Raw genomic sequence first — 50,690 nt, 5'->3', positions numbered from 1 at the left:
TCTGGCAGTTCCTTTTGCACCTATTTTATCATTTTTTCTCTTTATTTCATTGTTTTAAATAAGTTTCAAACTCAATTGTCACTTGAGTTTGAGGGGGGATGTTAGAATATAATTAGGATCAATTAGAATCAATTAATATTATTTAGTATATCTGAATATTTATTATAGGAAATTACGTCCTTATTATTACGATTCTCTTAGTACCTATAAATACCCTTTCATATTGTATCATTCCAGAAACTTGAGTAGACAACTTGAATACACTCAATAATATACAAATCCTTTCTCCAGTCTAGTATCTTGTTTCTAACACTTTTAATGTTTTTAATAATTATATCAGGACTTGAAGTTGCACTCGAGTTTTGTAGTAGTCCCTGAACTTAATAGTTACTCATATTTGTACTCCGAGACTCAGATTTGTCCTTCCGGCACATTCCGTCTAGCTGGCACTACCGAAAAGCTGATTTGGACTCTTTTATGACACGCTGGCCAGATAACAGTTAGCTACCGTGGATTAGTAAACTTTTATAGTGCAACTTGGTTCCTAAAACAAAATTAAAAATTTTAATCCCCAAATTTAATTATTATTCTCTTCTCTACAGTACTAACCCCTCTCTTCTCTTTTCTTCTCTTCTCTTCTTCATATAGATGTAAAAGAGACTATAAATTACAACTTCATTGAAAGCACGCATATATTTTGTTAATTAAAAGTCACATACTATGTTTTTGTATTTAACATTTTATTCACTCATTTAACTCTAGTTTAATTAAAATGTTTTACAAAATTCAATTTTATATTGTTATATGATTTAACAAAAATCTATCTCTTGTATTTAAGGGATTAAAAAGTTACATCGTTATTATTATATACTGCATTACATTTTCTTTCCAATCCTATTCCAAAATAACTATGCATCATCCTAATTTAATTGTCATTCACACATAGTATTAATATAAAGTGTTATATTATGGCATTTCAAATTGTATGACATCTCCATTAAATAACGTGTCTAAGATTTTATTATAATTAAATAGGTATTTCAAATTAATTAAGGGTAATATTAGAGAAACAAAAAATAGCAAAAATTTACCTAATTTAATATTTATTATTTTAGTCTCTAATTAATAAAAAATTAATTAAGCAAAATAAATACAATTAACTAATTTAAGACACTAATTTAATCATATTAAAATATTAATCATATCATCTTTTTGTTTGCAAATGTTATGCTGACATTTTAACATTTTATATCAGCATTAGAGATGAGTTGAGATTTAGAATTTATGAATTTAGGAATCAATTTAGTCATTTTTAAAAGTTAACAAATTTTTATAAACGTTCACAATTTTAAAAAACTAAACTTTGCATTATTTCTTTAATTATATATATCACATAACTTTTTTTATGTTATAACCTCACCATCTTTCTTACAGAAAAAAGGGATAAAAGCGGTTAAACTTGTTCAAATAATGGTTGTTAAGAAGACTCTAGTTGTTATTGTTACTGTTATAAGACACTTCAACTAAAAATAAACAAAAAGAAAAATCTTGTGAATTTGGGATATGAAGATTTATGCCCGTAGAGAAAAGAGGGATTACTGTAGAGAAGAGAATGATGATTAAATTTGGAGATTAAAATTTTTAATTTTAATTTAGAGACCAAATTGCACCATCAAAGTTTACTAATCTACGTCAATTAGCCGTTACCTAGCCAGTGTGTCACGAAGGAGTCCAGATCAGCTTTTTGGTGGTGCCAGGTAGACGGAATGTACCGAAAAGACAAATCTGAGTCCTGGAGTGAAACTTTAGGGACAAATATGGATAGCTTTTAAGTTTAGGGACTACTATGAGGCTCGAGTGCAACTTCACGGATCACTTTGAGACTTATCTCAAGTGATAGCATAGTATTCGATGGTCCAAACCGTTTGAATCATTAAATTTTTTCAATACTAAAACATATTTTTAAAAGTTTTTTAATAATGATTAAATAATTTTTGTTAATTTTAATTATAATTTAATTCTTTATATATTATTTAATTATTAATTTTTTATTTTATAAATTATTATTTTATTATTCATCTATTATGTTTATTAACCATTAGAAATAAAAATAACAATAAAATATATCTTTCAGTAATCGTAACTTTCATAAATATTTTGCCAATTCAAATAACAAATTCTTTTTGTCCTTGATCTGTTGCATTTTCAAACGCTAGGAAATTAAATATCGTATGTTTTTTCAAAATTCAATTGATTGGATATGTAATATAATCGATTAAATTTCGCATAGCAATATGGATTTTCTATAAATTGAATAGATTGAATTGCACTATAGAATATAATTTTTTCATTTAATCAATTGGTATTGTTACCAATTAATTAATTAAATTTTGTAAAGCAATAAGGGTATTTTCTTATTCAATCGATTAAATTGTGCTGTAGAATGAGTTTTCTCAAAATTCAATCGATTGTTTTGTAACACAATCGGATTGAATTTTGTACGTGATTAAGGATATTTTCGTATTCAATCGATTGGTGTGATAACACAATTAATTGAATTAAGAATCGCAATGTATATTAAGCCGTTATAATTTTTTCTACACTTTTTTATAAATTATTATCATATTATTCATTTATCTTATCTTTAAAATTCTATCTTCAATTTTTTAAGTTTTTATTTTGATTTAGATATTATAATCTTATCTTTTTCCATACTAATATTAATAATTGGTGAATAATCCATAGTCAATTTGTTTTCAATTATCCAATTTTACAATTGTAATCGTTTATCAATCTCCTTGATTATCAATTTGTTTATGGTTTTTGTTCATCGTTTATCCATCTCCTTAATATCTAATTTTTCTTCATCGTTTATCTATCTTCTCAATATCTAATTTTTATTCATCGTTATGCGATCTTCACCGTTGCAGTAATAACAATCTGCAGAAATTCAATCAATTTTTTTAAACAAAGAAAGCTCAACACAATAAAGTGGAGCAACAGATAAGTATCCAAAAAAAAACCAAACACAAAGGTGATCAATCCCCTGTCATCTCCGGCATAACCATCAACAACCAAAAGGATCAATACCAGCCCACTCCTTGTAGCTCAGAAATGTTCTACTTTGAATGACCTCAACACCTGCTTCTCTATTGTTGAAGATTCTGTCATTGCGTTTCATCCAGATGTTCCAGATCACTGCAAAGAATCCAGTCAGCCACCTCTTCTTCTCCTCTTTTCTATTAAGCATGTGTTTTACTCAAATTTTTGTTCCATTGTTAACAACAAATAAATCAACAATTTTCGAGTTTTGTTTCACAATCTTAATTCAAGGAGCGGAAACGACTCCTTTTGTGGGTGTCTCAAAGTCTCAATTGTAGTTTCGAAAGTAAAATTAAAGATAAAAAGAAAAACATACAAGGTGCCGGAGGCAAAGTAAAATGCAGAAATTAAAACAAACAGGAAATTAAAAAGAAGATGAAAGAAGAAACATGAACGTAAAAGAGAAAAAGACGTAAAAGTAAATAAATTTTATTAATAAAAACTGGGAAAAAGCAAAGTACAAGTGTTTGAGTTCAGAGGAATTACTTAGGATTCCCAATTTTACTCTGTGATGCCAAGGGGTTGAGAGCGTTTGGGTTTCTAAATGTTTTCCAAGAAGAACTGAACTGATTACAACGTATTCCTAAAACTCTATTTATAGACCAGCCTAATCTCAATGGACAGTTACTCTTTGTACACCACTTGCAGGGAATTTGAATTTCATGTAGCTGTTTCCCGCACTTCTTGCTTGATGTAAATTTCAAAATTCAAATAAATAACTAACTATCAAATGATCTAATTTAATCTAAAATAGATATAAATATTATATATAGGAATATTACCAAACAACTAATTATTTATTATTATAATTTTTCTATATAAAAATAATATTTTGTCTAACACTAAGTGATAATAATTTTTTGCCTAACAGCATGCTAGTCCAACTCTCAAACAGACCTTTAATGGTTCCTAGGACTGCCCAATCTCTACGAAAGCCCTTCAACCACGTGCACCACACCTGCCAAGTAAACTAAAAAAAAGAAACAGATGATGAACAGATTCCATCCCTTTTTTACACAAGACACAATTATTGTCACTCTGCTAGATGATGCCCAATCTACTCAACCTCTTTTTAGTATTCACCCAACCAAAAATCTCTATTCTAGGCGGTACTAACCTTTCCAAATAACATTTGTAAAACTATAGCTCGTAATCTCTTGTGAAAGAGTCCCTGGTTGCAGCATACGGACCAAAGAGTTAGTAGAAAAATAAATTTATTATCAAATTTCCAAACAAGATTATCCTGTCTACCAGTTAATAGCTTCACTGGCCTTAACCTCTCATGAAGTTGATGAACAAGTTCCAACTTCCATTGAAATAACTCTACCCACAATCTCCTATCACAGATCCTTGTTGATTTGAAACAGAGAAAAGCTTTGGAAAACTCGCTTTCAAAGGACCTCCTTAAATCCAATTATCTTCCCAAAATATAGTTTTCCTACCATCCCCTACTTCCATCGCCATCTCACTAATAATTTTATCTTTCACCTATTGTTCTTTTATATTCAAATGACAGATGTCTTTCCACGGGCCACCTTTTACTGGTACAGGCTGATCTGATAGTCGTACATTAGGATTCAAATTATTACAAGAACAAACAATCTTCTTCCACAACGGACATTATTCCTCTTTTGAAATCCAATCAATTTTTTATTATAATAATCAATTAGTTTGTGAAAGAGTCTTTTTCATCTTATGTCTTTTAGAAAAAAATGCATTGCTTATTTGCTTTGATTCCAAAATTGAAGTTAGTGAATAGAATTTTTTATTTTGCAATTCCTTGTTTTATTAGTTATGGCAGTCTTCGTCAAGTATTAAAAGTATATTTAGAAAGTCCAGAATTACAATACAAACACTAAAAAAAACCATAGTTATCTCCGACATTGTCATCAATAACTAGACGGAACAAAGTCAACCCACTCTTTGTAGCTCCTAATCAATTTGGTAATAACTTTCGCAACGCCTGTTTCTTGATTCCTAGAAATTCCAACCACGTATTTAAAATGATAACAAAACTGTTCAATTAGACATGATTCAATAATAGTAAAAGTTACAAATTTTCAAAACAAAAATAAAAAATCATATTAGCCACGGCAAAAAGACACTCATAGTACTTGTTTGCTTTTTTTTCTGGCTCATCGTTCACTCGGCTGTGAATTCTCTTTGTGTTTGCTGTGTTTTTTTCCTTCAATTGTTTGCACTTTGCACTTTGTTTTTCTCGTCTTGCTGCATTTTTCTTCTTCAATTATTTGTACTTCGTACTCTATTTCTGTTCCTATTTTTTTCTTAATTTTTTATAAAAATTTATTTTTTTTATTTTGTTAAAATGTGGGTATTTGAGCAGCTACACATAATGGAATACGAAGAAGAACAAATTAAATGAAATTAAAAATCAGACTTATTTTAATCTGATTTGTATATAGCCTTAATATGAGAATTGAAATCAGTGTTATTTTTTTTATACTAAAACAAGAAATAGAATTCCAATTTTGTAGAGAATTTTATTCCAATAATTAATCAATGCAAAACACATTACTCTAAAAAATCGTATGAAATTAAAAAAAAATCTACATAAGGATTAAAAAAATATCAATTTATGTCACAAACATCTAAAGAATGAAAATAACATTAATATATGCAAACATATAAATAGAATACAAACAAAATATTTTTTTATAAACAAATTAATTATATAAAATAATATATAATTGACAAGACATAATATTTGCATGACATGGTTGTTGAAATAATAAATAAAAATGACATTACTTCATGGTAAAAATATGAATTTTTTAAACTAAGATATATATAGTCACAAAAAAAACTAAGATATATATATAGTATCATACCAATCTACTTTAATCACGTACAAATTTCAATCGATTAAATAAGAAAATATTATTGTTGCTTTGCGAAATTCAATCGATTGTGTAACCATTTCAATCGATTGAATTTTGAGAAAAACTCATCTTGCCTGCGAAATTCAATAGAATGTTTTATACTTCTAATCAATTGAATTTTGAAAAAACTTGCGATATTCGATCGATTGTGTTGTATTTACGTCAACTAATAAACACGATTTTTTAGAATTTACAAATATAACAGATTTAACACAAAAAAAACCTCGTTGATTCGCATTGTCAAAATATTTACTAAAATATATTTAATAATTAAATAATATATAAAAAATTAAATTATAATTAAAATTAAATTAAAATTATTTAACAATTATTAAAAAATTTTAAAAAATATATTTTATTAATTATTACTGGATCATTTAATAATTCAGGAGCGATAGCAACCTGAACAAATTATATTATTTAAAAAAATAGTTAAATATAATTAAATTTTATGTATGTTAATTCAACATTCAGTTGACAGATTGCATTAATTTCAAAGTTTAACACAAATAAACACACTCAGAAAGAATAAAGAGTTCTAAAAAAGCAAAAAGATGGAAGAGAACTTTGAGAAGATTTTTTTACTCACATCATAGCTATGGAGATCACGATTAGCAGCTTCAACCAAAGAGTGGTTCCCCTTGAAATCTGCAATGCCTTCGACAAGGACAGCGCTACCTGCAATGTGAGTTTCTCAATGCCGGCAGTCACAGGCTCTGGCACCTCGAGCTCGATGCGGAAGCAGAAGCAAAAGCTAGGAGAGGAGGAGACGAGGTGAACGAACGGATCAAGGGCCGGCTTAGCAGGAGGTGCAGATGGTACAAAGAATCGGGCGGGAATATTGTAGGGAAAGAAGGAAATGAAGGAAGGAAAAACTGTTATACATATAGAGAGGGTAACGGGTATATATAACACGGTTTTGGTGACACAACATAAGTATAAAGATGAATGTTATGGTACCTATTGTATCTAAATTACTAACAAAAAGTAAATAAATAATATATAATAAATTTTACATAATTTATTTTTATTTTAAATATTTTATTTTTTATTTTAAAAAAGAAATTAGACAATTTAAATACCATAATAAATCTACCATGAAACTCACCAAATACAAAAGCTGGTGATTGATATAATTAATTCTTATTTTTTTCAAATTTCTTAACAGTTAATACTTAATGCACTAGTGATTTGTATTTGTTTTCCTAATTTCGTTATGATGGTAAAAGTATAAAATGATTCTTAAAGGACACTTTATAATGATTTTAAATATGTGACTGTTGTGCAATAAGTAGTGACTGAGTGAGTATGCGAATTTATATTCTTATCCAAAATTTATGATAATTACAAAAAGGCCTGAATTATTAATAAAAGTTTTTTTATTTGGATGTAATTAGGGAAAGATGAGGTGTATGGACTTTTTGCAATTTGGGCTTTTAATGGACATTCATATAGAGAACTACATTTTCAGCTTTATATATAAAACTATATTGGACACAATTTTGTTACCTTAATAGTTATTTGTCACAAAGCAAAGCGTAAACAAAAAAAAAAAAACTCACCAGCAAAGTGTAATCTATAATAATAATATTAATAATCTTTTATTATATATATTATTTCAGCAAATTATTAATTTCAGCCAAAACATATAACAATTATTTAAGGGGCATGTTTTAGAATTGATTATGTTTAGAATAGAGTAAAGTATTGTTTTTGTTTCCAATGTTTGGGATAAGTTTTAAAGTTGTCCCTAAAATTTCAATCGTCCTATTTAAATCTCTAACGTTTCAAAATTGACTCAATGTTGTCCTGTCGTTAGAGATCCATTAACAGAATTAACGGCGGAACAAAATTGAGACGATTTTGAAATTTTAGAAATTTAAATAGGACGAAAACGTTGGGGACAAAAATGATATATAGAAATAAATTTTAATTTTATCCTTCAATAATATCAATTTTTTACTGTACATAGTATTCAATTATTTTCTAATCACATCTAAGTAAATTATACTTAATTATATTACTTTCATTCTAAATAAATTAATTTTTTTTTTATAATTTTACTTTTAAAGATTTTTAGTTATCATATAATGTTTGTAGAATGTTTGTATATATATCATTTTTTTGCAAATTTATGTTACTAGTCATTCTACAAATATTTTTTATAAAATAAAAAAAGATTTAATTTTTTCATTTTTACATATATTAAAAATTTAAATGCTAGACTATATTTACTTAATTAATAGAATTATACGAATAATAATTATATCAATTAAATAATAATAATACTATATTTTTATTATTTGTTTTACTTATGGCATATTTAGTTACTAAAATTTGTGTGCTATTTGTGACTTATCAATATATATAAACTACATTGTTTGTACATAATAGTTTTAAATTTGATATTTACTTTTGTTAATAATTTTGTCAAAAGATTTAAATTAATTATATATTTTCTTGTGCTAATAAAATAAAGCAAAGTAAATAATTACTAATTTTTTTTGTCAGCATAAAAATAATATAATTTTAATTTATTGTCAATATAAAAATAATTTTACACATACATTCAGATCAATATCACCCCAATCTTGACAAACATATAATCCTGTTGTAGTAACTCATGTCAATGATGTCACAATAAAGCCATGTGTCCCAATTCAATGTGGATACAAGAAACCTTAAATGTGTCCTTCTATTTATTTTACCAGGTTCACTTAGCGCAGCTGAGACAACTTCTTTAATGTGCAGCTGAACCTCAATCAAGCCCAAGTGAATTGTTAAAGTCAGTTCTTTGATCCGTTATCTGACAAACAAAAACTTGCATGAATAAAGATGGTAATGCCAATAAAAAGCAATTTTAATATCTACAATGAGTGTATAACCAAAAATATATGTTCCTTATGAACTTTTTTGTTTTCAATAAAACTTAAGGAACTATATATTCTAATCAAATAAGTAAGTGACAATCTTAACATAAACAATATGGAAGAAATAAAATCAAATCAATGCAGATTACACATATAAGCTTAATATATGAGGGAGTAGTTACTTTAAAAGCATATATGTATTTCTTGTATTGGAGAATTTGCATACTTCCTTAAAAAATTACAACCTGTAAAAGCAAATCTTTCAATAAAATAGCATATGCAAGAGGGGTCACATATATCTTAATTGATTTCAAAAGGAAATATTAAAAAGAAAAAAAAATAAAAGACGACTACAAAATTCTGACTATACTTAAACTGTCGCTAGCAGTGCAATCAGAAATAAGTAAGCAAAAATATGAAGAAATTCAAGGCATAGAATATGAGTTATGTGCATTCATAAATTATGCATCTTTAGAAACTCATGATTTTGTCAAATTCCAAAAGCATAATCAAAAGTTTTAGCTAAAATAGGGTAACAAAAAGTCAATGCAAATTACAAGCATTTGAAAGAGAATTTAAGAAAGTGAGACTTAAATTTCATTTCTCTCATAATCCATCATAACTCTTCTAATTACTATTTAAATTATTTTAACTTATAGCTAATTAGTCTACTAATGATTTTATGATCAAATTATACATTTTTCATGCCTAAACTTCAATAATAAAACTCAAACTTGTAAAATTTTATTCGTAGAATCATAAATTTGATTGATTTTGAACCTAAACTTGTATAGTTGAGAATTTTTATAACTTCTGTATGAGATTACCTTAATTGAAAAATTTTCATGAGCACCAATGGAGGCAAGAAGTTTGTGCCATGAAGACTTCTTATGAACCAAATGTGTTGCCTCAACACTTTGTCCCGAGAGCCCAAGTGTAACGGGTATAGTGCATTGCATGTCTCCCACTTCAACCCTCCATGTCTCCTTCACTACGCGTTTGGTTAGTGGGTGTGTCTACCCAAAATATAGATACGAAAGCACACACGTTCTTCGTTTGGTTAGTAAGACACAAAATTCTGATAGACACGAGAAGACATAAAGGCACACAAAAGACACACAAAATTTGTGTATAGCAAGGAGGGGTGGAACATTAAACTTGAGACATAGACACACTATTTTTAACATTTAATTTTCATAATTACCCTTCAACTTCTTCTAAAATATAGAGAGTTCAACCTCTCATCTTCTCTTCTTGTCACTCCGACCACCACCGCCTCCTCCAGTCGTAGCACTAGTCTACCGTCGGGTTTCTTCCTCCTTTCCTTCCACCCAAATCATTGCTGCCTCTCTTCCTCCTTTCCTTCCACCGCCTCTCTTCCACCCAGACCACCGCCTTTCCTCCCTTTTCTCCTCCCTCACTTTTTTTGTCTCTTCACAGTTGTCTTTTCGCCGTTACCTTTTGCAGTTGTTGCCTTTGCTTCACTTCTCGTCGACGATCCAAATCTGTGTACTATTCTCTCGTCTTTCACCATCTTTTCAGATCCATTCTCCGTTCTTCCGCGCACTGTATTTCTAGATCCGTGCTTTGTTATCATGTTCCAGATTTGTTCTCCCTTCTTGCACTATTTTTTTGTATAATTTAATTTTTTATTTTTTTGAATTTTTGTTAAATTTTGTTAAAATATTTTTGTTTTAATTTTATTAGATTGAATTTTTTGTTGATATTTGTTGGATTAAATTTGTTTTAGTTTTAGATTATTATTGGTAGTTATTTTTTGTTGAGATGGTGGCTGATTGTTAATAGTGGTAGTTTGGTTGAGATAGTGGTTATGTAGTGGTGGTCCTGATAACAGTTTGCAATAAGGGTAATATTGAAATTTAACAAGATTGTGATTTGTGTCTTCTATTTTATATTTGTATATCAAACAAGTTTAAAAAATTTGTGTCTTGTTGTATCTGTGTCTTCAGTGTCTATGTCTCTGTGTCTATGTATTAAAGGATACACAAAACAAATGCAGCCTATTTGAACACATTAACAAAGAAACAAAATTACAAACAGGTGGTGAGCAAAATGCAAAAAGGAAAAAGCTGCCAAGCTCTGAAGGTATCCAACATCATAAAAAGAAGAATTCAAACCAAATTTATAAAAATTAGAGAGAAATGAAAGATGGATATTGATAAAATATGAGTGTACCAATTGCTTGAGTTGGAGAGCAGCATGAACAATGCCCTTATCTCATAATCGTTATAAACCTGAAACATCCTTGGAATTATTATTTTCAAAACTTTGACAAACAAAAATACAAAATTAAGTTTGGACAAAGTTTATCAGGAGGGTATTTAACCAATTCTCTTTATGCAAATATTTCATATACTCCTAGAGGAATTTTCACTTATAACAGAAAGCACAATCCCTTTCTTCTTCCCCCTTTTATCATTAACTTACTCTCAAAATTCACTTTACAATCCACTAAAACCGTGAAAAACAACCCCAGATACGTGTGTTTATTTCCTCCAACGAAAGAAAGAAAATTAGCATGGTGACATACAGAACATTCATTAAAGATTAGGGGTTGTCGTTGTAGGCTTCCCCAATTCCTAGCTCAAACATTCATGCAGCAAAAAACTACACTAACCTCGTGGATCTGAATCACTGGATCAGGTGGATAGAAAGCACAGCAGAGAGATATTGATATGAGTGTCCTGAGATTCAATCTTCCTCCGTCACAGCAAGTAGCCGAAAATACCCCTCCCTTGTAGCTCAGTCGAAGCAATTTCTCCCTATTTCTAAACAATTTCCTAAAACAAAGCTTTTTAAATAAATTAATATTTATAAATCAATTCCTACAACTTTTTTATTTTATAAAACCTTTCAGATCTTCAGAGGACCACATTATTCTTTTTTTATAGTAGAATCAGCCTTGTTTTCCTCACACAAAAATGATATGTGCATCAAATTGATCAATTAACTAGTTAATAAATAAATAAATAAACCCATAATAATAATAATAGGAAAAGTATAGGTGAATAATACTTCTAGTGAACAATATGAATAATTGGGTTACAAATGCAAATTACTCATAAATTTAATTAATGATGTAATTAATTTAATTATAATAATAACTATTTTTCAAATTTTAAAAAATAAGATTTTTGAGTAGAGAACAGTTACCCGTTTCCTATCCTCTCAAACCATATCTCCTCCCTTTCTTGGTGGTCCTTCCCAACAACGAAGCTAGCCTTCCCCGCCCACTCACGACCGACGCTGCCTCCCCCTGTTCTAACGTCCGGTCAGCCCCCCAAGCAGAGAAATTTTTTTCACCATACCCCACAACCAGCGCACCGTGCAGCCCGCCGTAGGTCTCCGCGATCACGCACTGTGCAGCCCCTGCAGCCCAAGGCCTCCACCATTGCAGCCTCGTCGTTACCAACTGATCCGATGTAATACACGGAAAAGTTGCGGCTCCTGTTTCATACGTACGTGACTTCTCACAGCCATTTTAATGGAGCATAATTTCATTAAATTGAGTTGTCTCGCACCAGATTCTTTCACCGGTGGCATTACCATGCATTCGATTGACAACCTGTTCAATTCGTTCGACGAGGAAAGTGAACAATTGGACAAGGTAAACAATGTATCTTGTTTCTTTCAGACGTATGTTTATTTTCATATAAATTAAATGGTTATTAAAAGATCAACATTCTTAATTCATGATGATATTTTGTTACAAAAGGAACAATTTGGATGGTGTTCTTGTCCGTTCATGTAGTAATTAGTTAAAGTGTAATATATAAGTGGATGATCCCGTAAAAAAAATTAGTTTCAATTTTTTCTACCTAAAAAGAAAAAATAATTACATTTTTAGAATGGTGGGATGTCATAATACAATGTACTGGTTAGTTGTTACTACTTACTAGCTACAGATTGGGTTCTTGTTAAGTTTTTATAACTAGTTACAATGAACCATGGTTCAAGTTCTAAAGAAGATGAAGATGGAAGTTTATTTACTGGAGATGATAAGTTGTTACAATACCTTTTTAATAGGTTACCCTGAGATGTTTATGTATAGTGTTAAATAAGAAAATTTTGTCCATGGTTGCGGCTAAAATGGTAAGAATCCCATCTGTATGCTATCATACCATGCATGCACTAACAAATGTGGATAAATATGTAAGAAAATTATAGGAGCTAATAACGAGACTTTTTCCATGATAGTAGAAGACTCTCTTTTAGTTTGTGTAGTGATATTTTATATGTGGTAGATTTATGCATTTTCTATATAAATAATTAATATAAAACTAACTGGTTAGGTGCCACTTTGTATGAGTATAGTCTCATTGTTCTGATTTCGTTTAAATTCATGTATATTAATAAATTTTAAGATCATATTTTTTGATATAGTATTAATAAAATCTATTTAGTCAATATTTTATTATAGTATCTATTTACGTTGTGTATGATTGATTGTAGGCCATAGAATGTACGGAAATTACTGAGTTGGGATGTGATGACACAGAACTTGTTGATGAGGTTTGGACTCAAGTTTATTGTTGTTTTTTCATTAACCGCATGTTTGAATTGACCATTAATCATCGTGTTCATCAAATGATGTCTATTTTGAACTGATTCGCAGTTACCGGATCATAGTTGCATTGCTGAAGATGAAATACCAAGAATTGAGATGCGGTTTGAGCATTTGAAGTTGGCCTAGGATTTTTATGCGACCTACGCAAAGAAAGTTGGCTTCATAAGTAAGATACGTGCCACAAATTTTGACAGGATGACAAAGCAACCAATCAACCAATCTATTCATTGCAATCGGGAGGGTTTCCGGGGGTCTTATGTCAAAGCACCCACACGAAAGAACACAATTGCAGGTGTGGGGTGCAGAGCAAGAATATATGCAAAGTTTGACAGGAAAAAGCATGATTGGGTCTTGTTGAAGGTTGAACTAAATCACTCACACCCGTATTTAACTAAAAAGGCGGTGCACTACCATGAGAACAGGGAGTTAACAATGCATGCGAAGTGCATCATTGAGGTTAATGATGAGGCGGGTATTCGATCCAACAAGACCTTTCTAGCATTATCCAATGAAGTTGGTGGGCCTTCGAACTTGGGCTTCTCAGAGAAGGACGTCAGGAATTACATTTTATCAAGACTCCGATCCACAAATGTCAACGCAGATGTCAAGGAGATGCTGAATTACTTTATGCGAATGAAGGAGTTAAATTCGAACTACTTTTATGCAGTGAATGTAGATGACGATTATAAGTTTACGAGTGTAGTTTGGGTGGATGAAAGGTGTATGGCGTCTTATGAATACTGACTTACGTAGTGCAGTTAACTTGCAAATTCAAGACAACGCACTATTTATTTCGATCTGGTGTGTCAAAAGGACTATTCATACTAACATACTCACTGTTTTTAAAGTCTAAAGCTGGGTTATTTAGAATGTTCCCAAATATTTATTGCGATGGTAGTCAAATATGCTGATCAACAGGTAAATAGAGTCTTTACATAGTCAAACTCAACGCCAAAACTATTTTCATTTAGATCCTATCCAATCAAATGCATCAAATGCAAGTAGACATGTGAGAAAAAAGTAAAATACACTTTCAGCTAAGACTAGAAAAATATAAATTGATTCCAAATTATACTTACAATTTTTTCCTTAAATAAATAAGCAGGATACCAATTCAAACCTATCTCTTCAAAATCAAATATGCATGATCAGAGAATTGAACAATTATTCAAATGTGACACCCTTTTAAGTTAGGTATTAGAAGGAAAAAAAGTTAACATCCTCAACCAAATTTCAAACAACTGTGCAAAAAATTAAACCATCCGTTTATGTATAGAAATGACCATCCGACTTAGAGAGATTAAACAACTCACAAAGCAACAAATTTAAAGCACATGCTTCACACCAATTGCTGACTTATTAATACTCGGTTACAAAACAAACCCAAAACAGTCAACCATTAAAAATCAAGACGCGAAAAATCGGATCCTCAACAACATGTACGGATCATTATTCTTTTTAGTTTCCTTATGTTAACAAACACTAGAAGAAGTCAAACAGGCCCAGAAATTCCCACAAGCAGCAAAATCCTTCTATGCAACCATAACATAAAAATTACTATGAACATCTAAACCTTGAAGAAATGGCTATCGGGGGACTAAGCTTCAATAGAGGCAAGCAAACACACACCACGGTTGCTCTGGTTTTATCCGAGGAAGACTCCAAGCGGCGCGGACATACAGGGGATCCAACCTCGGGAGATGGCTGTTAAAAGACAACGCGGGTGGCGGCTGGGCGACTTCCACGCGACGGCGACAGGGGGTTTACCTGCTGCTGCTCGTCTTCACAATGGAGACACCCGGGGGATAGTCGGTTCGGCGAGGGACGGGATGGACGACAGGATGCAGTAGAGAAGAAGCGCCGGATGTGGGAATGTCCTCTTTTGTCAATGCTGTTTCAATTGGGGGTAGGGGAAGACTACTACTTTCTGAATGCTGTTTGAATAGTGAAAAAGAGAAAAAGTTTTTACTGCTAGGTCAAAAAAAGGGAGGAGTGGGTGGGATGACTATGATGTTAGTAATTAAGATGATTAAAATTAGGATTTGGGAGAGGAAGTATATACAGGTATACTGTGTTAATAATCTAATTAGACTAATTTTTAGAATCCATTGTTTATATTATTCAACAAGATCATTGTCTACCTAGTATTTCCCATAATAATAAGTACTATACTAGTAGCTAGCCAGTACACACATAGTAGTGTTAGAGCGTGGTGTGTGTAACGTACCGTACGTTGAAGTAACAATGGTGAAGCTTTTTTATTTGTCCGCGCTAGCCGCCTAGCAACGCTTCAATAATTACATATATAATGTTTTTCTTTTTTTTTTATTCTATGCATGTATCTCCTGTGTCCCTCCAAATCGAGAGAAATGGAGAATGCATGGCTACTTCAACTCACAGGAGATAACCTCCGATGAAAAAGCCTGCTACATACTCCTGTGGTCCCTTTCGCTAGACGACAAATTTAACATCTATGTTACCACTCAAATATATAACTATGTTCATGTTATTCTTAAACTTGCAGATACCAGCAATAATTACAAGTTGGATTTTTTTTTTTGAAACAAAAAGTTTAACACAATAAGGTGGAATATCAACAGAAAAGTATTAAATAGATAAAATAAACTAATTCTTAATCTTCTTCGGTAAAAGCCATCAACAACCAAAAGATCAAATATCACTCCACTCTTTGTAATTTTTAATCGATCTGTTGACTACTCCTGTAAGGTCCGTTTCTTAATTCCTAAAGATTCTGTCATTCTGTTTTACCTAAGTCCTCCAAATGATAACAATAAAATCAAACTCACCAACATTCTATCAAATCGACTGCAAGATTGACTCCTGAAGCACGCAAACTTATGGTCATTCAGCTTTATATCCACCAGTTTCATATTGCTCTTAACACACTAGCGCTTTTCCTTTCTTCTAACTGCACAACCTCATTGAAGACACCTATGTAGCAAAGAGGAACTTGACATATTCTCGATAAAAAAAACTCAACTCTTCCCACATAGCAAGCTCCTTTTCCCTTGTATACGCACTATACACCAAGCAAACCACACAAATGAAAATTATTGTTTGTCAATTCCCCTTGTAAACACAACCATCTCTCCTCTTTGTGACAATTACTCAACTTAAATATCATATCATCCCTCCATTATTAATAAACCTATAGAAGCACCTTCCGATCCCACAAATTCCAAATCCATCGCATCATTTTGCACTACATCAAACTTAGTAATCACCTCATTCTTTATCTCTATCAATTCTAACATATTCACATTATTTTTACGCTTAAATATTTACCATTTTCCACTTTCCAACACCCCCTAAAACCCTCATATTCCACGAACTAAGATTATTTAAAAACTTTATTATGCACCTTATTCCGGTTTTTGGGGCGGCTCCTTCCTGCTTTCTCTTTCTGTTTTGCTTGTCTTCTTTTTGTACCAATACTTCATTCTGAGGTCGAAGAATAGCCATAATGTCTCCATCCTTGTCATATAAAACAGCTCCTGATTTGCCTGCCAGATCTTAAGCAGCTCCATTTTTAGCCATATTTTTATCCCAACTTTCTCTGTGCTCATCTTGATTAGTTTCACTATTTACATCCTGCTCTGAGCCCTCTGAATCTTCCAAATTATTTACAGCCCCTTCATCTTCCAATCCAGTTTCATCCACCACTGTATTCTCATCCTCTAAATTTGAATTTTGCGCTGCATCAATCCTCATCAGACATATGCCAATATGTTACTTACCACTCCCGTTCAAACTAATATGGATTTCATTAACTATACTTGGTGAAATATTTTCTTCTGCTGTACTGTTCGAACAATTACAAGTTGAATTGTTGAGCATTAAATTGATCAATTAATAAATAAATAAATAAACCCATAATAATAATAATAATTAGGTATAGGATAAATATTTTAAGATTGATTAAAAGCATTTTTAAAATGATACAATCATTAAGTATAGAATCATTTTGAAAAATAATATTAACACAAATTTTTATGTACATCTTTTTCTTAAATTCTTTCTTATAGTATACAAGACAATTGTTTTGTAATTTATATTTTTCATTTTTTATCAATTATTTTTAACACAAAACACAAAAGATTTTCTATATAGCATAACTCGATCCCATTATAATATGTTTAATATGAAAGTCATTAAAATTTCACTCTCTCTTTCAATTTGTTATCCTCTTTATGACTTTGGCGATTTAAAATTCCAGTTTTACATCTTGAAATAAAAAATAGAGTAATTATTCATATCAGTCTTTGAAAATTTACATCTTAAAATAAAAAATAGAGTAATTATTTAGATCAGTCTTTGAAAATTTTAAGTCGAATATTTTAGTCTTTTAAATTTTAAAATACATAAAATAATTCTTAACGTTTATTTTTGTCAAACAATACAGTCTCTTTCCGTTAGTCATTAATAGTAACTATTGATGTGAAACGTTAACTTACATATATGACCGTTAAATATCTATGTATGTATTTTGAACAAATAAATTTCTAAATTGAAGTACAAAATAGTCTTCAAAGAATTTTAAAAAAATCAAAACAGTCCTAAAAATTTTAAAAAATTTCAAAATAGTACTTTTGAATTATTTATATATAATTATTTATAAATTAATAAATTTTAATTTCTAACATTTTCGATTTATTTATCTCAAATTTAATTATTTATATATAAAATTTTTCTATGTATTTTCAAAATAAATTATAAATTAATTTTGAAAAGGCATATTTTTTCAAAAAAAATTATTTTTAAAATAAATAAACCAATATTTATTTTTGACCATGCAAGATATTAATTTAATGTAATTTATAAGTGTCATATTCTATGATCATTTTTTAATGATAAAGAAGAGAATGAATATTATTGTTTAAAGAGATAGGAGAACTTTCATTTAACATAAAATTTTACATATAAACAATTAAAAGTATTTGTACAAATGCTTATGAATGCAACATTTTGGAACTTGCATGCAATATGAACCAATTCATATATAAAGTCAAATTTGTAAGTGTTGATCAACTACAAGATGAATGTAAATGATTTACAAAATTTCAATGTGAAACTCCTCGTACTTTGCAATACTTGAAAGAAAAAATGTCTTAACAAATCCTAAGTATTCTGTTCATATTCTTTAAAAAGTTTTAGAATTTAGTTGTTGTAATGTTGTACAAAATATGCTTGGTGTTAAAGCTGTTAGTGCTACCACAGTTAGCAATTATGCTAAAAAAAATATATTTTTTTCACATAGGAATATTTTTCGAAGTTTATTTAGTGTCAATATCTTAGGCGGTTAGGTATATAAATAATGACCTTCATAATTTAATAGCCTCTTAAATTTAGTTGTTATTATTATGGTTTCTACGACACTTCAATATAGGTATCATATGTTAATGATTAAATAATGTCATTTCTTATGACATTTTAGTGTTAATAAATAAAATTATATTTTAGTATATATTTTATTAATTTTTGTACTCTTTATTTATTGTATATTTTTAATAATATTTTATTTTTCATTAACAAAAATATTATAAGGCGATGACTTTTGACAAAGATTAAAAATATTCAAAGAGACTATTTCGGAATTTTTGAAAATTTTTAGGAATTATTTTGAGGTTTTTTTTAATTTTTTGAGATTGTTTTGTACTTTACTATTGGGACTGATTTGTCCAGAATGCATATGTAAACACTTAACAGTCACGTGTGCGAGTTAACATTCCACATCAGCTGTCAGTAGGGCTAGACGTGAGTAGGGGTGACAAACGGGTCTAAATCCGCTGGGTCGGCTCACATAACCCGCCGGGTCGGCTCACATAACCCGCCAAAAAAGCGGGTCGTGATGAAAAATTGGGACAGTCAAATAGCAAAAGCTCACCTAATCTGCACCACTTAAAGTGCGGGCTTGACGGGGCGGGCGGGACGGACTTTGCCTCTGGATTTAGTGTTTTTTGGCAAGGGTGTAGTTTTACAATTTTTGGGCCAAAATCCAACTTTCTCACACGCAACTTACAAGAGAATAAAGATGAAAATTAAGTGTTTTGGATTATGTTCATTTTGTTTTGACGAGAATATTTATAATTATGTTTTGAATTATGTTTATTTTGCTTTGGAGACAATATTTATAATTATGTTTTGGATGAAAACTTGGTTTATAATTATGTTTATTAGATATTTATAATTACAAAGACTTTAATGTTTGTGAATATAAAAATTATCATCTTTTTATACTTTTAAAAATTATAAATTTATTAAAATGATTATATATATTATTTAATAGTTAATAGTTAAAAAAATAGGAGATTTGGCGAGTTTAGCCCGCCAGCCTGCAGTTAGGCAACGCGGGGTGGGATTTTAGGACTGCCTCACTAGGCAGGACGGGGCAGGGCGGACTTCCCCGCTTGCCACCCCTAGACGTGAGCTAAGCTAGACCAAGTTTAAACTCGACTCATGAAAATTGAGCTTGCCTTACAGTTCGACTCATTAACAATCGAGCCTATTTTTTAAACTCAAACTCGGCTCACCAAAATCTCACGAGATGGCTCGAGCTCATGAGCTGGTTCAAATAATAGGAACATAATCTATAATTTTATATCAATAAATTATAACATATATTTTAAAAATATTTAAAAATATCAATTTTATATATTGTCTATCTATCAATAAATTATAAATTTTTTATTTATATCCTACATCAAAATATATAAAAAAATAAATATAAAATTTTAAATAATTAAAGATCATATATACATATAAAATCGAATCAGCTCACGAGTTAATGAGCTGAGCTTATCCAAGTTCAACCTCGGTTCATTTAATTTATGAGCTAAATTCCAAGTTTAAACTCGGCTCATCAGCTCACAAGTTCAACTTATCAAGCTATTAATGAGTCGAATTTGAGCTAGCTCATGAACTAGCTTGACTCACTTCCAGTCCTAGCCGTCACCGTTAGTGACTAACAAAGGGAGATTATATTGTTTAACGGAAGTAAATATTGAAAACTGTTTTGTGTATTTTAAAATTTAAGCGACTAAAAATCTAAAATGTTTGATTTCAAAACTTTTAGGACTGATTTAGGTAATTACTCTTACGAAAATTATGGAATAGGAAGCATAATTCACAATGGAAGAGTGTATGAGAAGCACATGTAGCAATGGGAAACATGAACACATGTAGTTTGCGCAACAAGTAGTGGACCGTGGAAATGTGTAAGAGAAACCCATCTGCCCATATAAGAGTGCACCTAGGCTTTGGCAAAAAATGTTACCAATAGACCTTGACCCAGAAGAGAGGTCCAGACCCAAAAGAAAGAAGAGAGGTGAAAATTGCAATGATGTGATTAGAAAATCATACCATATTTCTACTCAAATAAGATGAAATAGCTGTCATTTTATCAAACTGTAATGTGATGTTTTAATACATCTACAATAAGAAAAATTAAGTATTCTTGACATTTATCTGCTATATATATATATATATATATTGGTCCTGTCTATAAAGATTTTAAATTTGATCAAAATGATCAAATTATACCTGATCTTATTTTCACATTTTCAGTCATTTTCTCTTATTTAAATCGTCTATCTCCATCATTTGTCGCGTGTGTATATATATAAGCATTATTAACGATCCTCTATGATGCACATGAATTGTGACAAGTAAAAGTGAAGCATGCAGAATTGCGAATACAGTTATACACATGGTACAGATTCATAGAAATAGAACCAAACAATAGAATGTCTTCACTAAAGTTTCACATTACTAATACTTCTCCTGTCTCTTTCTTATTTTATGGTAAAAAAGAAATTGTAATATACAGATTAAGCAAGAAGAAGAGTGTTTTAGTTGAAGGATTACAACAAAAAAAAGGAGAAAACTTTTTAAAATACAGAAGCCCAAATGTCCCAAAAAATAAAAATTAGCCGAAAGCTAAGAACAGCTCAACCACTCTAATAATATGATCAGAAAACTTTTTTTATGAACCAAGTGCAAAATTCTGTAAATAAGCATAGAAAACCAATCAAATGCACCTTCATTATGGCAAAGAGGCATAGCTTCATAGCACCTTATGCTCCTTTCATCTCCTAAAATCTCCCAAATAAATTACGAGAATGAAATTCAACATAGGGATCTAGAAGGACATCCCAATACTTACAAATGATCCTAACAAATTTCTCCAAACAACCCTGCAAGTTGCAACCTCACAGCAAAATATAGGTAACACATTATAGCACCAAGTGGAAGAACTGAAAGAATACCTTGTCCATGCCATCCAAGTGTATTAAGAATCATTTTCTTTTGTTCCAGGAATTCTCGGTCTTCGACACTCAAAAAGAAACCCCTTATAAGGCCAACAATTTAATGAAGATGCTCATGCCATATTTAGAAACACTGAGAAGCAGCTACCTAAACTATAATACCAAATCATGTTGGCTACTTGCTCACTAACTTCACCATATTTTGATAACCAACCTTCTATAAATTTGCAGAACAAGATGAATCTGCTGCTGTGACGGAACCAAATCCGATTATACACAAAATACACCAAGAAATGGTCCCCTGTCAATTGGTTAAAATTTCCAAGTTCACTAACTGGATAGTATACAATGTAGAAGCATACCTTCACAATGGATAAACTGTTTGCGGTTGAAAGATCCAAGGGAAAAAGTGCACCTTGATGTGTTTACACTGACATGGTTAAACAACAATTTCTTTAACATGCTTTTCACTGCACCTCATGAGACACTCTCCAACAATATCCTATCAAATTCAGCTGCATTCAAATTTAAATTATTTGCAACAGATTTCAGGAAGATATCCCACATGTCATCATCAGCTCCAGCGGATACGGCCAATGCAACAACCTTGTTAATTTCTTCCATCATCCCTCTTGCACAAGAAAGCCCATCAATCAATATCGTGTATGTTGATTTGTCAGGCAAACATCCACTTTCAAACATCTCCTCTAGAATCCTTATTCCCTCCTTCACGTTACCAACCTTACAAAATCCTTTAATCAACATATTATAAGTAAATGCATTAGGTACGCGACCCTTCTCCACCATATCATCCCACAACCTAGCAGCCTCACAGAGCTCCCCTCTCTCGCACATTCCGGCAATCAATGTGTTATATGTCAATAGACTTGGAACCGCACCACCCCCAAATTCATCAAGCGCCTTCCTTGCCTCAATCACCTTCCCCTTCTTACACAGCCAGTGAACAAGAGTACCCGTGACAGCATCATCGCGGCTGCAATTCATCCTCAAGAGCTTCCTCCAAACCTCACAAGCGTTCTCAACATTCCCTTCCTCGCACAACATATCAACAACCCTACAACACAGCGCCGAACTCGGCACATGATTCTTCCCAAGCATATCGTCGAGCACATTAAGTGCCTCCCCGGACTTCTTCCCCTTACAATACGCCTCAATCATAACACTATAAGTAACCTCATTAGGCTCAAGCCCATTCTCCTCCATCTCATCCATCACCTTAATTGCATCAACAAACATCCCTTGCCTACAAAACCCACTCACCAAGACAGTGTAAGTAGTTGCATCAGGTATCCACCCTTTCCCCAAAATCTCCATAAAAACCCTCTTTGCACCCCTCATGTCACCCCTCAAAGCATACCCACCTAAAACAGTAGTGTAACTAACTACATTGGGCACCACACCTATTGCAGGCATCTCATCCAAAACCCTAACCGCTGCATCTACATTGTTCCCTTTACAAAGAGCCTTCAGCAAAATATTGCAACTAACCACATTGGGCACAACCCTAAATTTGGCCATAGAATTCTTAAAAACAAAATGTGCTAAATCATAGCGCTTGCACTGAACCAGGGCATTAAGCGTGGCGTTCAGGGCCTTCGTGGAGGGTTGAATCCCAAAAGATTCGATCCTCGTGAAGGTCCTGAGTGCCAATTTTGGGCGGCCAGCAAGGCCGTACCCGCGAATAAGCGTTATAAGCGGTTGTTCGTCAGTGATATGGGAATCACAGAGGATGGCATCGATTTGGGGGAAGTGGCGGGCACGGGAGAGCTTGAGAATGATGGCGTTGAAGGGAATAGGGTGGTGGGCGAGGTGGTTGTTGTTGCTATTGGGGTGGTGGGTTAGGGCGTAGTGGAAGATTTGGAGGGAGAGATTTGGGTCGTGTTGGCGGGAAATAAGGGAGGCAAGGGTTTTAGGAGTGAGGCGGCGGGGCCAGGGGTGCACTGGGGGCGTGACGGTGAAGGACGTGAGGGTGGTGGGTGCAGGAGAGGCGGCAGCAGTGATGGCGGCAGAGGTTGCGGCAGAGGTGAAGAAGGGGTGGGAGTGATGGAGGATGTGTGTGGAACGGGACATGCCTGCAATTGGCAACTCCTTTTCCTGGTTACATATTCATAACCTGCAATTTATGGCTCATTCTAAGTTATTTTCAACAGCAGAGGCGGCAAGAGAGAGGTAGTAGTTAAAGCATGAACGCTGTCCTGCTCTGCAGGTGAAGTTGTTGCCGTGAGTGAAGGTTGGGTTTGGTGGAGACCAATGAAAACCGGACAGTCATCAAACCGCACTAGTCACTGGTTCACTAGTCTAACCGGTCTAACCGTAGTTTAACCGAAAAAACTGTTCCAGAATAAAATAATAAATAAATTATAAATAAACATCCTAAAATATCTTTCAAATTTAAAACCCTATATAAAATATCACCAACTACATGTAATTAATCATCAAAATATGCAAAAACTTGCTGCAAATTTGTTGACAATTAACATAATTATACTTCCATTAAAAATAGCTGGACTGAATTACAATGCACAAGTTAAAAATAGAGAACATTGTCTTAATGTAGCTGAGTCAAAAAGTAAAACAAAAAATGATAGTGCTGCACAACAAACACACAACAGAGCCTGAAACAAAAAGAATCCAACAGGGAGGAGGGGCAGCGAGTCGGCGGAGATCGAGAGCAGGGACAGTGCAACCAAACAATGAACAAAACAATGAAAACAGAATCTTTTTTATATAACAGAACAATCAAAACATGAATCATACAATCACTAATTGCAAATTTTTTCTTCATAAGAACAGAACAATGAAAACATGAAGCATATAATAAATCAAAAGATCACAAATTGCAAATTTTTTAATAAGAACAGAAGTTAGAACAGTGAAAATGAAGAAGATTAACAGTTTTCAACCCAATTTTAAGTTAACAAAGCTCATCACAATGATTAACAACAAAAAAAAAAAAGCAATGAAGGAACAGTGAATCAGTAACATAGGCAGTGCAAATTCAAGAAACTTTAATAAAATTTAACTACAGAAACAGACAGTAAAGCAGTAATAGAGTTATCAATTTAAAATTTATCATTAAATACAGTCAGTGAGCAAAACCAATCAACCAAGCACTGACTGGGCATTCGAAAAAAGAAAGAAGAATCTTTCATTTAAATCACAGCAAAACACAACAACACCAATAGGAACATTTAAAACGAAGCAACCAAGAAAAGATCTAAAAATCACCATTGCTGAAAACAATAATTTGATACGTGTATGCTCAAAGAATAAAAGCTAAGCTTCCAGGTAAGTGAAGAATACCCAAACCAAAGAACCTTCAATCACAGCTTAAACCAAGAACAGAAAATCACAACAAAAAGGAAAAAAATTAAAGATAACAGAACAACAACACAAGAACAATGAGCAAATTAACAAGTTCACAATAACAGTTAAAATTTAACACTAATGCAAGTGGAATCATCATGCTAATATGTTTTCTGCAAAGACGCTATTTGTGCAGCTAAAATTTCCTAATTACTAAGATCCAATTATTCTTAATTTCACATGCAATCAACTTACTAAGTTTCTAAAAGCTAGAAATTATAAAACCAACCAGAAATATGGTTAAAGCATTCTATCAAACATGTTGAGTGCGGTAAAATTAAAACGAAATAAGAGAACTCAAAGGATAGAGAAGAGAACATAACAATTGTATAATCTATGAAAAAAATCCAAACCACTACCAAATCAAATAGTTACTTATTGTAATAGAAATCAGAAGTTGCAGAGTTTGAAGCAGAGTATTGGTGGCGGGTTTAGGGAACTCACGGCGGCGACAAAAGAGAGCAGTTCGACGGCTAGGTGGAGCGCGCGGGTTGGTCGCAGAGCAACGAGGTTTCCAGACGAACGCGAATGCGAACTCGAACGGTGAACGGCGAGTGAACGCGAACGGTGAACGCCGAGCGAACGTGAACGGCGAAGAAACCGAAGGAATACGGCGGCTGAACGAAGAGACGAACGTGAACGGCGAAGAAACGGCGGCGGAAGCGCGGCTGAGCAGACAAAGACGACGGACGCCGAGCTCAAGGAAGCAGCTGCAATCGATGACAGCGAACAGGGGTTGAAGGCTTGGAGCACCACGGAAGCTAGATAGACGGACGGACGGCGAACTTAATGGACGGCGGCAATATGCCACTCCTTGCGGCGGTGGTGTAGGCTTAGTTTTTGTGATTTTTCATTTTTGTGATTATGAAAGAAGGGAAGGGTGAAAGGGGGAAAGAAACGAATGAGTAGCTTCGCTTTTGGGTAAACCGGCCGGGTCTCGGTTCGGTCCGACCGGATGCCGATTTAGCGGTTCTTCAACAATTTTCTGATCATCAGTTTTACATGCCTGACCGGATTCTTAATGTTGCCCGTTCATGATTGGACCGGTCTAATAGCATGTTCAGTCCAATTTTCACAATCATGTTATTGATAGAATATTTTAAATATTTTTTATTTAAAACATAAATTCATTAAAAACTGAAATTCTTTATTTTTCTAAATTTAATTTATTATCTTAACATATACCTTTAAGTAAGACTGAAAATGAGTTAAACTAGATTAAACTCACACACGACTTACAAAAATTAAGTTCAGTTTACGGCTTAACTCATTAATAATTGAGCCTATTTTTAAGTTTAAATTTGGCACACCGAAAATTCATGAGCTAATTCGAGCTCATGAGGTAGCTTAAATAATAGATACATAATCTATAATTTTATATATTGTGTATTTATTAATTATAATTTTTTTTATCTCTTATATTAAAATCATATAAAAATTAATTATACAATTTTAAATAAAAATATTAATATATATAAAATTATATATTACTATTTTATATGTATATATATAATATCAAAAGCTATAAACTAAATGTATATAGGAGATATATATAATCGAGTCAGCTTATCTAAATTTAAACTCAACTCATTTAATTGAACTCAATTCCAAACTCAAGCTCGATTAATCAGCTTATGAACTCAGTTTATCAACTATTAACAAGTCAAGTTTGAGCTAGCTTGACTCACTTTTAACCCCACCCTTTAATAAATTATTTTTTATTAATTAAATTATATTTTTATCAAAATATTTTTAAAAATTTAATAATTAAATTATCTTTTTTTAAGATACTATTCAATAATTTTTGAATTATTAAATTATAATTTTACTAATATTTTCGTTAACAATTATATTTATATTTTACTATTAATTTTTTGATATTAATATATATTATTTTAATATTAACTAAAAATATTTTGGTAAAATTATCTTTTGATATATATATATATATATTTATTTAATTATTATACATATTAATAGTAGTAAAATTTTTTATATTTAATATTAAAATAATATATATTGATATCAAAAAATTAATAACAAAATATAAAAATAATTGTTAACACAAATTTTGATAAAATTACAATTTAATAATTAAAAAATTATTGAAGAGTTTCTTAAAAAAATAATTTAATTGTTAAATTTTTTTAAAAAAATTTTGGTAAAAATATAATTTAACAATGGAAATCAAATCATTGATACCTTGCTGAGAGGTTTGAGCAAGGAACAAGTTTGGAGTGATGTTGGTTGTGCATCAGTACATATCACAGGGTTTGAAGGGCATACTGAGGAGACTTTGAAATCGTTGACTAATGCTAGTGCTTATTGTAAGGCAGAGAGTGGTTGGCACAAGGAAGATGAAATCCTTGATGACAGTTGGGTTCAGCAAAGTAGAAAGAAAGGGCCAGCTATCTCGCATCTCGATGGATTGAATTGGGAGGTTCTTGTTGTCAATGATTCGGTTGTCAGTGCCATTTTTCTACCTGGTGGTAAGATTGTTGTATACACCGGATTGTTAGAGCATTTTAAGAGTGATGCTGAGATTGCCACTATAATTGTGCTTTGTTTTTTCAGTTTAGGGTTTAGGGTTTATTAATTCGTCTGAAAGATCTCTGTGCTGATTTGTCTGTGTTTTCTTCTTAATTAGGTTGGCCATGCTGTGGCCAGTCACATCGCTGAAGGTTTGACGAAGACCTTGTGGTTTGCTATCCTGCACTTGATTCTTTTTCAATTTGCCTCCCGTGATATGGTGATCGTCAACACAATGGCTTCTGTTTTCTTGAGGCTAACATTCTCTCGACAGTATAACTTGGTTCATGTCTTTCTAATAAGTCAATTTCCTCTGTGGTTCTTTGATTACACTTGTTGCATTTTACTTAACATCATGTTTGCTATCACTGTCAAAATAGTGTAGAATGCTGTTGTGGATAAGAACTCCATTTCATTTACCATATGCTTTACCATACTTTCAATTAAGTGAATGATAGTTGATATCTTTTTTGAATAAAATTTCTGAGCTAGATGGAATTTAATAATTCATTTGAAACTGTGGTGTTGTGATACAGTAATCAAATTTTGACATGTCTTTTCTCAGACATCCTCAATTGTAGTACCGTTGAGACATTATTGTGTGCCATCTATCAGCATGTCAATGTTGTTTTAAATTTCGGATTATGCTTAAATAATCATCTACATGCTGCTTGTACTTGTTTCTCTTGGTAGATATTGTGGAAACTTTTTCTTCCTTCAATCTTTCATAACTAAATCCTGTTTTCAGGATGGAAATGGAAGCTGATTATATTGGCCTGCTCTTAATTGCTTCCGCTGGATATGATCCACGGGTGGTGCCCAGTGTATCAGAAACTGGGAGAAGTCAACGGTGACTCGGCAGAGGTGTGTTTGTTTGAGGTGAAAATGGGAGGAAAGAAAAGGAAGGGAAAGAAATTAGAAGGAAAATAGTTATTTTCCTTTGTTTGGTTGAGGAGAGAAATGGGAGAGGAAGGACAATGAATGGAAAAATATTGGTGGGACCCACCAATTTTCTTTCCCTCCAACAATGGAAAGAAAATAGAGAGAAAACTATTTATCTCTCTCTACTTCCAATATTACCCCTTTACCTTTTTCAATATATTTTATAATATAAGGGTAAACTTGTCTTTTTATACTATTTCTTTCCTTCTTATTTTCCTTTCATCCAAACACATCTAAAGAAAATAAAAATCCACTCAATTTCTTTCCTTTCCTTTCTTTCCTTTCTATTTCTTTCCTCTCTATTTCTTTCCTTCCAACCAAACATATTGGAATATTTCTCCACTCATCCAACTGGAAGAAAGAGAGCAGGGTTGCTCTCCCAGGCCAAAATAATGGAAGAAGCATCCACTATATACAAGAATGCTAGGTCTGGAAGAATTATTGAAGGATTTCTTTAGACCAGCAGAACTTATATTGCCCACACCAGAATCAACAAAGAACCTGTAGATCAAACTTAAAAGAATTCCGTTTTAGCCAAAAAGAAAAGCTAGAGAATTTTCTGTATGATGAAATTTTCAACAATTTAGTTTCATAGATAGATATTATGTATAGTGTTAATTGTACAGCGTTTCAAAGAAAATTAATGATTAGATCATCTGATGTAACATCTCAAAGGTAATTTCTAAGGTAGAAGTGACTATTTTTTCATTGCTCAATACATGTTATTGCAACAACCAAATCAAGTGTATGCTTGCTACTATGCTCATATAAAAGGTTAAAAAAGTATTGTTGAATGTATTTTTTAGGAGTTTGCTCGTGATGGATTAGGTTGGAAGGCTTTTTGATTGCGTTAAACTGTTGAGAGATGGAGAAAAGGTGGTGCTGCTTTGATATAGTGAAAAGCTGTTTAGTCAATTGAACCTCAAGTTTATGACTATGCATGCAAGGTTGATATTCTTATTGAGCCAGGTTCTTTGAGTGAAAATCATGCTTACAAAGGATTATATGATGGTATTGATGTTGACAGTGGAGATGATGGTATTGATGTTAGGATTATGCGGGGTAATTTTGGAACTAAACTAATTTTGACCATAAAAAAAATTGACAAAAGTGTAAAATTAGAAGTTATTTCAAAATATAAAATATCCTTTAATCTTTTTAAGAGTTTTTGAAAATAGTATATTATAATTCTCAAAAATACTATTTACACACTAAAATTAACTATTAAAATTAGTCACAATATAAATTTTTTAAATTAATTTTTTTTATATTGATTTTGAAATTCAAAAAATTAGAATAATAATTTTTTTTATAACGAACTTATTTTTTAACTAATTCATTTGAGTTGGCTTCACTTCTGTTGATTTTTTTAGTAGAACCGATAAAATATATATTGACCTATTAGTTTGTCGTCTACAATATCTAATATTATGTCATATGGTAGATAACATTTTTCATAAGAAACTAGTCAATTTACGGAGAAAAAAACTCGTCTATTGACCGGAGACAGAGCTCAACGTAGAGCCTTCAAGCCCCAAGGGTGGGTGAAATGGTGGAGGAATAAATGGTCAAGTTAAATTCTGAAAAATCGTTTATTCTTTAAATTTATTTTTGAAATTTATTTTAGTTAAATTTATTTTTTTTAAATTTTAATTAATCATATTAATGCTAATAGATTAATAATATCAAATTTTGTTAATATAATATATTAAATAACTCTACAATGACTACAACATATATTTAGTCATCTTAATTTACTATTAACACGATAAATTTATACAATTAAGTCTAAAATTGTATTTAAAAGCCAAAAATTAGAAACTATAAAAATAATTTGTATTTCCCTGTGAAATGAATTCTTTTCCATGCTTGGAAACTAATAAATAAACATTAAGATTACAACTAAGAAATTAATTATTTATAAAAATGAAAGTTGTTTAGTTTTACTAAAATAATAATTTTATTACAATAAGATTAAAACGATGTTATTAGTTTAGAAAGATAAAAATACCTTGTAAAGATTAATTATAAAAAGTTAAAATATTCTTTTAGAATTGAAATTGTTTGATTTTTATTAAATTTTTGAAATTTAAATTTAATTTTTAAAATATTAAAATACTTTTTAGTTAATTTTAAAAAATATTAAACATTAAACATTTGGATTCAATTTTAAAAAAATCTAAATTATTGTCTTGATTGATTTAAGAAAAATAAATATTACTTGTAAGATTAATTATAAAAATATTAAAATATTCTTTTAGAATAATGTGGTTTAAATGAGTTAGAAAATAAAAATTTGAATTTAATTTTAAAAGATTAAAATACTTTTTTTTCAAATTCTGCTTGTCCTATTATTTTATATATTAATATTTTATGATGCAGCACAAAAAAAAATTAAAAATTATTTTTTATTAGGTTAAAATTAATATTTTCACTGTTATAGACTATTAAAATATTGGCCAATTTTATGGTATCTAAATTTTGTCTAACTTATTTTTGTAATAAATTTTGATTTTAAAATTTATTTATTTTTATATCTCTTAAATTAAATATTAATTTTTAACCTTTTTTAATAAATAGACACCATCTTTTAAATATCATAACATTCACATAAAATGTTATACTTAGATGTGAGATAATTTACAAATAAAAATTATACCGTCTGACTTAGCACAGAAAATAAATAATAAGATTAAAAAAAACAATTTGTATAAATTAAATTATTAAATTTTTTTAAATGTTTAAATCAAACTAGCTGATTCCAATCCGAAGAATTTAAAAATTTTAGAACATACAAATTAAATACTTCTCCATCCAACATATTTGTAGAATTTTTTTTTTTTGTAAAACTTACTTTCCAACCAATACATTCATCATTCTCTCCGATCAACCCCATAATAAAAAAGTTTAGCCCAAAGAGTATTTAGTTATAATAATAATTTATTATTAAAAATCAACTTGGGTTGGTCGAGTAGTTAGCTCATTCGTCCGTTTAAATAAGTGTCGGGAGTTCGAATCTCATTTTGTGTATGCAGTAATTTATTGGCTAGCGACAGACCCTTAAATGGAGTTCAAATCCGCGACGGATTAATTATTAACCTGTTGGGTTGGGGGATACTCGTTTGGGAAATTATTCGACCCACTAGTTTTTTTTTAATCATTTATGTTTGTATTCATATTTTCAATATTTAATTTAGGAAAAATAAATTAAAAAATAAACTTTTTAAATAAGTTAAATAGATTAAATATAAATGACATGATTTATGGTTATTTAATTTGAATACAGTGACATTATAAAGCATTTTATTATAATTACTTTCGTTTCTTTATATGGTTATTCACATAATCAATATAAAACATAGTTATATTTATTAATGTTACGTAATTAAATACACATATAAAATTATTTTACATTAATAAAGTATCAAAATTAAATTCTTATTAATGATTTTATGTCAAATTAATAATGTCGAATTAAGTTATGTTTTCAACTCCCAAACTTATAAATTATAAATAAAATTTGTTCAATAATCAATCTATTATTAAATTGGTTATAGTAACTTCAATTAATACTCCTTGCAAAAAAACCCTAAATCTAGTAGTCTTTCTTTGTAAGATTAGCAGAAAAAGAAAGTTACTAAATGGTCATAATAAGTGCTTAAAAAAATGCAACAAATCTATAATCAAGTACATATGTTCATTATTCTTTTTGGCAATTCCTTTGTATCTAATTTGAACTCAAATCTTTGTATTTGGACTCATATTTTCCGCACAAATAATTTAGTTAAAAAGTATTAATTAAGAGAAGAAAAACAAATAAATTTAAAATAATATATAAAATTTCTTTCAATTTAATATTTTTAAAAAGTGTTCTACTTGTTGTTAATAAAACTCATAAATAAATAATTGAAAAAAAATGGTGAAGGAATCTCTTTTGAGGGTTTTGATAAAGGGATCAAGACTTAAGAGGGACACGTCACTTTATTTACTGGATTCTTTATCAGTTGATCCAAATCCAAATCTAAATCCAAAACTTATTAATCAATAATCATAATGAATATATATTAAAAATAATATTTTTAGAATTAGGTGTTTATTAGGACCATATATTTATTACCACAAGATTTAAGCGGCGCAAGTTATATTACATTTTTGTTTGTTGAGCATCTTCTTTTCTTTCTTGCGCTGAATTCAACCGAGTCCAATACTTTTCTCCATTCTCAAGCTTTTATTTCAGTTTCTCTCTCTCACACACACACACACGCTCTAGTCTCTCTGTTTCAATTACCAAGAAAATAAAGAAACGGATGGTTGTTGTTTCAAGAGCGTGGAGCTTCAACGTTTCGATTCGTTTGGTTATGGTTCCTTCTTCGATCGGCGATTAATCCTCTCACTCTCACTCATTCCAATTCCAATGGCTTTCAACTCTTCGCTTCGTCTTCCTTCCTCTTCCCAATATTACTCACACGTAAATCTCTCTCTCTCTCTCTCTCTCTCTCTGTTTTTATTTTATTACATTTTTAGTTATGAACCTAGCTGAGAGTTTCGCTTTCGGATATTCTTTCTTCTTTTGAGAAATTGATAATAAATCTGCATATTGATGTTATGTACGATATAGATAGCTAGTGTTTTTGGATTCTTTAATGGTGGCTATATTATATATCATGTGAAAATTAATGGACTAATGAAAAACTATGAATCTTTATAGGGATATATGATTATTTAGTTTAAAATGCTGTTCTTGCATTTGTTACAAAAGCATTGAAAAATTCATGATTATATCGTAATTTCTTGTTTAGTTTTCTGATTTCATTTGATGTGCTTTTCTTTTTGGTTCAAGGACATTATGATTATTTTTGCTGATTAGACTTGTTATTTCACAAAATCATGAATTATGATGGTTGCAATGGTTCTGTTTCCGTGTGCAGTTTTGCTCTGTTAGGTTCAAATACAGCAAGCTTCACAATGTTCATAGCCAAATAGATTTGGTGACAACCAAAAAGAGAAAATGTTGTATTAAGTCAATACTGAATGATAATAGGCCAAGCATCAACGACTATGGAGCTGCTAAATCTGCAAGGCTGCTCCTTGAAAAGCTGTTTGAGCAAGCACAGAAGCTGGAACATCAGATGGCAACTGGGGCCACAGGCGAGTCTTATGATGGTGAAGATGCTCAGCTAGCTTACAATCTTAGCATGCTTGAGTCGGATCTTCAGGCTGCACTCAGGGAATTGATAAGGAAGGAAGAGCATCTGATGGAGGTAGAGAGGACGGTTATTTTGGAGAGCACTGAGTTGAAGCACACAAAGGAAGAGTTGGAGCAACAGGAGAGGGAAATTGCGGCTGCTCGCACCAAGTATGAGAAGCTGGAAGAGGAGATGAAGGAAGCTAAGACTAACTTGGTTTCTCAAGCAGGTCAGATGGAGGTACTGAAGCTCCTTCTCAGGGAGCGTGATCAAGAGGTTGCTACCATGAAGAGGGCACTGTCCTTGAAGGAGGCAGAAGTGGAGCAAATGAAGATTGACGTGGTGAAGAAGAGTGAAGAAGCAGCACTTATTGATGCTGAGCTTAAACAGAAAGCTCAACTTTTGATTGAAACAAATGAGGTTATGAACAAACAAAAAATTGAGCTTCAAGAACTCCAGAAGGCTGTCCATGTAAAAGAACAGGAACTTGAGGTTTCGCTGACTCAGAGGAAGTTCGAAGAAGAAAAACTGAAGTCTGCCGAGGCTACCTTGGAGCAGCAGGCAATGGAATGGTTGTTGGCACAGGAGGAACTTAAGCGGTTGGGAGAGGATGCTTCTAGACACGTGCAGGAGAGTAATGAGACTCTGGAAGATTTCAGAAGGGTGAAGAAGCTTCTCAGTGATGTGAGGTCTGAATTGGTTTCTTCTCAGCAATCACTCGCATCTTCTAGAGGCAAAATGGAGGAACAAGAGCGGTTGTTGGAGCAGCAGCTGTCTGAACTTGCTGAGCAAAGGGAAAATGTCATGTCATACATGGCAAGTTTGAACGATGCTCAAGTAGAAGTGGAAGGTGAGCGAGCGAAACTTAGGATTGCAGAGGCCCGGAACAGAGAACTCGAACGGGATTTAACTATGGAAAAGGAGCTTGTGGTGAAGTTACTAGAGGAGCTGAGGAATGAGGGAACAACTTTGAAGCATGCAGTTAGAGAAGTTTCTTTCCTTCAACAAGAATTAGAGAAAAAAAGTACTGAGTTTAATGAAACAAGTGCCATTCTTCATGCTAAAGAAACGGAGCTCGTTGATGCTAAGATGGAAATCCAGCATTTCAAATCTGAAAAGGCTTCTCTTCAGGCTATCTTGGAGGAGAAAGACTTGGAACTTTCTAAAGCTAGGAAGACGTTGGCAGAAGTAAACAATGAAATCTCTGATCTCAAGCTGCTCTTGAGGGACAAAGAAGCACAACTTATTGAAGCAACCTGTTCGCTGAAGGAGAAAGATGAGCGTGTTAAAGCGGTCGAGAACATATTAAAAGACACAAACCTGAAAGCTTCCCAGGCTGAAGCTGTATTAGAAAAAATCTTAGATGTTACAAACAAACTGGTTGCTTCCATAAAGGATGAAGATATTAACTCATCAAGAGCACTACATGAAGAGGGCAGTGAACTACTTGAGCAACTAATCAAGGAACCGGATAATGAAGTGAGGTGGCAGCAAAAACGGCTTGAGAGTGAGCTTCAGTTAACCAAAGACAACTTAAAAGCAAAGGAGATGGAGGTTCTGGCCGCACACAGGGCTCTAACAATAAAAGATGAGGAGCTCAAAATGACACTTGCAAGGTTGGATGCAAAGGAGGAAGAGTTAAAGAAAGTAAGGGAAAAGTTAACCGAAGACACAAATGATCTCAAAAGGCGGTATGCCTTGACGCAGGAGAAAATTGGTGAGAACAGCATGGAAGATTTGGCAGTTGAGAGACTTCAGCTGGAAGCAGCTCAGTCGGAAGTTGAAGCTGCCACTAGCGCTTTACATAAACTCGCAGAAATGAGACGACAACTATTGACCAAGGCTATCGGTATTTACCAAAACCCTGATTCGATGACCGACTTGAACAACGCCTGTTTTGCTGAGGTAAAAGAAGGAATTGCTAGACTCTCAGCTATGACTGATCAACTTGTGAGGGAGGTAGGTATTGTTTCTGCAAAATAGAAAGAGGTAATGAAAGAACATGAAGGAGGTTAAGGAGTACTTTTGTATATTGTTTTGCCTTTGTGGCCCAAAAAGCCATGCCAAGGTTGACTTTTTCTCTTTGGTGGATCATACTGTATTCACTTGTTTTGCCCGTAATATGTACAGATATCAAATATGTTTGCTGTTAGTTGTGGAGGTGGAAGCTTATTTTTGTTGTTCGAGTTTGCATTCAGACTTATCTGTTAACTTGTTTTTAGCCACACATAAATGGGATGGAGAGGTTTTTTAGTTGCTCCTTTCCTCCATCTTCTGTTCTGAATCGAATATTATCACTCATAAATTGCAGTCTCACTTTCAGTAGAGTATATAGGCTGAATACCAAATATTTAATACCCTCTCCGTTCTAAAATACATTATCAACACTAAATTTATAAAGCAACGTATTTTATAGCAAAGAGTACATGACATGCTTGCAATCATTGGGCATTGTTTAAGATTTAAATGCACGTTTGAGAATGGTAAGAGGTAACATGTTTCATTTTAAGAAATGCAAGGGTTATTATTACAATGTCGTTTATAAATACAAAAATATTAGATGTATTGTTACATAAATATCACGATTAAATCTCACTGCATTTCAGAAAATATGATTGTAATTGGTCCCAAAAATTTTTGTTTAAAGGAAAGCATTATTTCAATCTATACCTGGGGTCGGTTCATTATTTTAAAAGCGCCAATTCAATTTTCTTTCGATGGAGCAATTTTACACCATACGACGCATACAATTAAAAATTCAATAGGGAAAGTACAGAAGTACCCAAATAAATAAAAAAAGAAACAAAAGCCATTTTCTGGGATCCTTATCCTAGCTTAATGTAGAACGTAGAATAGTTTACAATAATCAGAACTAGGTCAAGGAGCAGATAAGGATCATTTATATTCATATACCATAATTCACTAGTAAATCCGTATTTGCAGCTTCAGAACCACAAAATTTATGACATTTTTTAGCCGTCACAAAAATTTTGATGCCATAATCAACATATTCCTGCAGCTCCCTCACCTTTGAACTAAAGCTTGTCCCGGATACAGATCTCATAATACTAAATTCAGACCACGACATATTTTCCAACACTTTGAATTATCATAAATCAATAGAAATTGATATCAAGCAACAATCATAAGAAATGTGCCACTGCCACCCTTACAAACTTTTCTAACCTTAAACAAGCACATATTCAGTTTTCTTTTTGATAGCATGCATCATCCAAAAGCATCTGCATGGAAACATATGTACAATGTCTAGGTAATCCAAGTGAAGGATATGTACATTTTCTACTTTCATATTTAACCTAATTGCTATTTTTTGCATAATTACAATCTTCATTTTTTTTTCATAGGATGGAATAAAAGCTGATGGAATTCATTGATTCATTCTGAAATAGTCGTTAGTAATCCAACCGTATTGAGATTGCATGTTAAACTACCGAGCTGTGGGAGTGGAACCGCCGCCTTCTTTAAAGAGAATGTTGGCAACCGAAGGAACCCAAGTTGGGTTGCCAGGATTCATAATAGCAGTGGAAGATCTCCTTGTAGAATTGTTAGCATTTTGACCATCAACTTCACTTTCTATTGCATTAACTTTCTTCATGCTCCTCCCAACCTTCTTTCCAGCAAACATGCCAAATTTCAAAGCTGTGAATATGCCGAACGCAATTAGAACAGGCCTAATTGCCCAATGATGATCCTCTACATGTTGATACTTCTCTATCATTCCGGGACAAGTCTTGAAATCAACCATTTCAACCTCAGAAGGATCAGCCAAGAAGGTTCTTGATTCGTTACCAAAAGGCAGCAGCCCTGGGAACTTGACGACCAAACACCCGTTTGGTAGGATCCATGAAATTTTGCCGGTAGCCCAGGTCCCTCTCCGTTTACGCCATTCAAATCGAGGACTCAAGACATTCTCTTTCAGCCTAACAAACTGGCCAACACAGTATGATTTAGCCATTTCGAGCTGCGAAGAATTTCCCTTCCAAAGGGTCTGCAAACCGATAAATCCCACAGTCATTCTACCTTCACGGTCAATGTGATGTAAGATGCCAACTGGTGAGTGTTTCTCGTTTTCATCCTTCAATCGAACCCAATCGCCAGCCGCAAGGCCAAATGTGACACGTTCAAGAGTTGACGCATGAACTCTTATTGGGTCATGAATTCCATGGACCCTCACAAGAACAAATCCATTATCTGGATTACGTTCCAGGCCAACAACAGTTCCACCCGGGACATCCATATTTTGAGATGTGCATGAATTGGAAGACTTCCTGGATCGCACTGTATCATGCACTTGAAGAGGATCCTTTGAGAGAAACCACTCTGTGTAGCCAGTGCTACTTGATTTTGCAGTAGCTTTCACATTTCCAAGATATCTCCATCCTCCATCATTTGCCAGTTCATCAAGTGCGCTGCAAAGTATGCAGTAAAGTTAAGGACTGAATGATTTTGAGTATCATATACTTCTTTTCTTCAAGATAATTAGAAAATTAAATGCTTAGTCACACACAATTTCATGATTTTCTCAAAGATTATTTGTTCAATTTTTCCAGGTTCAAAAGTGATCATGGATGAGTGGAAGCAAAGTGCAGAGCACTTACACTGTTTCTCAATTAATTAGCTACCCATGTTAAATGTTCAGTTACCTTGATTTATACTTAATAGTTAGCTAAATCCAACAAAACAGTAACTTTTGTGAAAGCTAATAAAAAGCTGCACCGCTGCATGGTCAGAACTATGATTTTTTTTTTAAATTGAAAAAGAAATTAAAGGATACAAACCTTTTGAAGACACGCTGAATATCTTTCATCAGTGGGCGATTCCTCAAATCATACTCAAAGCATCCATTGAGGAGATTCTCAATTGAAGAAGGAAGGCCACTTGGAACAAGGGGTTTTTCATGCTTTTCGACAACTGAGTTGTAAACTACACTAACAGGACATCCATACCAAGGTTGATTACCAGTCAACATTTCAACAATGGTGCAGCCGAATCCCCACGAGTCTGTTTCAAAGGATATAGGGCCTCTGATCTCTGGTTCCCATTGCTCTGGAGCCATGTAATTTGCAGTTCCAAGCCTCTGAGCCATATCTGAGCTTAGACACGAGGAGCCAAGCAAGAGGTTAGGAATGCCAACATCTCCCAAAATTGCTTGATCATTGTCATCAAGAAGAACATTAAATGGTTTAAGGTTGAGAATAAAGATCCCTTTAGAGTGAAGTTCCAAAACACCTTGAGCCAGATTGATCCAATACCTGCAAACAGTAAAATGGTCTTAGTTTCGACCAGTCCCCACCCCTGTTGCCATATACACACACACACATAAAGATGGGACTGTTTTGGGTTTGTGTCTGCTTTTGTTTCCCATTTTAACCCTTATAAATCTACTCGACAAATATAATTGGGTTAAACATATAATGAGAGCAAACTACCCACTGTGTGTAAGCATATACATTTTTGTTAACCCATATTCTCTAAAATGTTTTCACATTTTTTATTCTATTTACATATCATCTTATCGCTCTAAGCATCACTCAATTACTTATTATTTCGAAAAGTTTACAAATACAAGAGTTTGATCAAATGAGACGATGTAAATTTTACACCATTCCTATGTTAATTAAACTCTTTAATCTTCACACAAAAAATAGGTATATTGAGTCACTAGTAATGTGAAAGATAAAGCAATGAGATAATTCACTAAATAAACCAATATTACCTTAAAACATCTTTCAACGAAACCCGTCCTTCTCTAAGTCTAGCCATCTTGTCACCAACTGAACCCTCATACAAATTCATAATGATGCATATCTGCGAACATAAACAAACATGTAAACTAGATAGAGATCAAACAGAAAGTTAAAACTCAGCTATGTTGTTGAACTAAATTGCACAGTGCCACAGTCCAACTCTAACCCTTCCATTTATGATTGAAATTCCATGTAGCCAGCAAACACTAGCAACTCCTTGGCACATAGAATATAATTCATTGAACTTCTCTAATATAATCTTTGTATTATCCTCTCTGATTGGATATAACATCTTAGCAGCAACTTCATGGTACTCATCATAATCTTCAGTGGAATGATGATGAGTTGCTAGCCATAGATCCCCAAAGGGTCCCCGACCAATCCTGTGTCTGAGTTTCAATCTTTCAGGTTCTATCCAGGGACTTGTTCCCCTGGAAACAGTTCCCGGAATGTCAGAATCACCTTCCAAGAGATCATAGTCAAATGAAGCACCAGGTGGAGTGGAAATGACTTCTCTAGCCATTCCTGAATCTGAAGTTGCAACATTCATAAATTAACTTAGCAAAATGTACAAATCCAACTACAATTATTCAAATGTGCACGCATATATGACAATTGGTTGTTGGTCAACACTGTAAAAACACAATAATTAAAAGGAAAAAAAAACCAAGAATGTCATAATGATGATAACTTTCTCCTCTCAACAATAAACCAAACAAGTAGGCATGTCGACGAATTTAAATTACTATTAATGATGTAATGGTTTTCAAGGAATAACAATCTACCCACTGCATATGGTGTCGAAGGTTCGTTCATTAGACAGAGTCAACAAACACAGATTTGTTGAACATCTGTAAATATTTGGCTCATACCTTGTGAAAACCACACCCAACACTGGAATCCCATAACTTCAATTCTAACATAACTCTTGAAAATGGCACCACAAATGAACCTTTTACTGTGTTATTGCATAAACAACAACCTAATATTTCGTGATCAATAAATAATACTCCAGGTTTAAGAAAATAATATTTGACGAACAAAACATAACCCCCCCTCCCCCCCCCCTTCTTTTTGTTCCTCCTCCTCCCATGAACATTCAATTAACTTTTGATTTTGAATGTTCTGCATTTTGTTTGCTTTAAATTCAAGCCCATATCAGAATCAATTCCAGTCTTTTTTTTCCAGATCCACCTCCATATAAAAGGAAACTTTTCCTTTGTATTAGATATAAATAATGTTACATCAAAATCAATTCTAAACTAAATCAACTTTGCTAGAATTGATTCTACTAAACCGCAGACACACTTAAGAAACATTATGATAATACCAATATCTACCATAATTCACTCAATTGCACAAATTTCTGATCAACAAACATAGGGATATAATGAACTGAAAATAATAAAGAATCCCACAAATTCCAGTGATAAACAAGTCAACACACGCATGCACACAAGTAAGTAACCATCATCAGCTCATGCAAACTCTTCTTTACCTTCTTAGAACCAAAAAGAAGAATAAAAAACGGAAAACAATAACATGTAACTTTATCCACTTCTTAATTTGATTTTAGTTTCAACCGGTTTGACAAATTGAAGAACCAAACCGAAGTTCAAAACACATAAATAACAAAATTGCACAGCAACACAGCAAAACCAGAAGCATACCAAACCGAAGCAGAAAACGAAAGAGAAAAGAAGAAAATTGGGAAAGAAAATAGGAGTGTAAGCTGAAGCAGTAAGTGTGAGTGAGAGAGGAGTAACAAACCAAAAGCTACAGCGAAGAGAACTGAAATTTCGACGGAGATTAACAAAAAGAGTTGTTTTATTGTGGAAGAAAAAAAAGGACCTTATTTCTCTGCGTATGAATCTCCCAGAAAATTAAACAAACGAGGAAATGGAGGAATGCAGTTGCAAAGAGAGAAACATGAACTGAACTGAGATGAAAGTGAAAAGTAGGATTAAATACCTAAAATGGTCAATTTCTTTGGGTAAATTTTTAACAAAAAAAAATATTTTTTAAATATTAGAGAAATTTTTTTTAATAAAAGATACATTAATATCTAATTCTTTAATTTAAAACAAATAAATATATCAGTCACCAAAAAAAAAACAAATAAATATATCAGTCAAGCTATTCTTTTCTTTTTTTTTTTTTTTATAAATAAATCACCTTTTTTATCATAATATATTAGAGAAGAATTTATATTTTAGTCCATCCTACTACACTATCAAACACAATTTTATTGTCAATATTTTAATAACAACTAATAGGATTTTTTTATATTGTTAATTGAAAAATAATCTAAAAAGTAAAAACATAATTAACTAATAAAATCATCTTATTTCTATACTAATATTAGAAGTATTTGATACACTAATAGTTTTTTTGTATTTTATTTTATTACATATTATGTTTTTAAAATTTTAGAGGGTTACATATATATATTAGTTTATTAAAAATTGCCGACCAAAATTTTGTCAATGATAATTTTAGAGTTTGCTCAAAAAAATACAAAGAAAAGTGTTTATACAACGAGCGAAAGATTATTTTCAGTAGAAAAATGTATATACAATATTAAAAATAATTTGTTTTAATTCATATTTTTACAAGATAATAATAATAATGATAATTAATAATTTAATTTTTGTATATTTCAATATAAATATATTTATTATTATATTAATTCTAAATTATAAAAACATTATTCTTATCAAAATAATCCTTCTAAAATATTATATATTTTATATTATAAATGCATCAAAATTAATCATATAAAAAAAAGGTGGTGGATGAATAATTTTACTTATTATACAAAGATTTTTGTAATATAAATATTACTTTCCTTTTTTACTCAATATTGAAGAAAAGCAAGAGAAGATTTTTAGTTGAGGAAAAAAAGGAGGATAAAGTGGTAATTATGGTTGCGGGACCCACATAGACGGTGACGCAGAAATGCGGTGGAGTGTTCAATTAGTCCGTTACAAACTACAAAGCTGCACGCTTCCTTCTATGACTCTCCGATTCTAACGCCATTGCTCTATTTGCTCCTTTGTCATCTTCACTTCAACGATCTTCGTAAACTACAAGTCTCAGGTCTTGTTAACATTTTGGCGCCATTCTTAATCTTCATTAGATCTATAATTTGCAAGAGCCTCAGTCTTCATCGATTATTTGATCTATAATTCTCAATCAATTAATTTAAATGAAGTTAGATGCATTTGGATAGTACAACTTGATCTTTCATATTTAGAACATCAACCATCCTTTTTATTTTGGCTTCACGCAATCATGCTCACTAGAATAAATAATGTTGATAGGACAAGATCATATACATTAATATAGTTGGTTAGAGTTAAGTTTACTGTGGTCTCTAAAATTAGTAAGTTACATTGATTTAATTTTTGAGATCTCAATTATTATAATTTGGTTTCTTAAATTTAAGAAAGTATAATATGTTAACTTTTTATGTATTTTTTGTTACCGAAACTCAACACTATTAGTGATATGGCTTAACTCTTGATAGGTTTAATATATTAACAGCATGCTGAACTATATTAAAAATATAATTGCATTGATTTGGTCTTTTTTTCCTTTTATAACCTAAACTACAAAATTTTATTTTCAATTTTTTTTTCTTCATCTTCTTCTACTTCTTCTTTTCGTTGTTCTTCTTTTCTATTGTGCATCGTTGCAGGTTTAGGATCATGATTTTAGGTGATAGTCAAAATTTCATGCACTCAACCATCAAGACCCCAAGTCAAAGAGGATTTGGAGAGTATCAGAACCCTCTACTACTTTGGATAATGACACAATATACTCAAAATAAATATTAATAAAGTCATCATATTTTTCTTATTCATGAAGTATATCTCTCTTAATTCATTGTCAGAATTTTCTTAAATCAATATCTAAATTTTTCTTCAGGAATATGTCGTCAACATTCTTTAATCTTATCATAATCAAAGTAAATATCAATAAGGCAATTTTTACTGTATTTTACCTTTTTTTGTGTGGAGCTAAGTGAAAAAAGAGAAGACGAAATAATCAAAAAAGATGATATAACGTTTTAATATGAAAAAGATTTCAAACGATATCGTTGTAAGCTTTATTTAGTATCAAAATACATATAACATCGTATATGTCCATCATGGCAAGAATTAGACCACCTCAATAACAACAATGAGATTCGGTAACAAAAAATATTCGAGGAACTAACATGGTGCACATTTTTAAATTTGGGGATTAAATTATAACAATTAAGATCTCAAAAACTAAATCAGTGTAACTCACTAATATCAAAACTAAGGTGGAGGTTAACTCTATTTGGTTAATTAGAAAGAAGCATCATGTTCTTAACTTGGTAAACTTTTAATTGATGAAGCGAAGAAAAAAAGCTAACATATTGTGATGATTTTTAGGAAGTAACAAGCGTAATAACTCGTATCATGCACGTAATAAGATTGAAATTGTAATTTTAAGTTATTTTATTAAAATTAATTTGAATTATAATAATTTGACTAATAAAAAAGTAACATGCTATGCATTGTTCGTTTTTTCTTAATCTAGTATTAAGTATATCAATTCTAAAATAGTTATTAATCAGTTTTAATAATTTACTTTTTTCAATAAATCAGACATGTATACTTAATGTGACCATAAATAACCTAGTAATACTTTCTACAAACAAATTTTTATATGTTATTTTACCGTGAAGTAAGAACATATCAAAATCAGTTTAAAATGAACAACAAATTATTAGAAAATTCTAATACACAAAGTTCTCTAATAAATAATAAATAATTTAAAATTACTAATATTTATTTAATACATCATATGCTAATACTAAGAGTATTTTTTAAAAATATATATTCATAAAAATGAATATAATATGATTACAAATATAATATAAACAAATATGCTAAATAACAAGTTAAACCAATATGCTTACCAATGCCTTTATTAAATTTTACAAATTGAAGAATAAGTATGTATTCGGTTGTTTGCTGATCACATAGATAATTGAATAATTGAGTTATAAATTAATCTCACAGTGTGCACCTTATTTTTTTCATTTCTAAATAAAAGTAAGAATTAAGTGAAATAAGTAATAATATATAATGAAAAAGATAAAATATTTTGCATATGTATATATAATTGTTACAAAACAAAATCTTATTGTAAAATATTAAAATTTCACATACTCCAAATAATGAAGATCAACCACAATGTAATGGTTACTTCTTCTTATTTTTGATCATAATATAAGCTCTTTTTTTTCGGTCAAGAGTCTAATAACATCTAATTGAAAAAAAATGAATTAAAAGTATTAAATTAAAATAATAGAATAAATTACTTATAAATTAAAAATTTTTTACCAATTTATTTTATATTAAATGATAAAACTAACAATATATTAATAAAATGATATACCTTTAAAAAAGTCACAATACAATTTTAAACATTTGCATAATTTAAAACCACTAATATTTATTTAATACTTACACCATATGCTAATACTAATTATATTAAACGATAAAACTAACAATATATTAATAAAATGATATACATTTAAAAAAGTTGCAATACAATTTTAAATATTTGCATAATTTAAAACCACTGATATTTATTTAATAGACCATATGCTAATACTAAGGGTATTTTTTAAAAAGATATATTCATAAAAATAGATATAATATGATTACAAATATAACATAAACAAATATGTTAAATAAAAAGTAAACCAATATGCTTATCAATGCCTTTGTTAAATTTTACAAATTGAAGAATAAGAATGTATTCGATTGTTTAGTGATCACGTAAATAATTAAATAATTGGATTGTAAATTGATCTCATAGTATGCGCCTTATTTTTTCTTATTTCTAAATAAAAGCAAGAATTAAGAGAAATAAGTAGTAATATATAATAAAAAAGATAAAATATTTTGCATATATATAGATAATTGTTACAAAACAAAATCTTATTGTGAAATATTAAAATTTCACATACTTTAAATCATGAAGATTGACTACAATATAATGGTCACTTCTTCCTATTTTTGATCATGATATAAGCTCTTTTTTTCAGTCAAGAGTCCAATAACATCTAATTGAAAAAAAATTAAAAGCATCAAATTAAAGACAAATAAATGAATAACATAATAAATTACTTATAAATTAAAGAATTTTTACCAATTTATTTTATATTAAACGATAAAACTAACAATATATTAATAAAAAGATATACCTTTAAAAAAGTCGCAATACAATTTTAAACATTTGCATAAATAAATTATTAAAATCTATGTTATCGATAAAATGATGCTATTATATGATTTCTTTGCAAAAATTAAAATAAAAAAACAGTTTTATGTAGATTAATACAAATTAACTACGTACCAAATAAGTTGGATTGTTCATTTATTTGTTTTAATATATCAGTATGAACAAGAAAATTGAAATGATTGTCAGGAATTTTACGATCATCGACTGTATTTATTATATGTGACTCCTTTTTAAAAATTATTCTACATACGTGTGCAGTCGGAATATAAATTTTGCTTGATTTCTCAATCACAAAATCTGAGAAGACATAGACCTTCCCCTCAATCAGTTCATTCTCAAACATCTTTGCCAAATAATTATTTATTGAAGAATGAATTTTATCACACTGTGAAAACAAATTAAATATAAAAACTATTAGTACTTATAAAGCTATTAAATGACACAGTCTTTGATTGTAATGGTTTACTTATCAAATAAATTTAAAATACGAACAAAAAATATTTATAAATTGGACCTAACATCACTTTAAAGAATCATGAAAAATAATCGACTAACTTTAACATCTATTAGAACTATTTCTATGTAAGTTGTCTTGCTCTTGTAAAATTTGGATGAGACTTTTCATAACCTTATAATTATTGCCTTTATTTTCCAAACTTTTTTATCACATAATCTACCATAAGTAATATTATTGATAGCATCGTAGCTATCAGCCATTAGGTATGAAAAATAAAAAATAGAAAAAGAACAATGTATGAATTATGAATTCTCTAAATGATAAATAATTATAAAAATTCACTATATATATTAGCCAATATTTTTAATAAAAATACCTACTACAATTAGATGAAAATTATGTCATTGTATTTTATTAACCTTTATGATCAATTCAATGAAAATACTTACTCGATATATATGTTATCTACATTAATTATATGTCAATATTTTTAGGAAAGAGCTAAAAGAGGAGATATATAAATATATATAATATTATTGCTATATAGGAAGCAGATATAAATTGCTACATTTTTTATTATATTATACAACTTAAAATCATAGTATCATGTTATTATTAATTGTATATACTTGGTACAATTATATCAAATTTAATTATGACTCTAAATAAATAAAATATATAACAATTAATATTTTTTTCTTACATTCAATATTTACTGTAAATATAAAAAGTAAAATAATTAATGAATAAAAATAGGAATAGAAAATAAAACATATTAATTAAAATTCAATTTGTTAAATAATTAATCTTGTGTCCATGCAATATAATTTCACAAAAATGTTATGAATCACAATCTTTTTATACCACAAAAAATACTATATGTAATTTTTAGTAGATAAAAATAATTATAAAAATTAATTATTAATATTGATATCAATCACAATTTATTATTGATACTTCGATCCTTTTTAAAATATGTTTTACTTTTTTAAAATACAATGCATGTACCATATATACCTTTTCTATTATTATTATTATTATTATTATTATTATTATTATTATTATTATTATTATTATTATTATCAAATTAAATGAGTCATCATTAATGTGTGTATCAACTATCTACTAATAAAATTATTGCACATGAATGAGAATTAGAACTATATCAATTAACACAATTAGAATAATTAAAAATATTGATGATTGATAATTAGTTTAATAATGTATTGATGCCTTACTTTCATTAGTTGATAATGTATTAAATATTGATTTTATATAATTATAATAAAGATATTTTTCTAAATGAGTATAATTATTCATTAAATGTTAATTGTAATATAATTATAATAATTAATAAAGATATTTTTATAAAATAAATTTAGAATAGAGAATAATACTTTCATTTTGGAAGAAAAATAAATTTATGAGACATTGACACCTCACTTTCATTAGTTAGAAAAAACTCAGTTGTAGTATATTAAGTAGATTTTTTTACGTATTAATTTTATATTTAATATTAAAACATGACAATTTACTATGTTATTTTACTATTACTGTATGTAGTATTACATTATAAAATATAAAAATTGATGTGATTATTATATAGCTTAGATGGATTGGATTAAATATAAAAATATAAAACAGAATATTATTATTAAATTTTAGTAATTTTAAGTAGTCAATAATTTAAAATAAGATAGAAGTAACTATTCATAATTGAATAGTTTTGGTTGATTAGACTAAAAAATCGAAAAACACACTAAATAAAAAGCCAAATTAATTTTAATATTAAATTTATTAATACGATTTTAATTTTATATAATAGTTAAATAATAGATTAGTAAAAGTAAATGAAAGGATGACTTTAATTAGTATTCGATAAAATATTTATTTAGAATAATTAAAAAAAGTAAAAATATGATATTATTAAAAATAATATATTTTTATGTTTAAAAAATTATATTTAAATAAAATATTTGTAAAATATAAACATCAATCGTTAATCAATTATGAACTAACATAAAATTATAATACAATTTATTTACGAAAAAATAATTAACAATTAATATTAGTAAATATAAAAATCATCCAAACACTTTGATTAAAAGTATGAGTGGTTAATTATTAATAATATTTTATTTATAACAAAAAGTAAAAATATAATTATTCAGATTTAGATTTTAGAAGAATTAACATTATAAGTAACAAATGATCTATTTTATCATGCATATTATAAATTAATAAATCAAACTAACTGATATAATGAATTATAATTAATTAATTGGTATAAATTATAATAAATTATATGATATTTAAAAAAATAAAATGAATAAGAAGAAAACAAAATGAAATAGAAGAGATAAAAGACTACAATAAAATAAGTTCAGTGTGAGATTTTTTTATAAATTTTATATCACATCCATTTCAATAATAAATAAATAAAAATACGTCAACTTGATATCTAAGAGAAAATGATGAAATAAAATCATAACACAGTTCTAAAGTAAAAGTTTAAATTAGATCATAATATCATTGCACAACACAAATTGAAAGTAATTTTACACTACAATATACCACACAAACAGGTAAATGACATAAGTTTAAATACAATTTTTTTTTATTTATGTATACATGATAACATCATGATTTCTAAATGCCTCATGGATACCATATCTGAATGATGAGCAGGAAGTTGGAGAACGTGTGGTGGTTTGTGTCTACGATAGTTGCCTTTTTGCGACGACGCCTCATAGGAAGAAAAAAATTGTTGTAAAAACTACCCAATGAAAGAGTAATTGGTAAATAAATGATATTTTCTTCTAGCATATATGGTCTTTTATAGTGGTAAAATAAAAATTAGAAGTAATAAAATTTTGTATTTTTATATTAGGAATAGAATTTGATATTTATCCTAATAAAATTAAATAACTAATTAGTTATAATCCATGTATTTAAATAAATAAAATAAAAATATTTTTAAGAATTAATCAAATCAATTAGTTGATAAAAATAATTAGTATAATTTATTTTATTTGATTTATTGAATTCAAAAAAAATTAAGAAATAATTGATTGAATTAATTAGTTGAAATAATTGATTGAATTAATAATAATATACGAGTAATTGAAATAGTTTATATACGGATTTTTCAAGTTATTATTATTATTATTATTATTATTATTATTATTATTATTATTATTATTATTATTATTATTGGATAATGAATAAGAATTAGAATTATATCAATATTTTTAAAATTAATATAATTAAATTGACTAAAAATATTTAAAATCAATGTGCGTTATTAATATCATAAGATTTGATCATTTTATGATTAGAATCAAATATTCTTATCATGATTATCACGACCGGTGCCATTACCATATCATTATCATATATTATTATTATTAAAATGATTAAAAATATTTTCAATTGATATATAATCGATAAGTAATTTAATAATGCATTAAATATTGATTTAATATAATTATAATAAAGATATATTTCTAAATTAGTATAATTATGTATTATTCATTAAATATTAATCATAATGTAATTATAATAAAGATATTTTTTATAAAATAATTTAAAATAGAGAAAAATACATTCATTTTGGAGAAAAAATGGAGTTACGAGGGATCGACACCTCACTCTTATTAGTTGGGAGAAAACTCAGTTTTAGTATATTAAGTAGATGAAGCCGGGGTTGATTTACCAATATTTATTAATTTTTTTATGATTTGATTAATAGGTATATTATATTTTATTCTCAAATACGACTTTACTAATAATTTGCTGGGAAGAATTATAAATAAATAAAGTACAATTTTTTGTCCTGTACTAATAATTTATGGAGAAAAAGAGATAAGCGCGTGATAAAAAGGATATGAATTTAAAATAGTGTGTAAAAGTATTTTTTTGTATTTTAGCACACTAAATTATTTTAATTCTCACGACATTCTTTAAAAAATAAAGAGATTCATTTTAGTTTTTTTGGTGACTAAGAGATTCATTTTAGTTAATTCTAGATAGATAAGATTTTGAAATTAATACAGTTTTAAATTTTTATCAATTCCAATAGAGATGTAAATCAAATCAATTCCAATGTTTGGGTTCCAACATCCAAACACATCCATGATGTTTTTTTCCCCCAATATTCTTCAGCAAATCCTTTCTTATTAGTAGTGTGGTCTCTGATTGATGAACAAGCATAACAACTTATAAGCGAAAGAAGAGGTCGTTGTTTGCCACGTTTATTTAGCCTGTCGTACAAACAAACAGAAAAAATTCCAATACGTCACTCAGATACACAAAACGAAAATGTGTGCCTTAGCTTATGAGACTATTTTACCTGACCAATGACTATTGATTGAAAAATAGATAATCAA

At 30.3% G+C, this 50,690-nt stretch overlaps 3 protein-coding genes, 1 long non-coding RNA gene and 1 other non-coding gene across 8 annotated transcripts; 2 read left to right on the top strand and 3 right to left on the bottom strand.

The window, feature by feature from the left end:
* Positions 1–8,500: 8,500 nt before the first annotated feature.
* On the bottom strand, positions 8,501–11,825 carry LOC112698304 (uncharacterized). The gene is made up of 4 exons (XR_003151486.3): positions 11,511–11,825; positions 11,069–11,127; positions 9,700–9,888; positions 8,501–8,808 (listed from the first exon to the last, which is right to left on the bottom strand). It is a non-coding gene; the product is annotated as an uncharacterized lncRNA (long non-coding RNA).
* Positions 11,826–21,238: 9,413 nt separating this feature from the next.
* Positions 21,239–26,008, bottom strand: LOC112697500 (uncharacterized). The gene is made up of 2 exons (XM_025750701.3): positions 25,577–26,008; positions 21,239–24,097 (listed from the first exon to the last, which is right to left on the bottom strand). The coding sequence occupies exon 2, from the start codon at positions 23,834–23,836 to the stop codon at positions 22,223–22,225; it is 1,614 nt and encodes a 537-aa protein (XP_025606486.1). The 5' UTR covers positions 23,837–24,097; positions 25,577–26,008; the 3' UTR covers positions 21,239–22,222.
* Positions 26,009–27,292: 1,284 nt separating this feature from the next.
* Positions 27,293–29,342, top strand: LOC112697499 (uncharacterized). Of its 2 annotated transcripts, XR_003151248.3 has the most exons (3): positions 27,293–27,621; positions 27,780–27,944; positions 28,410–29,342. It is a non-coding gene; the product is annotated as an uncharacterized protein (transcript). The 2 variants fall into 2 exon arrangements; XR_011874642.1 differs by lacking the exon at positions 28,410–29,342 and having other exon boundaries at positions 27,309–27,621; positions 27,780–28,141.
* A 3,352-nt stretch (positions 29,343–32,694) lies between these two features.
* Positions 32,695–35,941, top strand: LOC112697498 (uncharacterized). The gene is made up of 2 exons (XM_025750699.3): positions 32,695–33,071; positions 33,532–35,941. Exons 1-2 carry the CDS (start codon positions 33,018–33,020, stop codon positions 35,770–35,772), a joined length of 2,295 nt encoding a protein of 764 aa, XP_025606484.1. The 5' UTR covers positions 32,695–33,017; the 3' UTR covers positions 35,773–35,941.
* A 935-nt stretch (positions 35,942–36,876) lies between these two features.
* Positions 36,877–41,547, bottom strand: LOC112697497 (protein KINASE OF THE OUTER CHLOROPLAST MEMBRANE 1). 3 transcript variants are annotated; one of them, XM_025750698.3, is made up of 5 exons: positions 41,409–41,547; positions 39,724–40,088; positions 39,527–39,618; positions 38,589–39,062; positions 36,877–38,219 (listed from the first exon to the last, which is right to left on the bottom strand). In XM_025750698.3, the coding sequence occupies exons 2-5, from the start codon at positions 40,078–40,080 to the stop codon at positions 37,238–37,240; spliced, it is 1,905 nt and encodes a 634-aa protein (XP_025606483.1). In that variant the 5' UTR covers positions 40,081–40,088; positions 41,409–41,547; the 3' UTR covers positions 36,877–37,237. The 3 variants fall into 3 exon arrangements, with proteins under 3 accessions (XP_025606483.1, XP_025606482.1, XP_072075421.1); XM_025750697.2 differs by having other exon boundaries at positions 41,328–41,516; XM_072219320.1 differs by lacking the exon at positions 41,409–41,547 and having other exon boundaries at positions 39,724–40,122.
* Between the last annotated feature and the right edge of the window lie 9,143 nt (positions 41,548–50,690).

The sequence above is a fragment of the Arachis hypogaea genome, chromosome 16 (genome assembly GCF_003086295.3).
Source record: "Arachis hypogaea cultivar Tifrunner chromosome 16, arahy.Tifrunner.gnm2.J5K5, whole genome shotgun sequence".
NCBI classification, from domain to species: domain Eukaryota; kingdom Viridiplantae; phylum Streptophyta; class Magnoliopsida; order Fabales; family Fabaceae; genus Arachis; species Arachis hypogaea.
This window is presented reverse-complemented; position numbering and strand designations above follow the sequence as displayed.

What these genes read in the sequence shown, in the direction of transcription:
- LOC112697497 (XM_072219320.1), bottom strand. Translation starts at nt 40,107, where the DNA reads ATGAATGTTGCAACTTCAGATTCAGGAATGGCTAGAGAAGTCATTTCC. An exon ending in TTTCAATCATAAATGGAAGG is followed by an intron (nt 39,619 to 39,723) that starts GTTAGAGTTGGA and finishes TTATGTTCGCAG; the next exon opens with ATATGCATCATTATGAATTT. An exon ending in TCGTTGAAAGATGTTTTAAG is followed by an intron (nt 39,063 to 39,526) that starts GTAATATTGGTT and finishes TACTGTTTGCAG; the next exon opens with GTATTGGATCAATCTGGCTC.
- LOC112697498 (XM_025750699.3), top strand. Translation starts at nt 33,018, where the DNA reads ATGGCTTTCAACTCTTCGCTTCGTCTTCCTTCCTCTTCCCAATATTAC. An exon ending in CTTCCCAATATTACTCACAC is followed by an intron (nt 33,072 to 33,531) that starts GTAAATCTCTCT and finishes TTCCGTGTGCAG; the next exon opens with TTTTGCTCTGTTAGGTTCAA.
- LOC112697500 (XM_025750701.3), bottom strand. Translation starts at nt 23,836, where the DNA reads ATGTCCCGTTCCACACACATCCTCCATCACTCCCACCCCTTCTTCACC.